This window comes from Lepidothrix coronata, unplaced genomic scaffold, assembly GCF_001604755.1.
Source record: "Lepidothrix coronata isolate B3197 unplaced genomic scaffold, Lepidothrix_coronata-1.0 Scaffold2, whole genome shotgun sequence".
NCBI classification, from domain to species: Eukaryota; Metazoa; Chordata; class Aves; order Passeriformes; family Pipridae; genus Lepidothrix; species Lepidothrix coronata.
Window position 1 is genome coordinate 11,121,106 of NW_016690182.1, and position 72,089 is coordinate 11,193,194.

At 38.9% G+C, this 72,089-nt stretch overlaps 1 protein-coding gene across 2 annotated transcripts; it reads left to right on the top strand.

Annotated features, from left to right (window-relative positions):
• The first annotated feature begins 7,745 nt into the window (after nt 1-7,745).
• Nucleotides 7,746-59,503, top strand: CHM (CHM, Rab escort protein 1). Of its 2 annotated transcripts, XM_017818602.1 has the most exons (16): nt 7,746-7,832; nt 17,474-17,540; nt 23,599-23,671; nt 24,814-24,938; nt 28,289-28,652; nt 30,110-30,226; nt 30,870-30,990; nt 32,900-33,125; nt 42,463-42,540; nt 46,099-46,203; nt 46,727-46,790; nt 47,425-47,521; nt 49,916-50,008; nt 52,930-53,096; nt 56,568-56,744; nt 59,402-59,503. In XM_017818602.1, exons 1-16 carry the CDS (start codon nt 7,784-7,786, stop codon nt 59,486-59,488), a joined length of 2,010 nt encoding a protein of 669 aa, XP_017674091.1. In that variant the 5' UTR covers nt 7,746-7,783; the 3' UTR covers nt 59,489-59,503. The 2 variants fall into 2 exon arrangements, with proteins under 2 accessions (XP_017674091.1, XP_017674083.1); XM_017818594.1 differs by lacking the exon at nt 59,402-59,503 and having other exon boundaries at nt 56,568-58,595.
• Nucleotides 59,504-72,089: the final 12,586 nt, after the last annotated feature.

Consider the following 72,089-nt stretch of genomic DNA (forward strand, 5'->3'; position numbering starts at 1 on the left):
GCCAGATTTAGGGAGCACCTCACTATTAATAATCTCTTTCTTCGGAGCATTTCAAAGTGCCATCCCACAGTATCTATCCACAGGTTTTCTGTACAGTTTGATGAAGTTTCATTGAAAAAATAAAATGTACCTATGTAGTACTTCTAAGATTTGACTTCTTTTGAAACATTTTTCCACCTTTTAAGAAAATTACAATAGCTTCCATGGAAAGTTCAGACTGAAAAAAGCAAATGAAAAACCCCAAGCAGTAAAGCACAAAACAGAAAAGAATTGCACTGACATGTGAAATGTGTTAAAAATTCTTCTTTGAATCAGTCATTTAGACATACAAAGATAATGATGATGATTATGATGACAATAATTATAATCAACTAAAATTTAAATTCATCCATTTTCTTCTATGCAAATACCAATTATATTTCTTTTCTTTAAAATGAATGTGACCATTTTAAGTAGTTATTCTTGCAAATCTTCCTAATAATCTGCCTCAACATTTACAACAGCACAGCATTCTTCTGAAGTGTGGGGGAAATTCTCTCTTCTGGCTTAAGGGAAGGGTCGATATGAGGGTCCACATCAACTATCTGGAATTAATATTCAGATTGCACCCTCCGAGTGTGAGGAGCTACAGCCTATTGTTTTATCTACCTAATCAGAGGAGGAAGTGCTGCTCATAAGGTGCTAAGTAGGTGCAAAAAGGGGGAGTGGACACTGTGCTCCCGGTAGTTCTGCTTTCTGGGATCTGAGTCCCTTCAGGCACAGAGCAGAAGTGAAGTGGAATGGCTCAAAGTCTCCTGGCTGCCCTCAGAGAGTCTGTGGTGCAGAACGGCTGAGGGAGGTGGTTGTAGGAATAGCAACAGGAACAGGAATAGCTGCTCTGCTGCTGGAGAAATTGCCCTATCAAAGAGCTGTACTGTATTGTGGGTCTGTGATCTGTGACAGTGACCAAGCCAACATCTTACCCTGAAAAGATGATGCTAAGACTAAACAAACAAACAAAAAAAGCCTTCTATTGAGTACTGTGCATCATGATTTGTCACATTCGAACCTAAAATTCTCACTCACGCTACAAGATTTGACTTCTTATTGTTTTCATTTTACACAATATCACTCTAGTAATGCACAACCTGGAGAATAGCCTGTTATCAAGGCAGTGGGGTTGACAGACAGGTTGCAGTTATGCTACAGTGCTCAGGTCCATCATCCCCTGAAAACAGATTAAAACACAAACATCTTAAAAAACTTCCAATGCTTTAATATAGGTGGCCCACATAGTGTTTGCAGTAGGAGCATTCTTTGCCTAGACATGTACAGTTTAATTGAAGTTCAGTAAGTGCAATGTGGAACTCTTCTGCACAAGGACAGGCAGCATTTAAATGGAGTGTACTATGTCTGGATTAATGAAAAATGGATGTTAAATCATAAGTGTCCCTCCTGAACTCTCAGAAGCATCACACATACATGCAGTCTGGCATTTGTTTCCACCACCCCAGCTGCAAAGCCCAAACTAAGTCTTTGCTCTTATGCAGAGCTCTAAGTGGAGCAGTGACAGACCCAGTGCATTGGGACTGAGGCAAATCAACCTCAAGCACAGACCTTCTCAAAGTAAGAATAATGTTTGCTTTATCAATTTATCCACCTGCTTACAGAATTTCAAATGCAGTCATTATACTTCATCTTTTAACTCAGTGTCATCACTGATACTCTGCCTCACCTGAAAGTCAGCCCCTGGCTGTTACTCCCTCCTAACTTTTGGATGTCCCTCGGATACAGTTTCGTGTTTGGGTCCTTGGGGACATGTGTCTTCACAAGAATCTGAGCTGGCAAGAACTCATTTCATCCGAGGCCTTTATAGTCTTTTGTTTATGGTTTCTCTGGTGAAGTCTAGGTAAAAATACTGCATATGAGACACATCAATTCACATGGCTTTATGGACTACTTTAAACCCTTTTAATTATATGAGAATATTTATGGGGAGTTTCCTGAGGGATCTTTATCAGTTTCAGAACCTAAAGTCTTGGTTTATCCTCTCTTTTAATTTTAGCCAGGTGCCATTTATGATTTTCAAGACTTGAGAATACTGCTTTTTAAAAAATTACTAAAAAATCTTGCACTTGTCGTTCTCCTCAAATAGGGAACTACAGCTTTCCACTCTGTGGTTGGTTGGGGGTTTTTTTGCTTCCTCTGCTCCATCATCCATCTCTCAGATCAATTCCTGTTTTGTTTTTTTTCAATATGTCTATGGGCACATTTTAAATATACAGTGAAATGAGATAATTACCCCTCTCTCTTGTTTAAAGCAACATACATTTCATCTCCAGCTGTAATTATTGTTGGTTAAACAATCAGAAAAGACCAGGATGTAGAGGCTGAACTTTGCATGGTAAAACTTGTGCTAACTGGAATGAAGTAGGAAGCTAAATGGCTAAAGGATCTGTATCCATAAACTGGCAACAAGTCAAGAGAAATGAATAAAAGAAATGCAGTATGAAGAAGAACAGGAATAGTTCCAGAGAAAAGAGATTAGTTTCTTACATAAGCCACAGTCTCCAGATGTGCTGGAAAAGGTACAGTTTTCCCAAACCTGGAAAGCACAAGTATGAAAACCTTACTATGCAATAAAACTGCTCCATGTAATATTGTAAACTGAGTAATAAATGAATATCATGAGACACACTTGTCCATCTTTACTTAATCTTGATTAAATCTTAATCTTGATTTATTGCCCAACTTTATACAGCAGTCCCACACATCCAATCCGTTTCTTTTTTCTGGTGTTTACTGGCAATTGCAGAAATACCATGACTGACCAAGACTTTTAGATGCTGGAATATACAAATAATGGAATTGCTAGGACAGAAAGCATTCAACTGTTTTGTAGCATCCTGGTTTACAATGGCATAATTTCAGTAATTCTTCCCAATTTATAGTGCTGTTATGGATAACACATTCTGTTATAATGCTGCCATTTTCAGTAGGTGAGAAGAAACAGAAGAGATTGGTTATTAAGAGTATTTAGAAATGCCAAGCTTGGAACATGTAATTTAGCCATATAACCGTTCTTTGATACATATACAAAATGCATTTATTCTCTGAGAGTTTATACTTTAAATCCTTAGAGGGTCAACTGTGGTCATTATTTTAGTAACCACTACAAGAGAAGTAATCAAGCCAAATAAACCCATGACTGACCCTATGTAATGTACATAATAACATGGGGTTAGCTCACTGTAAATCAAGATACAGTCTGATTCTACAGTTCTCCATGTCTCCAGTTCCTAAAGTAAGTTTTCCTCCACGTCTCTGAGAGACAAGCAATGAAAACTGCAGCATATTAGTCATCCAAGGTTCATCAGCTATTTTAAGATTAAAGATTATCCTGTAGCATAAAAAAAACCCTGCATTTTGAGGCTGCTGCAAAGACAATCTCCTTCATCCTGCACATCTGTAGTTTTAGGAGACCTGGAGACCTGGAAAACTCATTGGTAATTCTCAATTTAGCTGGAGTGGAGCTTTCTTTCCATCCTCTGCCATCCAGGCTGGGCAGAGCAGCCTGATCAAAGCCATGATCCTGTTTTTTCTCTCCTCTGTGTTCATTTTGTACAAGGAAGTTTTGACTGCCATGAGAGACCTGCAGAATTGTTGCAATTGTCATTGGAAAAATAGACTCCTTGCCTTGCCTGCTTACAGAAGTCAAGTGACATGTAATTCTTTCCCCATCTCCCTAAACAATCCTATAATTTACCCACATCTTAGTAATCAAAAGGGCAATTTCAACATTAGTTCCAGTGCTCCTTAGGTAGAGAATGTGGGTTTATTATTCAGAGTTTTTAAGCTATGTTCAGTTCACTGACGTACCAAGGCCAAGATGACTGTATCAGAGGAATATTCATCCCATCCATGGGAACTGAGTATGTCCATCTCACTGAGAATTTGTGCCTTAGGGTCTAATGCCATTAATAAAAGACAAGATTTGAGGGCACGATTAGGACTAACTACAGGAAGAGAGAAAAACTCAGATAGTGGTAACCAAGGAGGAGACAGAATAAAGGTGTCTGGGAGTTTGGACTAAATTTGGAAACAACTAATTTTTTGCTAAACATGCTTGAGCACAGAGTGGCTGTTCCTGTGGTTAATGAACAATCCAGTTGGTTCATGCTTGAGCAGTTGTATAACTGCAAACTCCATATGAAAACCACGCAGAACTGCAGCCACACACAAACATTTCCCTGCTGCCTGAACTAATGAGCCATTTGGTTGGGATAAATCGGGTTATTCACGAGATGTTTCAAGCAGCTAATAGGCCCGATCCTGCTGCTGATCCTTATTCAAACTGGGACTCGAGGAGAATTAAATTCTGTAGCCATTGAGGGAATAACAGAATGAATAATGAGATTTCACACGTGAAGTCACCGCAGGATAAAGAGGCTGTAACGCGAAAAAATTAAAATTCATCATAGGGAATATGAAGCATTTGCTGTTTGTTTTTGGGGGGAGACACATTTGATCAAATGATCTGAGACTAGATCTCGAAATAACTGGAAACTCCATCATTCTAATGCTGATTCTTGCTGATTTTCCTTCGAGCTTCAGTGTTTCTCCCTGGGAACATAAAAACATGAGGTTTTGCTCAGATTACTACATTTCTGAAATGCATTTTGATAGAGGTAAATGTTAACTGCACAGACTTTAAAGTAACAGAGGTACTTCTATGAATATGTGAAAATCCCGAATAAAAGTTATAAAGCAAAACACCATGTTTTTAGGAGAGATGTTTTGCTGGAAATCAAAGTAGGAAAAGTTGCTCACAGGAAAAGTATTTAGAACTGCTGAAAATGGAATCTTAAAATTGATCTTTTTATGTGTCCTTCTGAATTGTTTTTGCTAAAAACGCTGTATAAATCCCCCGCAATATATAGGATTGTGAATTACTTCATAAAACATAGGGGAAAATGTATTGAATACAAATGGTTAAAAGAATTACATTTAGTTTTTCTGTATGCATTTTGGAATGCATTTTGGCAATTCTAATTGATGAGACCTAGTTTAACAAAATACAGGGAAATTCAGTAATCAGGCCACAGGATGTGCAGTTTAATTATGTTGGTGTGCATTTCTATTTGTTTCTAATGTAGAGGATCTATTGGTAAAATGAATGCCCATTTTGTGGTCTGTTATGCAGAAAATGTTTAATCCAGTGTTTGATTTACTCTGTTAAATCTTCTTTATTGAATGTGTTTATTCATCCATGCAGAATTGGGTATGCTGCTTTCTGTTAATATGACATTGCAATTAAATAGCTAAAGAGAAAAACATGGCAAGACATTTTCTCAAGGTCCATGAAATTCTCATAAAAATTATTCATACTTACATATTTCACTTCTACATTTGCAGATATTAAAACTGTAAAGTACAGAGAAATATTTTTGTGTTGTGTGGGACTGACAAACCTTGCGGGTAAAGATCCTGAATAATCATTTTTGTCAAATAAATAGTACTAAGGAGGATTTCTGGTCCAGTGGATAATGACTGTCATCATGAAATAGGATTGCACTGATTGCATCTTATGAATGAAGCTCACAGGAACTCACAGCACCAAACAACAGCATTTTGTGGTGGGATAAATACTTAAGCACTTGAGAAACAGTAAGACATTGACAGTGAAATAGCTCTGCTCCAGCACAGTCCTAGAGTTATGTTAAACAATAACAAAAGGGTTTCACGATGATGTTATATTTTCATGAGTGTGCCCTCCCTCAGCAGGAAAGGGATGTGCAAGGGGAATTTGTCTTATCTGATCTAACCAATATAGTGATGCTTTGTTCCTGAACACAAGACATTTAGGTCAGGATGATCCAGCCCTGTGAGAATTCTGGAGCTAAATTTCCGTGTTGCAGGTTGAGAAGTAGAAATGACAGCTCGGTTCACAGAATTGCAGAATGGAAGTTTGAATCGAAATCTCTGTGGGACAATTGAAAGCATAAATATAAGAAATATAAGATTTGATCTTACTCCTATCTGAATTAATAACCACTCATTTTCTCTGTTATGTATTTCTCAGTGTAGTAATGAAGCACTGATGTTTAAAGCTATGTATTTTTTGTTCTTCTGTTGTTTGGTGTTTCCTGCTAGACCATCTTCTGTGCTGACTCTGCTCTAGCAGGTCTGGCAGTACGGTGGGGGTAAAGGTGGGCTCTGGTTTCCATTAGTCACTTTATACTATTTTCACTATTCTTTTGCTATGTGAACAAGGAGCTTGTAATAAGGTGTTAACAGGCTGCTAGCTGGTTTATGGTTATTATTGATTTAAGGTGTTAAGACTTTAATATAATCATACACAATGAATAACATCAAGAGATTAGTTTAAAGCCATATAAGCCATTAAATGCAAAATAAAAAGCAAAACTTTCCAGAAATTTCCAGAGTATTCTGGCACAGGTGTTCTGCCTATGTTGCTGTATCTGGGTTTTTCAAATATTTGGTTTTATACTTGCTGTTCTTTCACTCGGACTGGTAATACAGGAGGAGTTACTCTGGACCAGTAGATCCTGGATTTCATTCAAGATTCCAACTTCTTTTCTTTGTAAGGTGCAGGAGGAGGTTTTTTTTGGCTTTAGAGGGAAATTAAAAATGAGTTAATTGATGCATTGAGAAAAATAGAGAGGGTTTTGCACGCAGAGAACATAGTACAATCAAACATACAGTATGGCTGTTAATTAACAAGAAAGGGCGTTAGATTAATGACTCACTTTCTAACTAATACACTAATAACTTAATGCACTTTTTAAATCTGCATTCAACGTGGTGGCTAAAGGAAAAAAATTATTGCAGTTGGGGATTAAGGAACTTTTTAAAATAATTAGGGAAATACTTTCTTGGATATATTAATAAAAAGCACTAAGCAATGAGATTGAAGAAACAACAGGAATTGTTTTGGAAACAGCGCATTTGCAGGGGAAATAAGAAAAGTGACATCTGTTGTCTCTGAAGAACTGGTTATCCAAGAAACTTCAGTGGAATTCACAAAATCACAGGATGGTCTGGGTGGGAAGGACCTTAAAACTCATCCAGTCCCACCCCTGCCATGGGCAGGGACACCTTCCACCAGCCCAGGTTGTTCCAAGCCCCGTCCAACCTGGCCTTGGACACTTCCAGGGATGGGGCAGCCACAGCTTCTCTGGGCAACCTGTGCCAGGGCCTCACCACCCTCACGGGGAACAATTCCTTCCCAACGAAGAATTTCTTCCCAATAACCGACCCGTAAATCATTAAAAAATACGGGTGTTTGCACTGAATTGTCTTGCATTTGGCCAAGCAGGGAGAATGCCGCTGTATGGCTGAATTCGCGGAGTTTACTCATGGAGGCTCGGAGCTCGCGTGCCTTCGCCGCGTCCCACGACATCCCTGTATCCCAGGTAAACGCTCGTTCTGCGGATGAGGAGAACAGCAGAGGGGCGAGGAATGGGACAGACGGGGAGGCCGAGGGGCTGAGGGGTGGAGGCGGCTGTGAGGGCTGGCAGGAGGGCGCCCCGCGGGTCTGTGAGGGCGGTGCCGTGAGGGCGGTGCCGTGAGGGCGGGTCCGTGAGGGCGGTGCCGTGAGGGCGGTGCCGTGAGGGCGGTGCCTCAGGGCCGCTCCCTCAGGGCCCCTCCCTCGGAGCTCCTCCCTCGGAGCCGCTCCCTCAGGGCCGCTCCCTCAGGGCCGGCCCCGCCCCCGCCGCGGCCCCGGAACCCCCCCGTGCCGGCCCCGCCCCTTCCGCCGGCGCCGCGTGACGGCGGCTCCAAGATGGCGGACAACCTGCCCTCGGAGTTCGAGGTGGTGGTGCTCGGCACCGGTACGGGACGGCACGGGACGGGCCCGGGGGGCAGCGCCCGCACGGCCCCTCGGCCGTGTCGCCGAGGGGGCGGCGGAGGGGGACGCGGGCGGAGCTGGAGGCTGAGGGGAGGCAGCGGCGTCTGGGCAGGGCGGGCTGGGGGCTCTGGGGCTGCGAGCGCTGCCGAGGTGCCTGCGGGGACAGCTGCCGGGACAGCCGCCCTCACAGCGTCCCCGGCAATCGCAGCCCGCCCCAGGGTTGCTGATAACACGTAAGTGCCCAGATGTGCTTAGAAATAGAGGTGCGGCGGAGATGCGGGTGGGGCTGTCTGTGTGCGACCCCTGGCCCTGTGAGCGGGCACTCGCCCGTGCCCCGCACACCTGAGCCGGGGGCTCCTTCAGTGCCTCAGAAAGCCTTGTCTGACTGACTCTGCCTCCCCTGCCAGCCCCTTTTCCGGAAACACCGTCCTGCTGGGCAGGTTTGCTTTTGTGAGCCAAAACCAGCTCTGAAGAGCTAAACCCCATCTCGTTGCAGTATTGGTGGTATATGCTGATAATATGTTTTTTTTAATCGTATCCTACAATACAAGAACTCTCATACTTAATTTTTTTTTCCAATCTCTATGCGTGCTTTAAAGTAACAAAAAAAATTTGAGTCTTTCTCATTAAAGCATATTTTTTAGTCTATGAACGATTGCACACACCTTTATTCTGAACTTCCTGCCCATTTTATATCCTGTACAATATCAGGTCAATAATGATGGAGACCTGGAATGTCTCACTGAAACAAACCACAGTGTAACTACTAGGGAAATTTTAAAATGCTCCTTGAGAAGTAGGATTCTTGCTGCCTGTGGATTGAAATAATTTATATGTATGGAAATAGATTTCTGTGTGTAGGACTCAGTGACAGTGACCTGGTTAAGACTGATCTTGATAAGCCACCCACCTTAAATTCAGCATTGAGCTCTAATCTAATCTTAAAATGCTCCAAATGACCACTGTTTGTAGGTCCCAGATTTACACCCGGATTTTGTTTGACTTTTTGAAGAGCTCAGGGTGTTGGTTGGAGCACAAATGGGAAGACACTTCTAAATGTTCTTGTTTTCCATGTGACATCAGCAACTCTGTTTTTGGAGTCCACTAATCTGTCAAATTTTGTCCTTGGGATTTAAGATTTCCAGTCATTTGGAATAGAATGAGTGGGTTTCTTAATGTAATTTCAGTGTTTAGCAGAAAAAAAAGCAATTCCTGTGCAGTGTTTGTGTAATTGCTTAAAGGATTTCTGATTTATTTATGGAGTTTCTGAGAGTTAAGAAAACATATTGCCCCATTGTTGACCATAACTCTACTAAAAATGCAAAATTAAGGTTATTGAGCAAATGAGGAGATCCATTCTGTGCTCTTAACCCTCTTGTATGGAGTGGAAGCCCTAATAATGAGCCTGAAATTCTCATATGTCTACAGATTTGTGAGTATTTTGTCTGTATGAGAAGAATAGTTAATAATGAAAAGCTAAAGTATCAAACTGTGAGGGTATAATATTAAAAATTTCATAATTTCTGTGATTTTTGAGGATAATCCTTTCTTTACTGCCATGAAGTAAACAGTGTTTGTGTACATGATGCAGAAACTCAAAAGTTTATACAATTTATGTTAAGCTATTCATCTATTTTAGCCACTGGTATTCAGAGATGACTTTTTGCCCACCTGTAGAGAGTTTTGCTGTAACCAGTCTCAAGATTTTCAGAATTCTGCATTTTAGGAATTGTTTTGCCTTTTCTCTGCATTCCTTTTTGCTCAGAACATATATAAATGGTGATTAACACTGTTGACTGACCGGTGTTTTTAAAATCTCTATTAAATTACTCAGTATGGAAGATTATTTAGAGTAAAACTTTCATCTGTCTTCTCTTTGGGAAGTGACTCCTGAGGGAATATCTTAGCCTAGTCTTCAACTGTGTTTTGCAATGCTGTAACCAGTGCTGAGTGTACCTGTGGATATTTAATTGTCATATGTAATAACTAGAACCTTTGTGTTAATGGTATTTTTAATGCTTAGTAGTAATTTCATTCTTTTCTGCATGTGTGGCCTTTTCCTGGTTTTGTAATTTGTACATCTGTTAATTTTAGTAATTAGATTGAGTGGTAAGGTTAGATTTGAATTTTATTTCAGGCTCATTTAGCTGTTCTAATGTAGGAAGCTTAATGCAAATGGAACCTCTTTTTTGTGAATTGGTGCTTGTTGATTTTTATTGTCTGAAAGCCTGTAGGATCCAAGTTGGGATTTGGGAATTCGAGGTGGGCATTAGTCATGTTCAGTTAAGGGGGTTCATTGTTGAAGTTGTCAAACAGGAGAATTCATAGGCAAAACATTCAGCAACACTGAATTTGGGGCAGAAGCTCCTGTAAGTGCAAAGATTTGCAATGTGTCTGTGGATACAGGTGCAGGGTCATCCTTACCTTGGGATTTCTTCAGTTCATTGACTGCATTCAGTCTTGACTTAAACTTGTCTCTGATGCTCCACAAGGCCTGCATGACTGCTGGGCAAGTTGTAGAGGATATGGCTCTTTAAAAGGTGTTGTATCCACAAGTTTGTCTGCCAGTAATTCTAATTTTTTTCTAAAAAGGAGTTATTTTTTATAAAAGCAGTCAGTAAATTTTCTAGTTCTATGCAATTTTCTTTCCATTCTGGTTTTCAGTGGTTATAAATAACACATGAAATGACTTTCAAGGTAGAAAGCAGGAATCCATTTTGAAATATTCTATAAAATAAAGAGTGATTTATGGTTTCATATGATTTTGGCTGAAAGCACTCGGGCTTTGCCAGGTCATCAAAGTCCTGTCAGGAGAATCTATTATTTATTGTTCGATATGCTGGGAGTGGTGTAAGTACTTTATGTTTATCTTATGTAAGTGTAGTGTTAGGAGAAATCACTTCCAGATACTAACACTATTTTTAAAATACACCTTGAAAAACTAACCTGAGTATTATGGATGTGAATTTTGAAGTAAACACTGAAGGCTGATTTTAAAAAAAATAAATAATTCCTAATGTTTCTATTGTTGCGGGATATTTTTAGGATGTGCCAAAAATGTTTTTTAATACATCTTTTAGGCCGGTATTTTGGTTATGTTACTTTATATAACTGCACAGTCTTCAGTTTACATCAGCAGCTATTTAGAGTTGAAAGCTCCATGGCAAACCAGCTGAAGGTGGATATTTGTTGATGTCACTGGTCATTGTGGACTAACACAGTGGCACTGACTGGTAATGTTGGTGTCTGGAAGGAGGAAATAGAGCCACATTTTTATTATCATTTGTGAATAAGTCATTTCCTAACAAAATGAACACTGACTCACCGTCCTGTCCCGTGTCCTGTGTGTCCCCCTTTGGTTTTTTTAGTATTCTCCAAATGTAAACATGCCTTTATCTTCTTTCTGAGTTTCTTTAACCTAACTAAAATTTTAAAATTGAGGGGTTGTGTTCTGGCCTGGTTTCCTGTCTGGATTTTGGGGTGTAGCAGAGATGCTGTGACAGCCACCTTGGAGGTCTAGGCTCCTACTGCTGCCTCAGCCAGGTTTCTTTCCCAGATCCTGTGCAATGTCCCTGGCTGCTCTTGGGAGAAAACTCATTGTTCTGTGAACCCTTTGTTGTCCTTCTCAGCCTGTTTGTGTTCTTCAGGTTTTCAGATTATATTGCTGATCTTACAAAATAAGAGGTTGTAGGACTCCTGTGCACCTACTTTGAAAAACACAGAGTAGGTCATCTGCATATCAAGGTGACAAACTCCTGTAGAAAAAGGCTCAGCAAAGTTCTGGGCTGAATCAGGAGCAGTTGAAAAGACACATTTGTCTGTTCCACTAGGAAATGTCATTCCTTTCCTAAATAACATTTATTTGTACCAACTGTCAGGGTCCATGGTTTGCATTGCCAGGTTCCCCTGATGGGATACAGATAACTATATGGAATTACAGTGCAGGCTCCTCCCTTGACCAGTTATGATTTTTCACTTGCCTCAGTGGATTGGCATTTCTATACCATATTCTGTAATGTAGAAATATTTTCTGATAGTGTTCTGCAATATGAGCACATATTAAAATTAATCAAACCTAATATTCAAATTTAATTAGCTATCTTTAACTTATTATATACAATGAATATTTTAATTTCCAATTAAATTATGAAATGCCTTTAAAGTTCCACTTATACCGAAAACACACCATGAAGATGGTGTAGTGAGCTCCTCCAGAGTCAGCTGCTGTTCTCTTCCTACAAGTTCAGATGCAAACAAAATTTATTGCAGCTGGTCAACTGTCTGACTCCAGAAGATTGTTTTGGAATTGTCTGTGTTCCAGCATTTTTAATATATTTTCCTTCAACTTTTATATTATGAAAGAGCCACTTGTGATTTATTTAGTAGATACAGTAAAGCAAATTAAACATTTAAGCCTTTTCAAGATGAATCTCATGTAATTCAGTAAAAACTTATCAGCTGGATGACTGGGAAATAGTTTGCAGTGAACAGCTTAGGAACCAAGACACTTCCACACATATGAAGCTGTTTATAAATTGCTCAGGGCAGTGACTGGTTCCATTTAAAGGCAGTGCATCACTAGAGCAGCATGTACAGCTGCTGAGCAGGAGGCACAGTGTGTAAGCCTAAAATTAATTTTTGATTACACAGAGGTGGGTTATAACTGAATTATTTTGCAACACTTTTTAAAATTAATTGGCTTTTAAAGCTGAAGAAAAAAATTCTGTAGCTCAGCAGTTATCTGAAATTTGAATTTTGCTGTGTTGAAACTAGAATTGTAGTTTTGTAAGTAGAATTGGTTTTTTGGTAACTAAATAATGTGTAACCAATTCTCCTATTTGTTTTTTACTTCTAAAACACTACTCTTGAAAGTGAAAGTGCAGTTGATTTTGCTTCATAGGGAAGCTCCAAAAATTCACGTAATGGAGATTATCTTGGTCAGAGGTTGCTGGAAACAGCCAGATGCAGAATTCAAGGTCAGTTTGCAGCAGGCACCTCTGTAATTTATTGGGATTAACGTGCCTGTTCCGTTTGCAGGAAGGTGTGATGGAGACAGTGCTCAGGCAGTGGCAGTGAGAGGGGGCTGAGGGCACTGTGCTCTTCTTCAGAGGGTTGTCCTGACCCTGTGGTTGTGCTCTGGACTTGCTGGGTGCCTTCCCCCCGTGCTGCAGCTGGTTCTGGTGCAGCCCTGGAGTCTTTCACAGCAGCTCCCAGTGCATCACACACAAAAACTGCTCCTACAGACCTGATGTGGCCATGCCACAGTGTTTGTTAATCTAATTAGAGCCAGTGTGTTATGATTCAATCTGCTGGCCATTCTTTTTCTTTCCAAGCAAGAAGTCCAAACACAGGAGGGCAGGTGTGTGGTCAGCATTGCTCCTGGACCAGTACTGGGGACTCCAGTTGGTTCACTTTGACTTTGCACTCGAGTTTCAGTGAGGCACCAAATGCATCACCTGCTGGATGGGTATCAAGTACTACCTGTGAAATTCTACCTGTTAGAACATGGTAGCAATCTAGGGATCACTAATGAGTAAAATCACTCATTTTATATTTATATCTGTGTGCAGATGCAGTGTCCAACCTCACTGAAATTTTAAATTACTGTTTCCCTGACAAGGCCAGAGAGGCTAATTTAATACTCCATCTGATAAATGGGGGTTAGTAAGAGGAGGAAGAAGGCAGTGGCTTTAAGGAATGATGATAGAGATTCCAACTGGCACTAACCAGTCCTCCTTCTTGAAGGAAAACTCTTTATCTTTGTTTTTCTAGTAAGAGAAATGAAGTACATGGCAATCTGGCATAATGCAAATATTTCACATTTAAGCATTCTAAAGGGGGATATGAAAGGGCCAGGAAACACAGAAAGTATAGAAACATTTCTTGGTAGCAAGCACTGCTATTTCTGAATTGATTCTGCCTCAAATACAAAGAACTTCTGAGTCAGCACATTAAATGATACAAGTATTGTATGGACTCCTTATTCCTCCACATAAATCCCTTTTATGCTGCCAGATGTTTATGTATAACACAGTAAAATCTGGATCTGGTGCTGCTTTCTTGTGGTTGGATCATGCAATTCCTACTCAGACTTCTTATTTCCTGCTAATACCATGGCAAATCTAAAAATTGTCTGGATTTGAACCTTATTTGAGGAAATGTTCTTTTGCAGTAGCCCTTTTCATTTCAGATAGAGTGAAATGTGTGCTGTGCTTCACAGTAAGGAGTATGCATAATAACTTGGTAGAAACATATTGGTTATTACTAATTGTAGCAGAGGGCAACGATGATTCAGTAATTTGATTACTGATTTTGATAGCAGTACAATCTTAGAATTCTTTAGTAGTAATCTAAAAGGAGATGTAGATTCTCATTTAGATCTTGTTGTTCTTAGTGATGCCAGTTACTGGATCCAAATCGTTACTCAGCTGCCTGTTCAAACACTTAGTGAGTGGTACAGGTTATGGTGCTAAATCCTGCATCCCTCGAGATGACCAAACCAGCAGATGCCTGTTCCCCAAGAAGGATAAGTGGCAGGAAGTATTGGAATAATCCTCAGGAGGAAAACAGCCTGGAGATACCCAGCTTTATTTACTCATTAGGCATAAGGGAAACTTCAGAATCTGGACTCTGCTCTGCCCTGTAGAGAGGGTCCGAACACATTTCAAAAGCTGGATATAATCCAGTTTAGGGTTTTTGACAAATCAAAGTCCAGAATAGAAAGCTGTGTCCAAGTAGGAACAATTCATAAAAAGATGGTAATATTTCTCTGCTGTTGGATCATCTGGAGGGGACCTATCTTGCACCAGTCTGTGAGCATCCAGTAGGAGACAGTTCAGCTTCCTATGCTGTCATTACATTAATGAGCATTTCTGTGAGGAGGCTTTTCCTATTTAGTTTTGTCCTAGGTAGAGAAGGACTATCTGTACCTATGTGATGATGGTGTGTTTACCAGAACATTCTTTCTTGGAAAAGGCTTTTGTCCAGTAGCCATCCTGCAGTCCAAATCCCACGTAGGAGTAACTGGCACTTGACAAAGCTGCCTCTTTCCCATGTGCCTTTGTTTCTGTTGGAGAAGAGAATTCAGAAACTGGTACCACAGCACAGTCTTATTTCTTGGCTTTACTGAGGTTTTGTCATGGAACAATTGGTGTCTTGCTCTCTCAGGTTGTTGGAGAGCCTCTCCAAGAGGAGGAATTCACAGGCCTTGCCTTTCAGCCTCTCTCTGTTCCCAGTGGGTACGTGGGGGGCCACGGCATCTGAGAAGCAAAGGATTGGTGCAGAAAATTGATGCCAGCTTTCAAAAGCAAGGAAGCTAATTCAGGGAACAATTTCATCCAAGGTTAATGGAAGAACAGACCTCCAACACAGTATCAATTGGATCAAGCTTAAAGCAATCAGTTATGCCCTGGTAGCTATAACTCCAGCCCAGGTCAGCCAGGCAGCACTGGTGATGTTTTACAACACTTTCTCAGTGGCTTTTATCAATAAGGAAGGAGAAACAAGTTTCTCAATTCCATTTCTAGAGTAATACTCGCTGTGCCCCATTGAGGGAAAGAAAACCTTTTTCAGGAACTCCCAACAAAATAGTAGTTGTAGATTCTATTCCAGATAGTTTATAGAGGGAGTGAAATGGAACGTGTATATAAATGGGGGGGCAGCTGAACGGGGAGCTGCTCTCCCATGATCAGTGTGTGCAGCCAGGGGCTCCTGTCAGTTCTGAGGGGTGTGCTGCAGTGGAGTGTTTTCTCCTTGTTCACAGTGCTCTGTGTTTTGAGTTCTTACTTCCAAAAAATTCAACTCTAAAGGTTATTGGCCTTTCTAGGCTGTGAAACAAATGTCCGAGGAACTGGTGTGATTGTTCATCCCTCTTTCTACTCCCAGAGGTTAATTGTCAGCCTTCACTGCTGTGGAAGGTCAGCAATGCAAAGCTATTGTCACTTTTTCTGCTTTATCAATTCAGAAAAGGATTTTCTCCATCAAAATAATATTCATTAAGCCAGAAAATTTGAAGGGAAGTTGTAGCTGTTTTCCTGGGAAATTTGTCGCGCGTGTCCTAAAACCTCCATTGTGTTGATCCAAGCATTTATGCTTATGGACACCACCATGGAACTGCTCTCCCAAAAACTGACCCTTTGCTTGCTGTAGAAGGAGTTCAGGAGTGGCAGAAGATCAGGGCCCAGAGGTTGAACCTCTTTATTTTGATGTTTGTGTTTGCCTTTGCTGGCTTAAAGGGTTTGTGAAACTGTGGTCCAGTGTCTGTAAGTCCCACGAGGTGTTTCCTAGACTGCATTTCAGGTTCTAGTATTAATAAAGGTTAGCTTAGCCATTTAAAATTATTTATTCGTGTCTCTGTGAGGGCTAAATTGTGCTTAATATCCCATTAAAGTCTAACAGCTTCTTACTCTAAGTGAAAACTGCTGCCTTACAAGTAGTAGGGAGTTATTCAGTAACCTTTAACTATTGCGTTGTGTTTTAAATGAATCATCACATTGGTAAGGTCAGGATTTATTTGTATGTGAAATCAGTATTCCTTCTGAAGACATTGACAGCTGGAATAGGCCTGGAATTCTGCCAGAGATGATGTTTGTCATGAAGCAAGCCAAAAAAGACTGTGCTCTCCCATGCCTGAGTTTTCCACTTGCAGTTCTGTCTCTGCAGTTGCACTGGAGCAGCTGCTCCTGGCGCTGCCGTAAATCAGATCAACCCCAACTCCTTTCACTTTGTTTAATCTCATCCCTTAATTGAAGATGTGGCCTAAGTGTCTCCTAATACCAGCCCCTTAGAGTTTTAATCTCAGTTACTGAATTACCTGCTTAAACAGCCAATAGATCATTTAAAAAGAGATTCCAGTGGAGTTAGTGCCGTGCAGCTCCTTATCCTGTGAGCTGTCCTGCTCTCCTGAACGTGCTCAGAGATCCCAGTCATCCAACTGGGCCTGGGAAATCTGCTGAGGGGGAATAGGCATTACAGAACAGCCTCATTTCTTTATTAGACTTCCAAATGGGATCCTGTGCCATCCCAAGCATGTATTGCTGGTAGAGAAATATCACTAGCCTTTTGGTGTGCTTTTTTCTATGTATTTTTTTCTAAGTGTGGTGAAGACATACTGATTTGACACAGTATAATTGCATGACACGGGAGATTTCTGTAGGGATATCACTTTAAGGACAACCACAGTCTTTGTGTCAGTCACTTGGAAGTGAACAAAAATACACAAAAATGCCGTCAGGTAATACCTGCCTGCATCAGGAGGGATGCAGTTACAGAGCATCCCACTAGAATTTGGGTATCAGTGTGCTGGCAAGTGCTCCATCTGTTTATGATCACAAGGTTTCTAGAGAAAACACTGGTGCCAAGCTTTAACTCAGTAGTGTTTGCAAGTCACGTGTCATACAGTTACTAAACAAAAAAGTTTCTTTGCATTCAAGAGCGTCATAAGAAAATATTAACACAAAATAGTGTTCATTATTTCAGTAGCATGAGACTGTTAAAAATTTCAGTGACTCACATTGTAAAATTTCTGTTGTTTGAGTTGCGTGCTTCTGACCAAGTTCTACTTTTATTTCAGTTTTTAATATATCTTGGCATCCTGAGTTCTAAAATCTGCCGGTGTCGTTCCAGGTTTGCCTGAATCCATTGTTGCCGCAGCGTGTGCCAGAAGTGGCCAGAGAGTTCTTCACGTGGATTCGTAAGTGGCTCCAGTGATGCCTCTTTTGAAGAACTGAACTGTGTGTGTGTCTGTGCCAGTGAGCGCTGCAGGGCTTCTCTCGTGTTCATCTGGCATCAAGTAACGTTATGCTTCTGTCTCTGCCTTATTTTGGGGTGTTATCTCCATCAACAGAACAGGCAGTTTTTGCCTGCTGGCTCAGGAATTTGGAAGATCAGTGCTGTGGTGAAGGGTGCTGTGATTGCTCCTTCTCTGGTACAGGCAGGAATGGTCACAGCTTTAGTGCCCTTCATTCTCATTCCTGACACTAATTATCCCTTTCTGTTTGGTGAGAATAACTTCTGTTATTTCAGCATTTTATTTTCATTGGCTATCAAAGTCTGTAATAATGTGAGCCCCTGGGTTTCTTTTAGCCATGCCTGTTTTTAGCTTTGATGGAGAGCTTTCAGAAGATTCACAGGAGCAGCAATTAGAACAGTGGAATACAGATTTTGTTCATTACTGTTTCACTTAAATGGGCTTATTTACATTCACACATGCTTTTATAATGAAGTCCTCCACGTCTGATGCCTTTCTCCTGTGGAGTTGTTTCCCAACTCTAGTGCAGGAAAAGGTGTTCTTAACCAAGGTGTTCTTCCCTCATATTAATAGCTGCCCCTTTAATTGATGTATGTGCTTCCTGGATCATGGTCTAGAATCCATACCTTGGCCAAGAAAAATAGAAATGTTTAACTGTAAAGACCCAGCCCCATAAAGAGGGAAGCGTTTCAGGCCATCTGCTTTTTGTGTTTAAGTGTTCTTGCAAAAAAAGCCTCCAAAACCAACAGAAAACCAGCACCCGATGCCATTTGAATTCTAAATGAAAAGTTGAGTCTTGGAAAGGTTGCCAGAGATTCATCTGAATTAAAACATTTTATTGTTACTTACTTTGTCTGGTTTAATATACTCGTTTCTAGATGAATTTTCAAGTTTTGTTTTACTGAGGTAACAGTATAATTGAAAATTCATCAACCAAAAAAGCTGTTTATATTCAGAATATCACTGTTTAACAATGTATGATTTTCCTTCTTTAAGGATCATGAATTTCAAATCTTCTCAGGGTACAAGGAAATGAGATTTGGGGTTACTGAAATGCTTGTGTTAGGTGTGCTACTGTGATTAATCTGTTGTTCCCTACAAAACTCTGAGTTAAGTTGAGCACAAGGTATTGAAAATATATATGCATAAAGTCTTTGTTTACAGTTTACTTGCACTCATTACCTTGTGTACCTCACTTTATTATAATTTTTAATCCCCAGCCATGTTTGCATTTATCATAATATACTGCATAGGTGATTATGGGAGATAGTTTTGAAGTGGCCTATTATAAAATACTAAGTTCTAAGTTTGATTTATAAACACTGTCCAAGCATCACCATCAGCAGTAGCTAATCTTATTCAAAATAGTCACTTCACTGCAGTGTTGCCATAAATTCCTGCAGACTGATTTTAAACTGAAGTTAGCTTCTGCCAACTAGTAATTGAAGGAGCTCTATTTCTCTGTGCCAGCTATCTGTCTCAATAAACATAAAATCTGTGGTTCTTTTCAGAGAGCTACATTTACTGTAGATATTAATGAGCTGTTGACATGTGAAATTTCAAGGATATTTGTTAAGTGATTTAGAAAAGTAATTTGCAATTTAAAATGTGGAGATTGGCACTTTGTTTAAACTCGGAGTTGCCGAAGAAAGGTAGATCAAGACTAAAAGTGGATTACTTGAAGTGAATATACTTCCCATACTAATTGTGCTTATGCAAAGCACTTTCTCCTAACAGTTTGCTAAAGTTTCTGCTTTTGGTCCTTTGCTTATTTGCCTCTTACAATTATATCTCTGTTACAATTATATCTCTGTTTGGATACTGAGGATGGGGCAGTTTGAGGTCAGGATGCTTTGCTACCTCTTGTGTTTGATTTTCAGCAGCTAGAATACAGCATTTGTAGGCTGTATTTTTATTGTCTGTGTCCTTCCTCATTGACTTATTCATCTTCTCATGTAGAATTTAATTAGAGGCAAAGGAATGTCAAGATGCAGAATTTTAACTTCTCTTCAACAAGAATTAGAGTAACCTGGGCATGTCTTGCTTCTTGACACCTTATTTTTTGACCTTACTTTGCTTGAGTGTTCCTTGTGTCCGAAATTCTCCCATCTGAGCACGCAAAAGTGTGCTGGGCCCTCTCCCTGTACCTTCCCCCTCCAAGATACCTGCTTTGTAGTTTGTTCCACACCTTGTTAGACAATCTATCTCATTTTTTTCAGAACTTGTAAAATGTATGTTGTAAGAGAACCTGTGTCTTCATCCAACCTTCTTTTGGATCTTGAAATGAGGGAGCTGTGTAAGTACAGCAACCAGAGAGCAAAAAGGTTGCTTTTTAAAGCAGGTCAGCTTCTTGCAAGAAAAATAAAGGAATTCTTTAATTTCAGTAACCAAAACTAGGCAGAACATCCTTAATTCTGGTATCTTCTGACCTTTTTTGAAAAAGTTGGTTTTATATTTATTTTGATTTAGGATATGATCTCCAAAGGTATTCGTAAGATGGTCTCAGCTGGTCCATGGTCACGTTCATATCCCAGGATATAACGTGATGTAGCACAAGTGGCTGCCACCATCACCCTTTTGTTGGGCTGAAGGATCTCGAGCTGTTTGGGTTAAACCCTTCCTCCTGGAAGGCCAGGAAGTGCAGTCCTCTCCTCATGCTCCTCAACACGATCCCTCTGCCAGAACGGGAATTTTTCGTACATTTGACTGTGTTCTTAGTAGGTAGCACAGGAAACTTTATGGGTTTGAAACATAAGTCATTTTGTGTTCAGCTCCTTAAAATCGATGTGGCAGTAACTTCCTTTGGAAAAGACAGCAGCTCTGATGGGTCAGGACTTCTTTCTGGAAGATCAGATGCAGGATGGACACAGAGAGGCAGCTCTTGGGCACAATTGTGAGGCATCAGCAGCTTTTCTCCAGCCATCACCAGCTCTGAGTGTTCTGCCCTGGCGGTTGTGACATGGCCTGGGAACAGGCACGGGCCAGGAAAGGCTTTTCCAGTTCTCACTTCTATTGACTCGTGTTTCTCCTGCTTTCACAACTGGCCACTTTCTCAAATTGCAGTCTGCCTTCAAAAGAACATGTTAGATATTCTCTTGGTTCAGATTCCAAGATTGTTAATCAGTTGGAAACAATTTGTGGTTTCAGTGTTCTGGACTGGGATTTGCAAATTCTTTTGAAGAATTTGAAGGAAAATTGTGTTAATAACTGAGAAAAAAGTCACAAGCTAATGTAGGAGAAGAGAGAATTAAGCTTTTTGCAGTGGTGAATTGGTACTTGGGCTGCATTTCCAAAACTTTGCCAGATGGCTTCAGTAGTTCTTCTGTTGACTCTAAACTACAGATACAAGATTTGAAAAACATGGAGTAAGAGCAGCAGTGTTGTAATTCAGGTGAAAGCCCAGGTAATACAGGAGGAGTTTTGAGCAAATATAACCTAGGAAGTAGTGTATGGTAGGAAAAGAAAACATCTGTGCTCTAACTTAGTAAAAAAAATAGTTTCTGCCTCTGCTGTTACTCCTTCAAAATGTTTCCTTTCTTAGTTAGGGGATAATTGAATTATAACCCTAAAAAAAGGGAGAGAATATCCATCTTTGTAATTTGCTAGTAGAGCAAAAGAAGAGAGGATTTTAGTCCTTGAGATTTTGGGACAATATTTTAGCTTTAATTAGGCTTTGATCTTCACCATTACTTTAAGGAATTCCTCAGTTCATCTTCAGGGCAATTATAACAAAAATGTTTGGTTACAAAGGACCCCTAATTGTAAAACCATTAGTCAGCTCTTTTCAGAATTCCTCCTCAAGATTTCTGCTAAAAACTTTGCTCATTATGTCAGTAATCATGTCTCGTCTGTCTTCTTCCTGTAGTGTTTTCAGTTGAGAAAATTAAGCAATCTGATTCATCATGTAAGGCAAGGGAAACTAATTAAAATTCCAGGATAAAAAAAAACCTGGAGGTTGCTTCTTAAGGAGAAGATGATATTGAGCTTGAAAAGGGTGCTCACAAATAAACTTATGTAACTTCCTGCAAAGATAGCATATTCATTTCTCTTACTGAGAGTTGTAACTTATTAAATATTCTAAATATGTATGGCTTTTATTGGTGTAGGTTCAAGAAACCCACTCTTAATTTTAGGCAGGTGTTTTCTGCGATTTTGGTGATCAATGGCCTTGCTTGCTCTGACAGCCAGATTGTATTCCATATTCAAGAAACTTGCAACTAAAGCAGCAGATTTCCTTAAAAATAAATCTTCATGGCTGTGTTTTTTGGAAATCCCAGAAGTGACGGATGATACAGGGATATTGAACTTTTTGTTCTGTGGCATCTTAACAAGCATCAAGAAGTTCACCTGCACCATTGACAGGTCAGACAAAGCTGGTGATGATCACAGCATGCAGCTACCAGGGACTGGTTTACAGGCTGGAATCTGACAGAATTGGGTATTTAATAGGTTTAATCCTCGTGGCTTTGTGTTCTATGTGACACCAAACAGCAGTACTTTTTAAGCTCACCCATGTCATTCACACAGCAAGGTAAGGATGAGCTCCTTGTTAAAGAGGAATGGAATTTGTGATTGGAAACCATCTGCAGATGGAGCTGTGGTGCTTGGAGTGACCAAACTGCAGGGTCTGGTCCCGGTGCCCCCAGTTCTGGGACACCACATTGTGTCATTGGAGCCGCCTTTACTCGGAGGACGCCAGATTTTGTTGTCTTTGCACAAGATGTCCTATTTATGTTCTTCACTGTTGCCTTGCAGGAGCTGAAAGACTTTTTTAGGTCAGTTTGTAGTCAGGAGCAATTAGGCCCTGCTCAGCAGACATCTGTCCTTCATATGCTAAGTAAGCACCGTGGTCCAGAGCATCACCCTCTGGTGCTGGAGCGGGGCTGACACTCCTAATGAAGTCTTTGTCAGGGCAGATCAGCCCTGTCAAAAACATCCCATCGTAAATCCAGGCAGGAGAATCTAACCTGAATTCAGCTGTATACTGTTATCACACTTAACTCCACAGAAGCAGAGGAAGTTATGATAAGATTTTAAGATCATTTGATTTAACAGCCTTCGCATTGTTCTGTAAAATGCAAGCCCATCTTCCTCCCTGAATTTAATTTTATTTTTTTTTAGTGTTTGCAGTAACATTAGATAACCTTTCAGGAGGGTATTTTTGGTGTCTTTCAGGCTTCTGAACTGTCAGCTCACAGTGCCATAAAACAGAGTTAAATCCTGAAATGACTGTTTTACTTTGCAAGAACTGGTGATTTTTTAAAATGTAATTGCTCTTTTGTTTTTTCTCTTGGAGTTGTTAAATATTTAGGATGTGCTGTGCATGACAACAAAAGCTAACTTAATCTGACTGATGTTTACAGAAATGTTGATAGAACATTTTAAAAAAGGTGAGCATAGACTTTCTTTGATTAATAACAGAACTATTAATTTTCTGTGATGTAAAAGAAGTAAACTAATCTTTTTCAAGCAAGAAGGTGGTAAATAGAAACTGGGAAGTGCTCAGGGAGGGATGATCATTTTGTACAAATCAGTTCCTTTGGCTCCACCTGCAGTACATGGAGTTCAGTAAGAATTTTGCCAGAGCATCTTCACAGGCTGTAATAGGCAAAATCCGTTCAGCAGATAAACAGTAAAGTGAACTTTCCTTTATTTGACATAATGGGTGAGAGGGTCAGTCTTGTCCAAGAAGCAGAATTACCTGTACTTTCTTTTTCCTCACATGTGCTTTTCTCAGCATTATCCATTTATCCCCCAAATACTTTGATTTTGGACTATAGTCTGTTTGGTCAGAGAGGGATACAAATGAGGAAAAAGGGAAATTTTGCATCTCATTCAGAGTTGTGAGATACCAATTTTTATGTATTCTGCATCTGAAAAATCTGTCATGGAAAATGTTTTGAATGTCTCAAACTTTGTTGTTTTTTCTTTAATGTGAAAAGGCTGTGTTTTATCTGTCCATCAAGTTTTTCTGTTGGTTTTTTTTTTTTTTTCTTTACAGGAGAAATTACTATGGTGGAAACTGGGCCAGCTTTAGTTTTTCAGGGTTATTATCCTGGATTAAAGAAAATCAGGTAAAAATTTCTTCAATGACTTCTTTTAGTGTTCCTTAACATTAAATCTGTGTTGTTTGCATGATTTATTACAAGACAAATCACCACAATGCTCTTTTTCTTTGGTAATTTGACAGATCAAAGAGGTTTCTAGTTTCCAGCTTTACTGGTTGAGCCTTACCCATCTGACCTGGCACTCTGAGGCTCTGCTGTGCCTGGGTTATTCACGTTACTGAGACCAGTCTTGTGCTCAGTCATACTTTCTGAGTTCTTGAATTTACATAGAACCCACCAGATTGTTGTTTCAATTCCTTTCCCAGCACATTCTGTAAATGATAATCCAGTCTTTTCCCTTTCCTGTTTGATTATTTTCCACTCCCTGATGTTTCAGTCCCTTCTGGTTTTCTCGTTTGCATTCAGCTGATTCTTCTTTACTGGATCCTTCCATGGAAATGTCCTGTAACCAGGACAAAAAGATTAATGCTGATAGTGTATTTTTCAATGACCAAAGTTTATCTAATTCATGACAGACCACTAGAAATCTCCTGAAGAGGATATTTATTTAGGAGATGGAGCACTTGGGCTGTATTAGCAACTGCCTGTTCCTGTTATTTACAGAGGCGTTCAGAGCCTGTTGGGCCGTAGAAGATGGAAGTGTTTCAGCTCAGTCTCATCCCTGCTCATTCCACTGTGCTGCCTCCTGGTATAATCAGGGGAGTTGCTCAGTGACAGAACTTCATATTCTCAGGGTTCTGCTGCATGATTTAGAGATTCCTATGTGGGCAGATTGATGCAATACCCAAATCACTGGTGTTTTTCCATTTGGTCTCCATTCAAAGAGTTTTGTCACAAAACTTGGATCTAACCTGGCTGTGGGAAACCTTAGTAGATAGTATTCAAAGTTACCTTCAGCTCACTACTAAAGCTTGTATTCCATTTAACACTGTCTTTTCAGATTACTAGAGTTAGTCCTGTAGTACAAATGTTGGCATGCTGCAATACAGCAAGCAGCTTTATTGTTTTAACTCCAAAATCTGAATAGAAAAAACATCATGATCTTCTCCTTATATTAGATGGTACATATTATTTGGGACTGCAGAGATTTGTAGCTCAAGAACAGCTCACACAGTACGACGTGTAATTGTATAATTGTTCTTTGTAAGCAAAAGACGGATCTCGGTGATGAATGTGAAGACTGGAAAAAACTGATCCTTGAGGATGAAGAAGCCATTCCTCTGAGCAGGAAGGATAAAACTATTCAACATGTAGAAGATTTCTGTTTTGGAGAGTAAGTAGAAATATAGAAATGTGTGAATAATTTTATATGCCCAGAGGGAAATGATCATGTTGTGCTCTTGGCTTCAAGCATTTCGCCACACACATGTAAAATGAACTAAGTACACAAGAACAGGAACACAAATGGATTTTAACTGTGAAATACTTCATTGTGCTGAAGTGATAAAGGAATATTTGCTTTCTGTCCTTTTTATATGCAAGGGATTTAACTTACTGAGGTTAAATCCACTGAATATAAATTTAACTAACTGAACTATGTATTTATTTATCATTTTCATCTTCTGGATTTTGCACTGAACTGAACACTTCTGAATTCCTGAGAGGTTCTTTCTGATAGTTAGGTAAGTTTAACCTTGAATCCCTTAGAAAATCCCTTAGGTAGCTAAATGAAATGTGGACAGATACTTGTACAGAAACACGTATTTCTTCCTGTAAACATCATAAGTAGGGGAAAAAAAAAGGTGTGAATTAGACTGATGCAATCTGAAGGTCACAGGCTTAGACTTTTCCAGGGTTCAGCTGCACAGTAATGGCTGCTTGACTGCATAGAAAATGGAATGCTTGTTTGAAAGAAATATCACTTGAATCTTGTAATTGTAAACCTGCTGCCATAATAAATATTGTTCAGAAGCAGTAGTAAATGAGATTTAAAGGCGTCATAGTCTCTTAACTTTGTGTATGATTTTTGACTGATATCTGGCTCACAAATGAGTCCCCAAGCACTGAGATTTCACACTTTGGAGAAGTGAGATTATACTCAAGTCAGGACCAACCACAAGATTCTGCTTTTAAGGATTTAACTCAGCTCAGCGGTACAGAGCTGTCTGTCTTGGTTATCACCAAAAAAAACCCAAACCCACAGGGAACAATGATAAGATTAATAAACCTAGCAAAGAAGAAGTTCTCCAAAAGAACTCAAAACTTTCTGAGAAAGTCACTTACTGTGTATCTGACAATTTACATGTTCTGGCTGGATTCTGTTGTTTTTGCTTAACTTTTATAACTCCTGTGAAGTAACCATTAAACATTTATTTTGAAAGAATAAACAGCTGGGTAGCAGTATAATATACACAGTGCAAGTCTGAAATGAATGGCCTTAGAACAAAGTGCATCCATCAAAGGAAAAGAATACTGTGTCTACAACAAGCTGTATTGAAAAAAGGCAAATGGCTGAAAAATAAATAGTGAACACCTGTGCTGAATAAATTAACCAGCTGGTTGGCAATTTTTCATTTGACCTATCTGAAGGGGTTGCTGTTACAAGGCATTAATAAGACACATTCATTTTAAGATATTCCTTTGTTAGTACCATTAATTGATGAATGGTGGAAGATAATATTCTAAATTTACACAACAATTTGTCTGCAGATGTATTATTTTTTTCTGAATTAGGAGAAGAATTGTCTGTACAGAAGTTCAATTTGAGTAATTTTTATAGACAGTTCTTACATTATTCAGAGATATTTGTTCCTATAGGAAGGATGTCATGAATTTATATTATATACAGTTTTTAGGCATTCATTATAAGCAGTGTAGAGCTGCAAATCATGGAGATTTACGTATTCTTTGATGGGAAGTGAATAGAGATTTAAAATATGTAAAAATAACATTTCCGTTGCTCTGCTTTTCAGAGTGATACAGAAAAATACAATGTATTATGAATCCAAGTTTATTTTGCTTTGAAAAAGTAATAATCAAGTATGTTTAAAATGGGATTGAAATGTACATTGAGATTGGAAGAAGGAAAAAAGAAAACCTTCCTCTGAAATTTTGTGTTATAAAAAGGCTTAGGATGAGTTAAATAAAAGTTTCATTCTTAGATATTGCATTAATGGCAAGAGCTTTTGCAGTTTTCACAAACACCATGTTCTAAATTCCTGAAAAATAAAATCCAAACTCCAAACAGAACCTAAAAATTTAATTGAATTCCGTTTTTATTTGTTGCAGAGATAACTTTTTTACAAACCATTTGACAAAGTGCTTAGCTTTCCTTGATATTTTATAGTTATTTAATGCTTGCAGTAGGAAGCAAGAAGACGTAATTAATGTACAGCAGCAGACTTCTCTCGTTAGTGCTTCCTTGTAGCAGTTCCTGTGTTTCCCAGGGCAGTATTTTACTCCAGTCAGGAGGTAAGTGCTTCCTGGTGGCTGTGCCTAAGCTGATACTCCTTCCAAACTTTCCATGGGTCCCTCAGTTCCCAAGTGAGGAGCAACCTGTTCCCTGTGACCAGAACTCCTGCCCCCTCCATCTGACTGTGAGGCTGCAGGTGTGTGAGGGAGCATTTTGGTGTGTTTGCTGAATAATTCCTCGCTGTCCCCTGAATTTTAACCATCTTGTTAGTGGAATTTGGTGCTCTGTGTTTGCAGGTCACCTTTAAAATCATAGTTCATTAGTTTTCAGCCAAGATTAAATTGTTTATTCAGTGCATTAATGGCTTGTAGTATAAAGATAAAAAGATAGTGTGGAATTATTGCTGAAGTCCTTTCACTTACAATGACATTGATTTGATTCATCTCAGCTGGTAGTGTAAACTAAACCTAGTTCAAAAGTACTACTTTCTAAGGTAGGTGTCATTGAAGAGCAGGATAAAAAGAGCAGATGAGATTAAAAGTGGAGGGCTGCTTTATAAGGGGAATTTTAAAGGAATGTTGTGAAAAGGAACCGGCCTATGCAGAGAAAATGTTGTTTGGGAATGTCCCTCCTGTGAGTGGCTGCCTTCAGCCACAGCACAAATTTGGAACACTTGGATAAAAACAAGTATTCAACAGCTAATTAGAATGCAAGGGCAGAGCTGAAAAAGGAATCTGAAGATTTTACTTACAGTTTGGGTCAAAGTGGCCTGGTTCTGCTGGGATCGTGCCTGCAAAGGAGGCTCAGCCTGCAAAGCACTTCTGTTTCTCTTCTGTGAGCTTGGTTTTTACAGTATCCCACCTTAATGCTTATTTGTATTTCAGTTTCAAAGGTGTTTTTAATCCGTAGGGGACACCAAATCAAATTGCTTTACTGTTCCTATTTTAAAATATTACATTTCTGTTGTTTCTGTAGCTGTGTGCTGTTTCACCGTGAGGGTCTTGATTTTCCTTTTGAGTACGTGTAAAATAAGAACCCAAATTTTCGTTGTTCTTTTTTTTCTCAATAAAAAAAGTCCTCTTGAATTACAGCTTTGCAGTCAAAGAACCAGAGTTCTTTAGTGGGGGGTACACCTGTTTTGGTCAGGATAAAGAAATTCTAATGCTTTTCCTAGAAATACTGGAGGTTTTCATTCTGGCACTGACTCAAAACTTTAAAAAAATTTTTAAGACTCTTCAAGACTTTCCCCCCCCCTTGTGTTTTTTAATCAGTCAGGATTCAGCTGAAGGTGTTGAAGAAGCTGGTGCACTGCCAAAGCTGCCTGTCCTTGGAGCCTCTGGTGCCAAGGGAGTTTCTCTGGAATCAGAGAAAGAGTGTCCAGCAGTGGAGAGCCCCTGCCCGGAGCTGGAGAGCCGGGAGCCAGAGCAGACCACGGGCACGGAGCCAGAGGGTGCCACGGAAGGGAATGGGGCAGGAACCACCTCTGGGACTGAAAGTTCTCCTGGAGAGTCCACTCTGGAACTGGGACAGACAGAAGCTGCACCCTCAGAAACTCCCACCCAAGAACCAAAGAAAATTACCTATTCCCAAATTGTCCGAGAAGGCAGAAGGTTTAATATTGATTTAGTTTCCAAGGTAGGAACCGAGTGACTTTTTTCGTGGAAGTACATTTACTTTGCTTGAATTGCTGAAATTTTAAGAAAATCTTTAATGTTGAGGAGAGTGACACAGTGCCTTTGAGGCAATCTTCAGATGTAAACAAGACTTGCTATCCTTAAAACAAATGGTTGTTTAATGTATGTTCTGAAGTGTTTGTTTATAACCAAAGAGACCATAAAACGTAGCTCAAAAATATCTCCATAAAAGTGAATTTTATGAAATTTAATACTTAAGTAATAGCTGCAAAATTGCTCCTTTTAAATAGTACCGTTAAAAAATTAGATTTTTAAACAAGGAAAATTAATATACATGTGGATTTTGGATCTTTTTAAAATGCAAAATAATTTTCCTATTGGAATGCTTCCTGGGTGTTTGACTTTCCCGTGAAACTCTCATTACTTCTCTGTATTCAGACTAAAACACTGAACTGTAATAAATTTTATTGGAAGGAACAAGTAATTACAGTTAATCCATAGCATACAAGGTGACTAAAATTAGTTATTAATGTGTTTAATTCCTATTGGTGTGCATTTTACTTAGAAGAGAAACTGTTAGTCTGACATACGTGTCGTGCTGTTTTAACTCTAAAATCTACCATTTATGTGCTTCAGAGGATTTGGATGTGGCCTTGAAAACTGTACTTCAGTGGAAATTTTTCTTCTGTGCTTTAGCTTGTATGTGTACTCTGCCATACAGGGAAGTTTTTTCAAAGCTGAATGCTTAATTTTACATATTCTGCATGAAAAGATTTTTCAAACCTCTGGAAACCGGAAAAGAAACTTTCTTCACTAATTCATTAAATTCTTTGTGAAGACACTATAAGATGCAAACTTTATGTTCCAAATGTCGATCCCACTTCCGTGGATCATTGCAAGGGCATCATGGAAACACCAGTCAGGGGACAGTGGTTGAGCAGATAATTTTATTGTATGCTTTTTCTGTCGCTGTGTGTGACACGGTGTTAATTGCAGCAAATTCCAGAAATTCAGGCACAAGAACAGTCAGCAGGACAAGACCAGTAGTTTGCACTGGTGTTTCCCTGGCTCAGGGACAGAGGCTTCCTTGTAGTGTCCTCACTGGTGTTCCAGTAAACCTTTATTTGGAAAATTCCTGTGTCATCTTGCAAATTCTGTTACTCAAGACCACAAGACTTTTCAATCCAGACAAACATCTTCAGTTTGTAGTTATATTTCTGTCCCTTCTGTATTTCATTGTATATTTGTAGCTTATAGAAAGAATAAATATAGCCAAGTATAAATTAATAGAACAGAAGTGACTAAACCTTAACTGGGGGGTTATGGAATTTACCTGTGGAAAAGGTGACACTATGATTTCAGGTAACTTAGGGAACAGCTACTGAGGATTTACACAAACAGCATCAGGAACTTCACTGACCCTCGTTGCTCACCCTTTTCTCTCTCCTCCCTGTGCAGTTGCTCTTCTCCCGGGGTCTGTTAATTGACCTTCTCATTAAGTCCAACGTGAGCAGATACGCCGAGTTCAAAAATGCCACGCGAATTCTGGCCTTCCGGGAAGGGAAGGTGGAACAGGTACTGGGAAATAACTGCTGCTTGGCTTTAATCTCATCTTTCTACAGTCAAGAAGCTTGAAATCGGTGTGGTGAGAATTTTGTAACAATAAGCTGGTATTTTGCCTTAATTCTCGTTTTTATTTAATTTCTGAAAGAAGAGGTGTTTGCGTGTGTTATATGTAAATATTTTAAAAAAACCAAACTAAAATAAGATTGTGCAGCCCGGTATATTGACATAAATCTTTGCCTCAGGCTAAATATTTAGGCTGTGATTGACTTGGCAGTTAATTCTTAAAAATTCATATGGTTTAGGTTTTAAAATTCGTAGCATAGACTTGATTTGTGTCTCTGCTACTTAGAAGAGAAGTCAGTGTGGTAATGGCAACAGGAGATGTTGGAACAGTTAATTAATACAAACTCTGCTGATTAACTCTGCAGTCAGAGATGCAAGTGAAACTGAAGGGAAATAAAAAAGGGAAGAGGCTGAAAAAGATTTAAAAATATTCTTATTGTAGAAAATTGATAAGTTTTATTATAGTTATAATAGAAAATAACAAAAATCTGTATGAAAATAACTACAGTAATCTAAAATATTTGTTAGGTGTTCAGACTGGTGTTGCTTGATGCTTTTACATCTGAAGTTATTAACAAATATTTTGCAGGTGCCTTGTTCTAGAGCAGATGTGTTCAACAGCAGACAGCTCACCATGGTGGAGAAGAGAATGCTAATGAAATTCCTGACATTTTGTTTGGACTATGAACAGCACCCTGAGGAATACCAAGGTAGTGTCTCCTTGAACAGGGCACAATCCCTTCTTAGCAGTTCTTTCAGTGAGGCACAATTTTGAGAGCTCTCCTGTGTTTTCACATGGTTTATTTTTATGGATTCATTTTCAAAGTATGCTTTGACCTTTTCATGACCTTTTCACTTTGGTGTTAAATTCTTCTACTTAAGCACTTGCTCTTCTAGTTCCCACATCATTTATTATTTACATTTTTCTTTAACAGCAAAATTATATATTACGTCAAGGTTGCCGATTGCTTTTTATCATTTTTAGGTATTTCCTCCCCCTCCCAGGTATTTTTTAAAATAATGTCATGCATCTGATTTTTCTTTCTGATTTTTGGATACTCTGTAAATCTCTACAATATGTCACCACAAAATCAGAAATGGAGAAAATGGAATTTTTAACTTCCAAAGTAAATGTAATTTAATGCCTTGCAGTTGTAGAGGGCAGGTTCAAAGTGCCTTTATCAACTGTTGGCTTACTTAGATAAGAGGAAATCAGAATAGATTTGAGGTATAATGTGTGGAGAATAATGAGCATCGGGTCAAAGAGGGAAATTGGCTGACAGGAGGAAGGTGCTTTTGTTTGTGCTCAAAGAATGAAGTGACTTTCTCAGTTCTTGGGAGTCTAAAAGTAAACTAAGGCACAGAAAAAAAAATCTATCAAAAAGAAAGAATGAGGAAAGAGGAGTAGTTCAGGTATTGAAGTTTCAGACCAAAAGAGATCAGTGCTTTTGGAACTTGACAGTAGCTTAACCAGGCAGTATTTTTGCAGGAATCTAGTGTTAAGGAGAAGTAATTGTTGGGACAGTGGTTTGAAGAGTTGAACAAGACTCTTAGATTAATACAAACATTAGAGAAAATTATTTTAAACATATGCAAGAGAAAATGAGTCAGTACTGAGATCTGGTAAGACTAGGAGAGGCTGATGAACTCCAGAAAATCCTGACAGGGCAAAGACTCATTAGGCTGAAGTGGTTTATTGATTACAGGTGATCCCAGTTTGCTGCTGCAGGAAGAAATGGAGGTTCCCAGAGTGAGGATTATAGGTGGTATTTAGAAAATTTATTAGTAAAAAAAAGGAGACACCACATCAATTTTAAATGAATCCATTGATTCAGGTACCTAAATAACATCAGATTCGTTTTACTTCCAGAGACAGTTAGACAGATTTTGTTCCTACATTTTAAAGTAGCCTGGGAAGTAGTTGGGAATATTTTGAGTCAGATTAGGCTACTTGTAAGGACTTCAGAAATTTAAAATTGCTCTTGGTGAAATCATTGCATTCGTGGGAAGGCAGACTTTTAATAGGGAGAGTTCATGAGAGTAAAGAATTTTTTCTGTAAAATACAGAGTTATATGTAAGAAGCTGAAGTGAGGAAAAACTTGAGAATTTTTTAAGAGTGATAAAGCCCCAAACCCTGTCATTCCATGATTTACTGCATGGCTGTACAAAGGGCAGTAAGGTACATTTGTAGTAAAGCAGTGGTTGACTCTTGAACAGAATATATATCTTGATAATACTGCTCTCTGCATTGATGGAAGTGTTTCTGAATTCCTTATGAATTTATCCAGGACTTTTCTCTCAGGATTGGGAGATGGAGTTAGATCAAGTCTAATGAGCAGGTGAAGCCATATTTACAGTCTGGAGACCCACACAGTGGGCTTGTGGTATTTTGAAATATTTTAATGGAGTGATATTTCTGTCTTGTGAGAAAAATCACCTTCTGGGAGTAAATTTCTTGAACTTCCTTGACTTGGATGATCCATTTTCAGCAGGGTGTTTGTTGAAAAACTCACTTGCTTTTGTTTATTGAAACGTAGAGGCACTTGTGTGAGTGGGAGCATAATGGGACAATACAGAAGTAACGCTGTGCTCTGCACCTCAATGTGCTTTTTCCTCAGACCACGAGAGCAGCACGTTTGCTCAGTTCTTGCAGACAAGGAAGTTGACCCCCAGCTTGCAGCACTTCATCCTTCACTCCATTGCAATGGTTTCAGAGACTGAGAGCAGGACTCTGGAAGGTCTTCAGGCAACAAAAAAATTCCTACAGTGCCTTGGCCGCTACGGCAATACCCCGTTTTTGTTCCCTCTCTACGGGCAAGGGGAGATCCCACAGTGCTTCTGCAGGTAAACCCCACTTACCCAATCCATGCCTTCCCAAAAGGATCTCCTTGGTAATCTAATAGATGTCATTCAATAGGAATCTTCTTGCTACGGGTCCGTGTTGGTTTTCTGTGCTTCACATTTTCATTGGCTGTGAAATTCCCCTTACTCCAAAAAGAAAAAGGGAAAAAAAAAATTTGGAGGTGTCACTCCTGTAATACTCTGCAACAATTTTCACTGTATTGCAAATGTAGCTTGTAATAGCTGGTGGCTGTGGTGGCTGCCTGTGGTGATAAGTCCTAGGAAATGAGAAAACCTTAATTTAACTCACAGGTAGCTCTCACTTTTTAAATCTTGCAGAGGAGACTTAGAGTGATGTGTGTCCAAAAGGGTGGCTGTGCTTTGGGGTGGGTTGAGAAAATCTGTGCTTTAGTCTTCCCTGAAGTTGCAGGAAGATACACGTTGTCAGTTTGTGTTTCTAACTAATGCTGAGAATGCATCTGCCATTTAGAGGCAGATATAAAATAATGGGCTGGATTTTTATGAAAGAAGCAAAATAGTGCCACGTGTGCAGTTTATTATTAGATTTAAATCAAAACCTAATTCTTTCACCTTTCTTATATCACAGACTTGTACAAACAGGGCAACTGATGTGAAATCATGTCCTTGTCCTCTTGGGGATCGTTCTGTATATGTGTCTAGACCCCAAGCTTCCCCCCATGAATTGAAGAGCAGAGAGGATCCCGTGCAGCCCCGTTGCACTGAGCCCCACACAGGCTGCAGTTTTACATTCTGACACCTCAAACAGCAGCCATATGTTCTCCACTGCTTGAGCCTTAGAAAGTAATTAAAAGAAAAAAACCCAATTCATTCCAGGATAAAAGAGGATCCACTTCAAGCTCTTTACTTACCTGTGGTCAAGTGACAGTGTCCTTATCCTGAGGTGTCCTGTGGTCCCAGCAGCAGAGCTGGTGATCCATGCTTTTGTGGCTCATCAGGAATCCCTGTGCAAAGGACAGGTAGTTTTAATTTTCAGTTGTTTCCAACAGTTCAACTGGCTTTCAAAAGGGTGTTTTTCTCCTCTTTGCTTTGGCTGGCAAGGCAGTGTTTCCATCTGCTCCATGTGGCTTTTAATGTGGTAACCTGTAGGTCTGAAGTAAACATTAGCTTTGTTAAAAAAGGCAACATTGCCTGGTGAGGGCAGTTTGGCTGAGTGACATTTGTACATCAATCCTTTAAATAGCAGTGCAGGCTCTTGCCTGCTTTGTTTGTGGTGGACAAGTTCTGCTTTTTACATATGTGCTGCTATTAAATTCTGGTTTGCAACACGGTGTTGGGCATTATCTTCCTGTCTTGTCTCTTTGATAGATTCTGTTTCTTTTTTCCAGAACAGTACTTAAATTACTGCCAGAAAAATGGCCTTAGCAGCTTGAGCCTGTTTGGCTGTATGTAGGATGGATGCAATTATGTGTTGATAGAAACGTTCTGGGATAATTGTACTCCACTGAACAGAAATGTTGTTTGGTACCATCTTTTGTCAATAGCCTTTCAGCTGTTCTTTACACTGTGTTTATGTGGTGATTTTAAAAAATGTGGATCTGTGTAATTAGGTGGTTGGACAGACAACCTGTGAAGAGGAATTGTTTTAGGCAACTACTCTGAATACAGTCATGAAATAGAACTTGTGTTCATGGATTTTATGGATGGACTTCATGAGAGACCAGGTATCTGTATGTGACCAACAGATTAATAAATCAAAATATTATCAGAGCCATTATACTGGTTGGGCAGTTAGGCCTTCCTTGACTTCAAATACCTGTTACCTTTGATCTGTAACAGCAATATATTTCAAGAGTTAGCCATAGTGGTGTCTAGAAGTATTATAAATATTCTTATCATAAAATCATTCCATGACGACAGGAATTCTTCAGATGGCCTCAACTTTCTTTTTATGTCCATTGATCGCTGCATTTTAGGGGCTTTTTTGCTAAAATGTAAAGTCCTATAATGAATATGGTATTTTAATAGTTGAAGCAAAATAATCTGTCAAACCAGGAAGTAACTATACTTTCAAAAGGTTTGTGTTACAAAGATTCTAATACAATTTTTTTTTAAAAAAATTATCTTTGGTTTTAAGGGAACAATTTAGGAGGCAATCACAGTATTTTTTGAGATTAATCACAATTTTTATCTGTGGTCTTCCCTCAGGATTATTTCTCACTAAAAGTGAGCCGTATCCAAGGAATCCTGCTCAGGCTGGGGAGCAGAGTGGTGACACAGAGCCTATAGATCACAGCCCAGAGCTTTTATCACCAGCTTATCAGGGGAAGGTGTCACCTGCTCTGTGATTTCTCACCACTGTTCTATATTCTGTTTAATGTAAAGCTCTTAAGCGTTCCTTGCAGCCAGTGACACTGTGTGTTCTCATCAAGGCTACTGTTATAAATGGCACACATGCATATTGATGGGAATGAGCCAAAGGCGTTTGGAAGTCACATCCTTGCATCCCAAATGAATTCTGCATAAACACCACAACGTTTTAGAACTGCTGACGACACCTGAGCGAGTGAAAGCAGAGTTAGTTCTTTATTGGTTTAAGCAGGTATGGTTTAGGAGAGAAAATTAAACTTTTATGTCACTGTAATGTACATCCCAATATGTTGAGGTACAGATGTGAGATTTCTGTCTCCACAAATTGGATTGATGGAACAAGGAAGGGCATTGGAAGCCTCGTGCTCTTCCAAGCAGCAAAACTTTACTGGCCTTTAACTGCTGCCTTTGCTTCAAACTTCGTGGTACAAAACTGTTCTGTCTCTTCCTTTCCAATGATGTAGCAGGGGTTTGATGTTTAGCAAAAATGAATATAGTAATATCTCATTCTTGAGGAATATCAAAATGATGTGGTGAATGTAAGACACCAAAACGTCAATGTCTGAGGCAGCCAGGGAAAGCAAGATGTGGTTTGCAGTTTGCTGTTGACATGTTGTTGCAAATCTGTGACCCAGCTTTCCTTTCCTTGAACAAATGTCCCCAAAACAAAGCTGGAATTGGGCATCACTGTAAAGTCAGTGATACAACAGCTAGAATACTTAGTGTGATTTTTGATTTTTGATGGAGGTTTTTTTTGGTTGTAGAAAACATTATAAAATACCCCAAATATTTTCTGGTTTAGGAGGTTAATGTTAAAATTGTCAGCTTTCAAATTTTCCTTTGTAACGGGGGAAAAAAAAAAGATATTTTACTTAAAAGTGTGAAAGAGTTGTTGAATATGAGGCCATAGTTGCTTTTGCATGCTTTACAGGATTCCTCTTTGGTAACTTGAATCTCCTTTCTTCCAGTTTTTCAGAAGCAAAAAAACTTTGGGTTTTTTATGATTTTCAGGAGTGTTTGGAATGCTGTTTTCCAAATATTTTTTCAGATAGTTTATTTTACAGTTCAACTCAAGCATGCCTGTATTTTTCAGTTTTCCTCAGAGAGGAGTTCTTTCAGTTGTGCCTCTCCTCACTCCTGGCCAGTGCTTTCAGTGGGTGACAGTGGAGGTTGTGGGCTCACCTCTGTGGCCTCGCTCACTTCTCCACAGGGTCTGTGTTTGGTGGGCAGTGTCACCCTTTTTAGCAGTTGCTGCAGGTTCCAGCTGAAATTGGTAATTTTTGTCTCAGTGACAGTGGCAGCAGTAATTTTGTGATGGAGGAAAGATCTGATTAAGAAGTTCCATCTCTTTCAGTCCCCATATTTACAGGAAGATTAAGAGTCCGGGCTGAGATAGGATGGGTTGTGTGATTGATTTGGAGGGTTCCTGTATGTATTTAAAAATGAATAATCAGTTTGTACCCTTACATGTGAACTATTATCTACTGCAAGTGTCACAGCTTCTGAGGTAGTCTCAGCTCCTTTAACATTCCCAATTATGTCCCTGTTACAATCTCTTGGAAAGTTTTAGTGGTCTGAAATCAAGACCACACTTCAGGAAACCTGACTGTAATAAGCACTTAGAATTGATACATCAAAACTTGAATGCAACACCCTTTTCAATTAACTTCATTCATGAGTGTCATGACTCTACATGTAAGCAAAATACAGAAGTTTTCTGTTTGTTAACTGTGTGATTTGGCATTTTAATGGGAAATTCAGGTACTGTTCATTCTTGTACAATCAGATGTGACAGATTTGAGTCTCAGCATGTGTGCAATCCTGTGCAAGTGTGAAACAGTCACAGGTGATTTAAAAAACATTGGCTGTATGTGAGATATGAGTTCGATCCTCCATTTCATTTTCACATTTATATATCTCTTACCACTTACAATTATTCCATTTCTCTGCGCCTCAAAATGTAAATTGAAATTACTGATAACTTCTCATTATTCTCTGGTTTGTGCTGAAATACTGAATATATGAGTAGCTGCAGTGCTACTCTCTTTGCTTTCCTCTTGTTTCCACCTGCATTTCAGGGAAATAATAAAACTTCCAGTGTAGCTGGGCTTTTAAAGACAAACTTGATTTCTCCTCACTTTGTTGGCAGATGAATGTGAAACGGGCAGGCATAATTAGCAGGATTGTTTGTAGGATCAGTTGTTTGTTTTTCCCTCTAAGGAGAAACTCTTGCTTGGGATAAACATGAGGGAAGTGAGATAATCCATCATTCTGAGACCTGTTCACTAGTGATGGATGGATAGATTGGTAAAGTAACTCAATAATCTTCATTTTTTTCAGGTTATTCACAGATCAGTGAGCCTTGTCGTTAATAAAGCTATGGAATGCTTTTGTGTCCTTGCCCACATTATTCCTCAGAATTTGACAGGAAAGACTTTTAATTTGGAAGTAACCTTTGTTGGGAAATGCATTAAGTGTATGAAACTCGGAAAATACCTTCCCATTTTAGATTTTTTCTTCCTCCTCAGTGAGTGTTTGTCAGTTCTTTCATGTTTGGAAATTACTTTTTAAACAGAGCTTTTCTGATCCTCGTTATTTCCCCAACCAGAAATACAGTGTTCTACAGGAGTTTATACCTTCAGCCAATAGAATATATCACATGGGATGCTCTGGATCATATGGGTCTTGTCAAAGTGTATTGATTTCAGATCCCTAACTAGGCATGGAAAGTTTTCAGTCAAGAAATTATAAGGGTTGGATTTACATTGTCCTACTCTCGATCATTCTTGGTACATTTGAAAAACATATTTGGAACCTAAAGGCACAAAATACAAGTGCTATTATGAGAGACCTTTTCAGGATTTAATAATTAGGACAATGATGGTAATATGAGGAAATATCTTTAATACATTATTTGATATTGCCTCCTGACAGTCCCTTAGCAAGGAAATTCCTCTCTGGCTGGGTGGGGATGTGCAGATCTGACTTACAAGGTCTCCCTGAGAATTATCCCTCAGACATGGGAATACGTTCCAGCATTAGCAGGAGATCTGTGGAAATGACATGATTGTTTATTATTGCAGCAAAGCTGAGATGTGAAGGCAAATTGCATTTAGCAAAGCCCTTTTTCGTTAAACTAAAGACAGAGAAAGGGAGCTCCCAAAACATGACAAAATTAGTAAAATAGTCCTTGAATTCCACCGAGGGTTAAGATAACTTGAATTTTTATGTCTTTTCTGGAGGCAGAGAACAAATAAATGGGTTCTCTAGATGAGCTAATGCTTAGTGACTGGTTTCTAGTCACTGGTTTTGTGCCTCTGCCCACGGGTCTCTGGGGGGCACAGTTGTTGTGTCATTGCAGCCGGACGACCTTGTGTGAGGAACAGCTTCTTCTGGAACAAGGGCAATGGAATTCGAGCCAGGCAGGTCCCATCCTTCCACCTTCCACGGGGATGAGTCTTGGGAGTGAGTTTGTAGTTAGCTGCCATCACAGCAACACAGAAATAACTGGACTTTTTAAGTTATTTTTTCCTTTTTTTCCCTCTCCAGCTCTGTGGTAATTTCTTACAATTCCCACAGTGTTTTTACCATAATTTCTAGGACGCTTGTGAAATAGTTGAACATGTTTCCTGATGGATTCTCACCTCACTTTCATATAAATCATCTGTTTTTTGAGTTCAGCATCCCAGAGAATGATGCTTAACCTAGATCCATTAAAAAGTGGTGTTAATTGCAGGATCTTTGAAAAATTTGGAGGTGATAATGTTGTTATTTTAAGAAACAGCACTTTTACATTGTGATTCTGGCCATTCTTGACAAAACTTAATGTCTCTGGAACTACTTACTTCAGACCTAGCCTCAAATTCTTCACCTCAAATTTTGCATTTTTGCTGACAGTAGCCCCATATTTAATCACATCCTTCATTATCTTTGTACAGTGTCTGGATTTACTTTGCAGTTCCTGGAAACACAATAAATTTATTCTCAAACAGAACTTATTTATTCCCCTTTTTGCTTCAACAAGTGACAATATATTTCTCATAATACTTTCATGGGGCTTTTTCTGACTGTACTGTTACCCAGATAAATTTTCAGAACTTTTAACTGTTTGCAAAAACTGTAATAATTTTAACTTCTCTTAAAATTTCCTTGTGAATAACTTTTTAAGTTGATTTGGTAAACGCTGAACTTTGACTTTTGTATGGGAAATCTGTGTTGGGAAGATTAACCATCTATTTTTTTTTTTAGCTGTAGCCATTTTAATTATTTGATTTGTCTGTATTCTGCTTGTCAGGGTTTTTAGAACACACAGCAACACTGGAGGAAATGCTGATGTTGGAGGGGCCTTCCAGGAAACACAGAATTTAACATAAGAACCAGGTCACAGCTTGCTCTGTGTGTAAAACTAAATTGAAAGAGGAAAATTCATTAATTCAGCACTTGGCATGTTTTTCTTTGATCTTTCTCCAAAGCTTGCTGTGCTGGACATGCAGTGTTCAGCTTTAAGGAGAGAAGCAAACAGTTTTTGCTATAGAAAACTGTACAGTTAGAGGGAAAAATAGTCAATTTTTTAATTAATTACTCAGTGAATTTCAGGAAGTAGAAGACAAATTAGATGCTAGAAATACAAACTGGTTTTTTTGGTGTAAAACTGTGATACAGTTTTCAATTTTTTTTTTTTCTGTAGTTTGAGTGAACTAAGGGTAAGTCTGTAATTTCAGTGTGTTTATGGTATCTCTGGACTGAAAATCGAGATGTCAGATGGAGACACATTCTATTTTTGTTCAATTAATATCGGAGAGCATTACATCAAAGCAGTAAACTCCTCTTGTATCAACAGATGCAGCAACCCTGCAGCCTATTTTCTCTCTTGTTACATTAGTGTTTAATTAAAGAAAACAACTAGTTGGAGGCAGTTACTTTCTGTGGAATGTAATGAAGATTTATTTTGTAAGTGACCTTCACTGTATTAGCTGAATCAGTAATCAGTAAAATTAATAGAATAATCAAATTATATACAAACTCATAAATCATGGTGAATATGCTGTCAAAACCTCAGCTTTTAATATGTCCTATTGTTTCACAGCTGTATTAAAAACTGCAACTGCTGAGTCCTGCCTTGATGGGGACTGAAATGGCATTTAAAGGCTGTGGATGATGGAGGGCTACCAGGCCAAAAATTTTCACAACTCTTAATTTAGCTGTAATATGATTTGATGTCAGCAGGGCAGAGTTGAAGCTGAGTACAGTGTTGTTGCTATCTTTCAGCAAAACTTGAATTATTGGGGTAGGCAGTCGCCAGTTAATTAGAGTAATATCAGTTTAAATGTCTGTCATTTAGGGTTAATGGTATCAAAGAGTTGCCTTGTACCTGAAGTACAGTCAAATCATCTTGAATAGCCCATTGTATGAAAGTAATGTTAGCACAGTGATTTTACTTTGTCATAAATTACTGGGGTGCCATTTAGTTTAATATTTCAATTTCTGTATTTAAATAATTTTGGCAAGTTCTTCCCAATTGTGTCATTTTTCGTGCTGGGCTGTTTAATAGGTATTTGGGCTTTCTGTAGTTGTTTAACAACACAATCAAAATTCCTTTCCATTTTCATTTAAAAAGAGAAGTTTTCTGCTGGCCTCTTATGAAAACAGGTCATGCCCTCCTCCTCTGGATAGAAGGCTACTCTTGGAAATAAGTAATTCACATTTTTGTTCAGCCAAGCAGCAAAGTTCTTTCAAAGCACACTAGAAAAATCAAGTGCATATATCAAAAAGCCCCTGACTGTGGTTGAAGTCAAAGGAAAGATGTAATTTAATGTTTTTAACTAAGGAATCTTAGTTATAATTAAGTTAATAGCGCTATTCTTGCATATAACATATGAAATAAATTCATCTGAGTTGCTTTGAAAGATGCTGATATCTGCTTTGTCAGGCAAGGAGCCATTGATTGCAGCATTAGAGATAATCAGCCCGTAGCTCAAGGCTCTCTAATAATCCTTCAGTGGATGTTTAACCTTTGTGTCATCTCCAACAATCTCCAGACAGCCAAGGCTGGGATTCAACATGGGGATATTCTGCTGCTTTTGCATGAGCACAGGGGTATTTCCAGGGAACTGGGTGTTCCAGTTTGGGCAGTGTCAGTGCTGGTGCTGGCAGCTCCTTGGACTGAGCCTTCTGGAGGGAGCTCAGAGGGGAGGGTGGGTTGGGGACACACTGCAGCCCTTTGCTGTGCTGCATCAGGCCATCCAGGTTTGAAAGGGGTTGTGGGACTGACTGTCTTTGAATTGCCTCATAGGATGTTTGAGTGACAAAACTGATTCCACTTTAGGAAGTCACGTTTGGAAAGTGAAAGTTTTCTTTTCAAGTTGACCATCTACGAAGAGATACCAAAATCTTTTACTTCAAAATCATAAAATTGCAGAAGGGTTTGGGTTGGAAGGGACCTGAGAGACCATCTTGTCCCACCCCCTGCCATGGGCAGGGACACCTTCCATTAGCCCAGGCTGCTTAAGTGTCCAGCCTGGCCTTGGACACTTCCAGGGATGGGGCAACCACAGCTTCTTTGGGCAACCTGTACCAGGGCCTCACCACCTTCACAGGGAGGAATTTCTTCCCAATATCCCATCTAAACCTACCCTCTGGCAGTGGGAAGCCATTCCCCCTTGTCCTGTCACTCCAGGCCCTTGTCCAAAGTCACTCTCCAGCTCTCCTGGAGCCCCTTTAGGCCCTGGAAGGGGCTCTCAGGTTTCCCTGGAGCCTTCCCTTCTCCAGGTGAACCTCCCCAGGCTCACTCCAGAGCAGAGGGGCTCCAGCCCTTGGAGCATCTCCGGGGCCTCCTCTGGACTCGCTCCAGCAGCTCCACTCTTCCGTGTGTTGGGGCCCATGGAGTCAGTAAATCCATCCTGCCAGAGGGCACAGAGCTTTGCCTGGCTGTGACACACAGTGATTACCATTAGTTTTGATGGGAATAACCTTTGTTTTTCCCTGTTCCCAGGCTGTGTGCTGTGTTTGGGGGAATCTACTGCCTTCGCCACCCCGTGCGGTGCCTGGTGGTGGACAAAGCCTCTGGCAGGTAAGGGTGACACAGTAACCTTCTGTTTGCACACCAAATACAGGTGAAAAATGTGGGGAGTCAATTTGAAAAAAAATGATTCTTCAAAGATCCTCCTTGGTATTAATAACACATCAACCTTGATTAAAAGTAATTTGTGTATAGGTCCTCCAGAACAAGGAAAGTGGGTCTAGAATATAGAAACTAAATTAATTTCCCTGTGATATTACTACAGCTCCTGATCACCCAAGCTTGGAAGACAAATCATTTCAGCTGCCGGGGGGCTGGTGATGAGTGATGTTAGTTTTCCTTGTGGCCTTACCTACTCTAATTGATTTTCATCAGATGACAACAAAGCCCTCTGTTATTGCATTTTTAAAAATGGAGCTCACCTAAAGACTCATCGGATTAATCTTTGCTGATAATGCATGTCACTCCAAGAGAAAAGACTTTAATGAGTTTTTAGGTAGATTGTTGTCATAAACTATGCTGCCCTCTTATCCCAGAATAAATTCTTTTACAACAATATCAGGCCTGTAGGCAGGTTTAAAGTTGAGCTAAGAAAAATCAACCCAGAGTTTTTCCAGTAGTGGCATTTTTCACACCTCTGTAAATTGTTATGTTTCTCTTACACACATTCTATCAGTTATCAGCTTAACTGCAGAATTTACTCTCTTAAGAGTTTGTCTTCATCTTAGTTTATATAATTGAAAGTTTTAGATGTTCTGTTGAAAATTTTGGAAATTATGTTAGAAATGATGTAGTAACATTTTATTAGGAAAACTAGTTTAAATGATGGAGGGGATGTGTTTGCTTTCCAGCTGCACTGCACATTGGATTCCTTGAGCTGCATTTGTCATGGCATGGTCAAGTAGTAGCTGTTTTTCCCTGAAACTGTGTAAACAACGGATTTTATCTTTCTGTCAGTTCCTGCAGATTCTGGAGTTCATTGCACACATTCAGACTGTGAGATGTAAATGTGATAGCATTTCCTCGTGTGTGTTTTTCTAAATGCATAATTCATATGCAGATGAAACTATGCCCCTTTCAGGAACTCTGCAGTTTATTTTAACACTAATATTTGAACTGTTACTGTAGGAAGCTTTATTTTCCAATAATGTTTAAACAGTTAACTTGCTCTTTCAGAGGGACATTCTGAAGACCTTTGAAAGTAATATTTTCTTTATAAGGTTATATGTGTTCCAAAAGAGGTGGAGTGCTGGTTTTCCATTAACATGCTTTTTTATATTTTGAATCTAATAAGTTCCCCAGGGTTCAACACAGGTTTCAGGTATCTTTTTTAGGCTATTAGGCTGCTTTCCTGGTTCACTTATGACATTTCAGAATTGAAGGATGGATTTTTGGGGAACAGAATTATTGAAATACTTTTAAAAGACTTTATCAGACTTTCATTATTCCAAAAACATTGGGCTTTTAATAATGCCATTCTCTGATGGTGAATATGAAGAAGCACAACACATCCCAGATCACTGTTTCCTTTTCTTTCTTCATGTTTATCTCCATCCTCACCGTGTATTCCCTCCCTGCACCAGCTTGTATTTCCTCTTGGCTTTGGGCTTCAGTGTTTTGCCTAATAAAAATCAGCTATCAAGTTGTTAATGAGGCTATTTATGAGATACTGAGCTTTTGAGTCAACAGACCATTAATAGTAATTGGTAATAGGCAAATTCATATCTGGTTGTCAGTACAGCTGGCTCTGTGTTCCAGAGGCAGCTTCTCTTGGTTACAAATAGCTTACACTCACCACAGGAGAAATTCAGTCACATTGTGGAGGATTCATTTTAGAGCATCTTCCACGGCCTTCCAGGCTTCACCCATATCTTAATGCAATTATTTTTTCACTATCTTTAATATTCTTGGTTTAGGACCTGTAAGGGAAATTTATGCTTCTGTCTGCAGCCTTGGTTTTCTTCTCAAACTTTTAGTTTAACATTTAATTTAAAGCCCCTAAATATCATCAAAGTTTATTCCAACTCCTTTCTAGACATGGCTAACATTGCTTTTTCACATTTTCCTACCCATACCTGTACATACAGAGAACAGTAGATTTCATTCCCAACTCTACAATTATTTTTATCATTTTTATGTAGTACTTTTAATAGTTTATGAAAACAGGATTCAGGGAAGACAGGGTGAAAGTATAGAAACTTTTAGACATCCCTATTTTAAGGTTTTGGTAATACACTTGAAAATACCTGTTTTTTATGTATTGTACCAGGTCTGCTGTTTTAATACGTTTGCAGAACATATTGGTAGAACTTTGATGCTCTGTTAGAAAATAAAAACCATATCATATTCTTGAGGTTGAGGAAAAAGCACATTGAATGCACGAATCATACTTTTGTTGTTGTTGCTTTTCTCTGTGTTTATTGTAGGTCACTTTTGGGGGTCCATATGATAAAATTCCATAATAACGGCAGGCCTTTTATGTTGATCACCCTTTGCATATGTTTCCAATTACATAATTCTGTCTCAAAATGGAAGAGATGTGACAAATGGACATTTATACATCTGTAATAAAAAGCTGTAGCAAACACAGTAATTTACATATCTGAAATACTGCGGGCTGGCTCTGGCAGTGCTGCTGAGTCCATTTCAAGGATGTCGCCCTTAGTCCATTAGTTTGGATAATGAGCCCTATAAAGTACATTTATAACTCGTGGCACTGCAAGGAGATGGATTCTAATTTTCATCCTTTTATCTCGACACATTGAAAGAAGGTCAATGGAGGGTTCGGGATGATTCATTGTCCCAACACAGATCAGATGACAGAGACCTGATAATGTCAGTGCACAAGTGTTTGCTGGATTTGGGAGCAGCACTTGAAAGAAATTCTCTCAGCATCACCCTTTGAAGTGAAGTGGGACTGAAATTAAAGCACTCTCTTTCCCTCTCTCTCAGTTTAAAATCTTATCACACGTATGACCTGATGCTATTCCTGAACAAAGGAGAGGAAACAACACTTAGCAGGAAAATAAAACGTGTCGTTGCTTTTGCTGGCTTTGAGTGATGCAACATGACATTTAATCAACCTTTCCCCTCTGATAATGGTTGGGGGGTGGCAGGGAAATTGTTCCATAAACAATAAGAAAGGTTATAATTAGAAATGAACTGCAGCAGCTCCATTTCCTTGTTTATTTGCAGTATTCAAATGAGAGCTTGAGAATGAAATCACTGAAATTAATAGTAAGGGAAAACTTCTTTAAATTGCAAGTGAAGCACATGTTGAATAGAATTTGAAACTCTGAGAATGCTACCTGTTAAAACACTGCTTGTACTGTTACATTTCTTTTAGTTACTCTTTTCAAGGTACCTGTTGAATTTGAGTATAGGAATATATGTAAAATTGGCTGTTTTGAGTCCTGTATGTTAAATTGACTGAAACATTGATAAAGTCATTCAGAAGAATTTAATTTAAAAGAAAAGGTAATTTTCATACCTGAAGAAAAAGTTAAGTAAAGCTAATTTGCTTTATTTATTTATCAGCAAATGTTCTTATGCATGCTTTTGTTACCCTGTACTGAAATTTCTTATTATGGTTTGGTTTCTTTTAAACAGATGCAAAGCTATTGTGGATCATTTTGGACAAAGAATAAATGCCGACTATTTTATTGTGGAAGACAGTTACCTGTCAGAGAGCACATGCACAAATGTGTGTTACAGGTATGGAACAATTGGACAGATCTGCCTTTGCCTTCAGAACAGTTCAGATTTTATTAGCAAAGCTGTAGCAGTGAGTGCAGTGCAGAAATAATCCTGGGCACTGGAGGAGCAGAAACTGCAATTCATGATCTCCCTGCTGTATTTCCCCTTAATCCCAAGTGTCCTGTGCTGCTTGGGACATTGAAGTCCTGGAACATGCTGCTGCTAATCTTGGTCAAATAGACAAAAATTTGTTTGCTTTTTTTTAAATCAAAAGGATATTCAAGGTTTTTTGTACAACTGCATTGACTCATCATCTAGTTTGGTCACTGAAAATAGTGCATTAATGTTCCAGATGTGTTCCTACTTCAGCAACAGGCAAAATATCCCACTAAGAATCACATTAATAAAGATTATATGGTGAAATAACCTTGGTATTACCAAAACTATGATTCCAAATTGCTATTTTTTTTACATGTTTTATTTTTACATAATTGTATTTTTTATATAATTATTTTTACATAATTGTTTTATTTAATTGTAGGCAGATCTCCAGAGCAGTGCTCATTACAGATCAGTCTGTACTAAACACAGATCCAGAGCAGCAGGTACACACCAGTTTTGTATCACTTGTCTTTATGTATTGTATGCACTAATATTTAATTGTGGGAGGAATTAATTCATGGTTTGTTTCTGCTTGAATCCAGAATTACTGGTAATTGTTTAATTTGTTTTAGTCTATAAAACTATTACAAATTTTAGTTTAGTTTAGTTCAATTACTTGGGTTTTCCTGTTTGGAAACTGACACTATATTCAATATAAAAATAAAATAATAAAATCACACTATAATAGAGTTTCTAAGCTGCTGTCTTTAAGGTAGTTTATTTTGCTTGCTTTTTGATTACTTTATAATAAACTGTTACCTTATCTTAGTATTCCGTTAACTGTTAATTATTTACCTTGTCTAAACTTCATTCAAAGTTCCTTTTTCTTCCACATTCTCTTTTACTGTTGGAAGTTCTTACTGTTCACTGCCAGGTCCTTCCTTAAATGTTTCTGCTTCATCAGCCTCTGCAGTCCTTAATTCTGAAGGATACTAATGCCTGTCGGGTTTCTTCTGTGCTAGTAAACCAGCAAACCAAACTGTGTCCCTGTCTGCAGTTACTCCTGTGTTGAGAACTGGGCTGGTTGCCTCCTCCTCCACGATACTCTGCTTTACCACAGGCTCTTCTGCTTCCCAGGTTTCCATTCTGACAGTGCCTCCCGTGGAACTGGGCAAACCAGCAGTTTGTGTCATCGAGTTGTGCTCCTCAACCATGACCTGCATGAAGGACACCTGTAAGTCAAGAGGGTTTTCCCCTTTGACTCTGTCAGCTCTGAAACTAAACTGAAAATGGTACAGTGGGAGCTTTTTATCTTCTGCAAGTTGTGGTGGAGGTGGGATTATGTCCCTTTATGAGCACAGATGAGAAGCTATATCATGGTAGACATATCGTGATACGTTTGAGGTAAAATTATAAAAATTCTTCTCAGAACTTCATTACCCCATTAGATACTTTGATTCTAAAAATATGAGAGATCACCTTTTCAGAAGGGCCATCCCAGTATTTGCATTAACAGTTTTCTGTGTACAGAGCTTTAGGACTCAGTTGTTGGTATTTTATGTGAACTGGAAATAAATGAGCAACAAAATGTTCTTACTGGGTATTTAAATGAGCAACAAAATGTTCTTACTGGGTATTTATTTTTCTTTCTAAATTCTTCTGCTGAATTCTGTTAAGTAGGACACTTGTGGAAGATAAATAGAATTAGAGGTGACCTAATGCTTTTTAACAAAAAATAAGTAACTGTAATAATAACCAATTTATTTTAATGTTACCTAGGCTTGAACTCAGTTCTTTGCATATGAAAGAAGAGTGAGCAAAATGATGAAGTCATTCAAAGTTATATTTCCTACTTAAATAATAATAAAAAAAATTATAAGCCTGTAATTAAGAACTTAGTGCCATAAGGCATATTGCTATTAATTATCCCTTAAATAGCTGCTTTTTTTTTTATTTAAAGGTTCACAAAATATATATAGCAGAAAGTGAAACTAAAGAAGGATTGATGTTCAACAGATATAAATTACTAGTTTCTTGAAGGTTTTTATGGTGCTGAAATATTAAGGTTTCAGTTATTTACTTTTCTCCATAAGTTCCTTTCATTTCAGAAGAGAAGGTACTGCCTTCCTTAATGAAATTTGTCTTCATGTGTTGAAATAATAAAGTTCTATATTAGGCATAGCTGAGTTCCAATTATGGGACATATTTCATAATCTTTTAAAAAACTTTTACATCATTATCTGCAAATGGGTTTTAACCTGACTGATTTCTCCTTGGAACAATTATTTAAGATAAGTATACAAATACATCCCCTCTTTGATCACACTGCATAAATGACAGGCACATCATCTGTATTGCCAGTTGAGTGGAACCAAACTCCTTCACTTGCCCTAAAACTGGAGGCTGTAATGATGAAATCATGAACTAAACTCATCGTTCTTCTGGCTGCAAGAATTACTTGAAGACAAATGTTGGCAACCACTGTAACTAATGCAGTTATACCTGAGTAAATCAAATATAATCAAAATATATACTGATGACTGGGACTCCCAGCCATAACCTTAAAGATAATAAAAAAGATTTTATAGAAAGTAAATGATCTGAACTTTAGTGATTTATAACTGGCTATTTTTGAGGAAAAAATAGATTGTATCCCATTGTTTGGGATTGTAAACATCTAGTTAAGGTTACAGGGGCACTTTCATTATCACCACCAGTTTCCTTGTAGTTTTTTTAGCACATATTCCTTTTAGGCAGAAGGTTTGGTTTGGGTTGAATAAAAAATGAATATTAATGTTTGAATATAATCTGTTTGTGTGCAACCTAAAGGAAGAGGAGCATGAAGGGTTAAATTTCTGGTCCTCATGGAGCCAGTCTCAAACTGGGCAGGAAACCTATTTAATATCTGTGTGATGTACTGGAAAATAATGACAACAAAACCAGCCAGGCTTCAGAGGGAAAAGAGAAAAATGCCATATAGATTTAAAGTAATACCCCAGCTCTGCATTGCTGTGAAATGGATCAGGAATTTACAGTACTGAAGAAAAAATTAATCAGTCCAAACTTTGTACAGAGTTATGTTAAATTTCTTTGTGATTCTCTGGTGGATACTTCTGTACTGAGGAGTTTCCAGTAGCAAATGAGTCTTTTAAGGTGGTTTTATGAAAAGTTTTAAGATGAGGCTTTTAAATACCTGAATGAATGGCTGTAAAATCCAGCAGAGCTGCTGGTTCTGTATCTGAACAGAAAAGAGGACAGGAGCTGCATCAAGTGAGTATCTTTTTTAAGGAGTCCACAATTCCATAAGTTTTCAAAGCAGAACAAGTAAAGGAATAGTTTAGCAACTTTTCTTTTCATGAAAACAAGTACATTAGCAAGAAATCTAAATATGAAATCCACATTATTCAGGCAAAACTGAATTTTCACGAATAATACAGCTGTACTGTATTATACTGTGTGCTGTATATACACTGTATTTCCATAATACAGCACTTCCCTGGATTAAACAAAATTACTTGTATGAAGAACTGTGATTTCTAAAAGCCTGCTGTGCCTTTTAAAAATTGTAAATGTTATTTATCTATCTCTGTGTTGGTGATTGTAATTAGTTTGTGTTCTCTTTTAACAGATTTAGTCCATTTAACCTGTCCATCAACTCAAACAGCAAGGGAAGATTTAGAGCCTGTTGTACAGAAGTTATTCAATGTAAATGCAGAAAAAGGTAAGAATAAATAAATGAAGTATTAAGATATTATTTTACATAAATGTAATTTACCCTCATAAATACCTGTTACTGAGCACCTGAATCCATCATCAGAGGCAGCACGTGGTGAGCTGCTCTTGAGATATCAGCATTTCAAAGTCAAGGGATTTGTCTTGGGAGTGAGATTGATTAGACAGATGTTGGGTTTGTTGTATTCCATGATCTGCTGTTCCAAGTCTTCTTCAGCTGTGGTTTAACTTCAGTACCCAGAGGCTGTGAGTGTCTGAGACCTTTTTCATTTTCACGCTTTCTTTTTACCACGAAACATGTTTGCCTCTCAGCACACCTTCCAGGGATGCAGTAGTGAAATGAAATGTTTGTGAAGCTGATGTTTGCACTGGTTTAGTGATTTCTGACACCTGGGTACCCCTGACAATAGTTATCAAAACCCCAAGAGTTCGTGATCTGCCTTTCTCCTCCAGCTGCCACGTGCTCAGTGCTGGAAGCTGCTTGGTTTTCTTTGCCTGCTGTTATTCTCAGACTGGTGCTCAGCCTTTTGTTGTCTTCAGGTATTTCCTTATGTGCTGGTTTAGGTGAAATTCTCTGGATTCTGCTTGAAGCGTAAAGTTGTTACATATTGTTACCAGAAAGATAGATTTCCAGGAATTTTCAGTAATGAATTACTTGGCCCTAAATTCCAGGAAACCTTGCCAGCTGCTTTCATGAACTTTGGCCTTGAGATGGAAAATTTCACAGCCCCAGAGCAAAGCAGCTGTTGACAAAACAGGTGCTGCCTAGAAATTGTCCCTGAGATACTTTGGGCTAATTTCACACAAGTTTTTGAAATTTAATCCCGACATCTTGTATTTAATCATATTTTTGGTAATGCTCACAGAATAGGTCGTGTGCATACGCATGTTGCTGTGCCTAAGCCTGGCAAAGCATTTTTAAATACAGTATCCATGCTTCAAGACAGTAAATCATAGTTCTGTGAGGAAACAATGCTCTGCTGTCAGTGACAGTGGTTATGTTGCTACAAATACAAGTTACTGTGATGTGGAAATATTTTCTAATATTTATAATTGGTTTGCCTACAATATGTAGAGTACAGATAATAGTGCAGGTAACTTTTTTAGACCAGAGAGCTGCAAACACTTTTCACATTGCTGTTTGTTAACTTAAAGCTTGCTAATTTCCAACCTCTAATATTTAACTTATATCTTAAATTTTCAAGGCAGTGCCCCGTGTTTCAAAGACCAGGGTGAAGAGAAGATCAGCTGGCAGTTTAGTGTCTTTTAATCATTTGGGGAGGAGGAGCATTAATCTTAATGTGTAAAATGATCCAGTTCTGAAATGATATATTGTTTAGAACCTGACTGAAATTCTTCTGGAGAAACTCTGTGATCATAGGGGTCCTCAGGTGCGCTGAGGCACTGAAAAGCTAGTTTTCCCTGACACATAGGCCTTTTTATCATCAGGATGAGGTAGTGGTCGTATTTTAATTAAAATGTCAGAACAAATACTGTTGGAGTTATTGAAAATGAATCACCAGATAAAGTGAGCACTGGGCCATGGCAGGTCAAAGAGGCAAAGTCACCTGGAGAAGAGGACTCCATTCATTTTCCTGCCTAAATGAGGAAGAAGTAACTTTTATGAGCAATGTGAACTTTTAAATATATTAAAGAGCATCTTGCCCTGTATTAAGGCTCAGACTTTCACAGGCTGATGAATTTAATTTATATTTCAAACTGTTCAGTATGGGTAGCACCTATTTTTTTTAACTATTTGACAGTTATAAAAAGATACTGAAGGAATAGCATAGATTTATCTCTTTTTTTTCTAATTCAACTGCTTTAAAATACTGTTTTGAATGCTGTTGTTATCTAGAAGTTTGTTTCTTGGAAAGAAGTAAATCTCACAAGGTCTTTTACAAGCTTCATTTATTTTAGAGGAGGTAAAATACCAAAAAGAGGACAGCAAATATGCCAAACAAATAGTATCTATTAAGCTAAGAGTCTGTGTTGTGTATTCCTCCATTGCATTCTGGTCTGTTCAGAAGTGACCTTCATCTTCCCAGAGGCTTTTCTGCCTGTGTGCAGAGGGATTATAGGAATGTGCAGAGTAACTGCAGGAAGGTACAGATTATGAACAAGGAAGATGTAATTCAGGATAATTTTGTATTCATGATGAGTACTGCAGCTCAGTAACTGTAGATAAATACAAATTAGTCATTTATTTTCATTTAGCTGCACTTCCACAATTCAGAGATTCTCCATACTGCGTGTCACACATTTCAAATACAGAATATCTGGGGTTTGGTAGTTCTTTATCAGAATTCTTTCTGTTCTTCAATTAATTTGAGGGTGATGTATTATTTGTGGATTTTTTATTTAAACCATGAGCATCATTTAATCTCCTTAGGTTGTCTTGGTCACTCTCAGTCTTAATGCACACAAGGGGGAAGAGTTCCTATACAGAGCTAAACTATTAAGTGGGAGGGGAGGAAAAATTAAACATCAAAAATATCTTTGCATAGGGAATGCAATGCCTTCAAGTTGGCACTGCCCAGGGAGGGCCTGTTCAGCCCATCCTGTGCTCTTGGAGTTTATCCACAGTAAAGCAGATAATGTGAAGTGGAAAGGTGTTAAATTTAGACCAAGCTCCTCGGGAGGAGGCTTGTAGGTGATCACTGGTTCTGGTGTGGCATAGTGGGTACAGAGTAAGTAGAATTTACATACTCATGGTTGGAAAGGAAAGAAAAAGTATGATGAAAGAGAATCTCAGAAAAAAGTGGAAAGTAAGATAATTGTCTTTTTAAAGAAAAAAGTCCTTTATTACAGTAATTCCATGTTAAAAATTTGACTTTTAGTATGCTAGATTACATATTTACCTCATCACACAAGAATGCTGATTACTGCAAACACTTTTTTTCTTTTCAGAGACTGAAAATGAAGAACTGGAGAAACCTAGAGTCCTCTGGGCAGTCTACTTCAACATGAGAGATTCTTCAGGAGTTGAGAAAAATTCCTATTCTGGCTTACCCCCAAACGTTTATGTCTGTTCTGGGCCAGACTCTGCTTTAGGAAATGACTGTGCTGTCAAACAGGTTGGGCACATCAGTTTTTTGGTTGCAGAACTTTCATTTTCAAGACTTAAGTCTGGGTTATTCTGCTTTATGCAGAAATATAGATGATAACTCCCCAAAATTATACAACCAGGTAGCTGGAAAGATAGGGAAATATCCACTGTCTTTCACCTGAAAGGTTAGAGAGAGGGTCCAGTACAGGTCAAGAGTCACACAATCCTAGTTCAAATTGGAAGGATCATCAAAGAAGTTTAATACTTACAGGACATAGTCACAAACCTATTGGGGAAAAACCCAGCATAATTACTAATGTGATAGGTTAATTCCTGCCTCAGTTTACCTTCTCTTTGCCTTCATTTCACTGTATTTAAAAATGATGGTGTAGTTGTATCTCTGAAGGAATTGAGAGGAATGTTGTTCTATTTGTGACTTAGGGATAGTATTTGACACCAGATCACAGTTCTGAGTTTTAGTTCTCAGTGTTTGGGTGGCTGCAGATCTGGTCCCTGATAACTGGAGCCCTGAACTGAGAACCCAGCAGTGCTCCAGATGAGACAAACCCCTGGTACTTTGAAGTGGAAAATGAGGAGTGAAAGCCTTCTAAACAAAACTGGGGAGATCAGAGCTGGTGAGACAGCACCTTCTGTGTGGCACAGTGTGCAGGAACACCAGATCCTCAGAAAGAACCTTCTGTGGCACCTCTCACTGTGCCTTCCCCACCACAACTGAGCAGAAGACAACAAGATCATGCAAATACCTGAATTAGAACCTGTTCAACAAAAGAGAACTACAGAATGCCCCCCCTTCCCTTCAGAGATCTACCTCCATAAGGAAGGTGCAAATTCTTAGTCAGATCAACCCCAGCAGTGCCTGTGGTGTCAGGGGCCTTCAGAGACAAGAGAACACTTTACATCTTTGGAGGATTAACTGGCACCAGTCATTTTTAAAGCTGTTTTTTTAATGGCCATGCTCAGACAATGTGTATGCCATCTTCTAACCAGTTGCTGGATTTTTTTATGACTAAGTCATAAACCTCTTAAAAATAAGATTTTGAAGTGGAAAGGCTGACATAGGCTGAACTGCAGGGTCAGAACAGTGTCATTAAGGGCGAATAGTACCCTTCATTTTGCTTTACAAGGCAAAAATTTGCTTCCCAGAGGGATAAAGAACTGTAAAGACAAAAAATAGTGCAAGACAATTTTTATGGTAGCAGTTTTAAATTGTAAGTGAATTTCTTTCTAAATTAGATGTTTTTAAACTGTTGTTTAAAACAGTGCAAATTAAAAGCTGTTTAAAATACACTTAGCCTGTTTTTAATTCTGATAGCCACCTTTTGTAGCATTCAGCTTTGTCTTCCCTGAAGAGCCCTTTTTCTTCCCAATGGGTAATGGTGGTGTAGATCAAGCCCTGTTTAAATGTTCTTGGTGCTGCAGTTCATTCTCTGTGTTCAGTCTGGTGACCATCAGTGAGAGATCCAGGCAGATCTCAGAGGAGGAACCATCCAGAGCCTGGATCACTGCCTTTCAGACAGAGAGAGAGGCTGTGTTTTCTTGAACCTGATTTAAGTTTTGAAACAAATGGTCCCTACTTGAAGTGACAAACATTTTAGTGTGAACCTGTTTATAATTCAAAGTCATATGTGAGAAGAGTGAAGAGTAGGGTGAAGATGCAGCAGAAGTCCCAGTTGGAATACACCGTGCCAGGGACCTTCTAGACAAGTGGAGGAGGGAAATAGCTGGAAGCTGGTGTGCCTTCCACCCCCAAAACACTGTCCTCTTCCTGGCAGCGGGATGGGAGTCTCCAAACAGGAAACATTTACAAACTCATGGATCAGAGCACTCTAAAAAATAAACAAAACCCCACTGTGTGTATTAGTCTTGGAGATAGCTGGGAAAATTGAATCTAATTTCCCCATATAATTTTGGGATTAGTGTTTAAATGATACTTGCAATGATTTATTTGTTCATTACCATTAACATTACTGACTTCTATTTGTTGCATTGATGGTACATTATTTAGAAGGCAAGACATCACAACTCTTCCTGGGCAACTGTCCATCTACACCTCAGTATACAAATTACTCCATTCTTGTTGTATTATAATTTACTGTTAAATTTTGAGTGTGATACTGAATTAATGTTGATATTTGCATTTCCTTGCCCTGAGGACAGGCTAAATGAAATGAAAATGCCAGCTAGGATTCCTTCAAATCCTGTATGTGTGGATCCAGGAAAGCATCTGGCTTCCAGTTTTCTGCTTTTCACTGCTGCAACCTGACATGAATTATTATGTTCTAAAGTAATGTGTTCTCTGAAGTATCTCAGATTTCTGAGGCATCTTCATGTTCATGAGAGGATGCACTAAAACTGTCAGGCCAATATTTGTCCTTTAACCTATTTATGTTTGTTTTCTATATCTGGGAGGATTTCAGAGTTATTATTGTATTTCCAGGTTAGTAGTGGTCCCTGTAAAAGTTGCTATGAAAGCCCACACAGCTTGTCCACAAAACAGGAACAAAACTTAGTTTTATTCAACTTCAGTTATCAAATTAGAGTATACAAGTTCATTACATGCTTGTGTCTTAATGCTGAATTCGATTGTACACACACTTTTCAGCTGATACACTTTGCTACTAAATATTGAGGGAACTATTTGCTACCTTAATTATTTACAAATATTAAAGTATTTATTCTTGTTTATTCTGTATTACTTCAGCTGGATACAGTTAACTTAAAAACTTGGTAGACTTGAAAGCACTCCCTGCCATTAAATCGTTCAGTTATAATCAGTGTCGTGATGTCCTGCATAACATACTAAGAATTTCTTTCCTTGTTCAACTTCCTAATTGTTTGAGCAGTTTTGGAGTGGATATTCATTGACTGATTGCACTGAATAATTGTTGAGAACTGCCTAGGAAATATTTGTCTGCTTTCTCTCCACTGGGTGAGAATAGTTGTCAGTTGAGCCATGTTTGAGCTGTTCAGAAAAACAGAAATGGAAATTTTTTTGCAATGTTTAAATTTAAGAAGGAAAGCTGTACAGATATGATGTGGATTGTACATATATGCAGTTTCTTGGGTTTGCTTGTGCTGTGAAATGGATCCCTCTCTCTGGAAAGAGGGAAGATCTTTCCCATGCTCTGCATTTGACTGCAGCGTGAGATACTTTTATAGGTAAAAAGATCATTTTGCTTGCAAAAAATCCCCTTCCTCATTCTCAATACAGGTGGAATGACCAGCACTTTTCCCAAAATCCCATGCTGTGACTTCCCCAGTAGAACAATGTAAAAAGATAAATTACTTTTTCTTTCTCGAGGACTGCAAGAAGGAATGGATTTCCCATGTGTTTACAATACTGTCAAAGTATTAAATCACTATTGATTTGAAAGGATGGAGGTTAATCTTGAATATCTGTACAGTATTGCCTCTGTTGCCTCAAGGTATTTCATTTCAAGGGAAAGTTTACCTTCTTTTTTTTTTTTTTTCTGAATAGGCTGAGACCATTTTCAAGGAAATGTTTCCAACAGAGGAATTCTGCCCACCACCACCCAATCCAGAAGATATTATTTATGATGAGGATGAGATTGAGCCAGAAGAGTCTGGATTGAGTAATCCAGCAGAGACAAAACCTGAACCCTCAGCTGAGGGGAGCAGTGATGGAGGAGCTGCTGCTGTTACAAAGGAAGAATGAATGAATGAATGAATGAGTGAGTGAATGAATGAATGAGTGAACAGTGTTCTCTTAGTAGAAGAGGAGATTGACCCAAACCAGAACATAAGGGAGTAAGAGTAAGAAAAAGAGGTTTAAAACCCCCAGAGCCCTGGTATTTGCTATGGCCTTACTTCCCTTCAGCTTGAATCATCTTTGTCAAGTAGTTTCACTGATATGAGACATTCATAGGTCCACCAGATCCAGCAGGGTTTGTAGCTGAACAAAAAATCCAGAACAAATTTGAATTTAAAGTGCTAAAATAGGATTTATCCAGAGAATTTGGTTTTGTCTTACATTTTTTAAAGGAATCCTCCATCTTCTAAACAGGCAACAAGTCAACACTAAGCAAAAGGAAAAAAGTGCAAGTTTCTTATCAGTGAGATGATCTTCTGCTAAGAATCCTTGGATCTGTGCTGATTAAACAAGTGAGGGTGAGGCTCACAACCTGTCCTTCAGTGCTCTTGTGACTGGAACTGGAAGACAATAATAGTGACAGTTCTGGAGTGGCTTTCTTGTATGGTTTTGAAACCAATGCCATAATTTAGAAGCAAATATAATCCAAAAGATGCTCCTCACATGGAACAATTTTATATTCAGGGTTTTTTTTAATAAGATCTAATAGATCACACATTTTCAGTAGTGAATTAATTTACTGTAGTCAGGAAAATAGCACAATTTAAACCCAGTGCCAGATTTCCCAACAAAATTCCACATCTTAAATGGAGCATACCTGTGTTGGTTTCCCTGGATTTGTTGCAGTGTTTGGGTCTTTAGTAAGCCAGTAGTTAATGTTTTGAAATATGGGCTCTGAGAAATTTAGATGATCATCAGTTGAGGGATTTTGTGGTGGTGGAGAGAAGTTTCAGCAGAAAATTCCAAAGGTTTGTGTTGATCTCAAATAATAGGATTAAAATTAGTGTGGTAGCTGTAAACTATGCATTTTGTAATGATAAATCATGAAGCATTTATACAGTAAAATGTATTGAAGTATTTATAAACCTAGTTTGTATGAGAAAAATATAAAATGAGAAAGCTCTTGTAAATGACCATATTAAACTTGCACTTCTTCTGAGCAATGCTTGAAATCAGATATTCAGATGATAAAAAGTATTTATCATGTACTTAAAGATTTACCTTAAAATGTGCACCCAGTAGATCAGTGAGTTTTGATGAGTTGGGGGGGTTTAAACTTCTACCTGAACGAGATACAGTTCCAGCAGTGCTTAAATACTGTAGGTAAATAAAAAATGCCATGGAGTGATGACTATTCAGCACTGCCTGGACGTGCCACAGCCAGGTCTGTACAGTTCCCTGGTGCCCGTGCCTGCCTTGAAAGTGGCTCCAGGCCAGAAAGGTTATTTATTTATTTTTTTACAGCATAACTGTTACCTTCACTTTGTCCTGCATCATCTGCCCTGTCCAGTTTAGTTCAGAACCTGGGTTGTTCGTGTTTGCATCCTTTGTTTACAGGATAGCTCTGTGTGTATGTACCTGAATCCCAAAGTCCTCAGAAAATCCGCGGCTGAAATGTTTCCAGTATTAAATAACAGTAACCTTTGGATGCTTGTGATTGAGCAGTTATTTATATCTAGTAATCAACAGGCTGCCTCTTCATTTAGCTGCAATTCCTATGTGTATTGGAAAGCATGAGTGTCTGGTGATTGTAGTTAACATCCACAGATCTGTAAAAGAACTAAGTGCAGGACTAGTCCCTGTTTGTCTCTCAAAAATAGGGATCATAGGATTTCTCATCTTCTGTGTTTACAAGGAAGTTGTTTGATGAAAATTAAAGGTTTGCTTGCAAGTGCATTGTTCTGTGTTTCCTTTTGATTTGTTTTCAAAGAAAAGCAGTTCTTCTGTTAGCTGGGATTTCCAGGTGATTCTGTTGTCTGCCTTCAGGATCTGCAGTAAGACTGAAGTTCACAGGTGTGACAGCATGTTTATCCAAGTCAGCAAATTTACATAAAGTTCTGTCTTGGTGCTTAGTGTCCACGTGATGCCAAATTTGAAATACTTGCAGATTTGATTTCAGATCTGATGGAATGATCTACAAGTTGTGGGCTGTGACTTTACACTACATTGATTGCTTAAAAACTGTTTTCATGTCTCTCTCATGGGGTGAATGGAAACATCAAATGTTTTTCCTATGGTACTTGAGTACCCAATAGCTCACTCACAGTAGCAGTAGATAAGACTGTTGTATTTTACAGAAATCATGCTCTGAACTGCATTTTGTTCTTTCTTTAAGCACACAAAGTCAGGGTTAGGCTGATTTGAAGTCGTTTTTAAGGCTTGTCATACACGATGTATTCAAAAGATAACATGACTTTTTAAAAACTGGCAATTTATCTGTAGGATTATTAATAAATCAAGTTAAAGAAAGATAAGGTTAATTGAATTTTTAAACAAGTAGCTGTATTATCCTTCAAGCACCTTGGAGCTCATACAATATTCACACCTTTTTTTTCTAAGGAGTGCTTTGATATGTTTGAATTCCTTCCTTAATGAGTACTTTCTTTTTAAGTTGGTTAATTGGATTAACCCTTAATAATCAAACAGCCCATTTTGTGCCATTTTCCCCTCTGCTGTTGTGTTACCTTATCTGTAGGACTCAGGTAGTTACTGCTCCTTTGGAAGGGTTTTCAGCCATGAAGCTGCTTCGTCTGCTTTTTGTGGTGATGATGATGCTCAGGGCCATTTGACAGGTAATCACTAGAACTTAGATCCTTGCAGACTATGGGGTCCTTTCTCCTCTCATTGCAGGGGGATTTATGTGGGTAACTCCTCTTAATGTTAATAGGACTTGCATGTGTAAATCCTCCTTGCATCAATGGGAAAATTGACCCCTGGAAAAAATACCTTCGTGTTGGAGTTGCTGATTCAGAAACATCCAGGCACTGTCAGCCCCCGTGTGGGAATGTGATGGAGCGTGTGCTGTTTAACTGGAGTGCTCTGAAGAGGATTTGGGGAATTTTCAGAGGTTTATCTTCTACATTGTGTTCTGTATTTTCCATAGACTGAGTCTTGTCAAAGTTCCCCTAACATTTCTCCTTACATAGCTGGGACCAATTCCCTTTCCACACTCAGGGGGTTGTGTGGCTGCTTTGGCTTCAGACCTCATTGTATTTTAGGCTCCTCTCTGTCCCCTCCAAATCTTTTTGCATCAGCAATGTGAGTTGCAACAGCTTAATTTCAAGAATAATTTGCCAGTAATGTATTGATTAATGACAAGTCAGAAGTATTAATGTGCTGCTTTCACACAATAAGAGACTGGGTCACTTACAATCCATAACCTCTTCTGGAGAAAGGGTAAAATTCATTTCCTCAGCACTCAAACATGTTTCAATACCTCGGCAGTACAAATAAGAGTGTTACTGTTTCTCTGTAGGTTTGTTTATCCATTCTGGATTGTGTATGTTGTTGCTCAGTCAGTTACTGCTGTAGATATTTTATATAATCCTCTGCAGTACACCTTTGGGTTTTACTTATCTGACAATTTTATATCAGTAGCAACTCATCCTCTTTTATGTAAAATTTTCCATGTTTGGAACTACTCTAAACTTCTCCAGAGATCTCCCCTGGTTTTTCTGCCATAATGAGTGTTCTCTTTAGCCATTAATTGTTCATAATCTCTGCAGATTCTGGTGGCTTGTCTGCTGTTTGTGTCCTTTCTTATTTTTCCTGAGGATTTTGCGACTGCCATTAATGCAGTTGCTATTTTTTTGATGAGGGGAGCAGTTTGCTGAGATCACATCACAGAACTTAGATGATCTGTGTGCATGTACCATTCCTAACAATTTTTCTGAAAGGGTATTAATTAATTTTGTGTGTGTGTGTTTATATCTTATGACAAAATCATTAACTCGTGAAAGTTTGGCATTTAAACTTTTGCAGAAATCAACCACTATAGAATGTCCAAAAGTTAGAATTACCTCCTTTACAAAACTGTCAAAAATATGTGGGAGAATTGTGATGGCAGGGCATTTGAATGCCCTGGATAAGTACTAATGCCAGGTATTTTTGGTAAGATGTAGAAGTAGTTGTGACACTGGAAGTTTGTGACACTGCTATAAAACATTCATTTATTGCAACCCAGTTTAAGACTAAGATTGCTTCAATAATCAGATGGAAGTCTTAACTTAGGTGTATGATTTGAAGAACTTAGTTAATGTGATGCAGAGGTCCTGTAGAAGGATAGTTTGGGATGTAGAGATGAGTGGTAGGAGATGGTCAGCCATGTGGAATTCATGTTGTCAGCCTCATCTCCAGCAACAGAATTACTCTTGGTGGAAATAGAGCTTATTAACAATTCCACCATTATGTTTATTTACAGGCTGCCAGTTCCTGTTTGTAAGAGTGAGTGGTTCTTCCAAATCTGGCTGGGGAGCCCAGCAGGAATGTTGTAAATCTCAGTGACATCTGAGATTTACAAAGTTGACAGTGAAGTATCAGGAAGATGCAGTTGTTGCCTGCATGGGAGTTCTGATCAGAGGGGACTTTAATGGAAAATACTCTTCCTGTCACAATTCCAACAGGCAATATATTTTACACTGCTTGCATACATTGACAAAAGAGATGGAAGGTGCCTGCCTGAGTGGAGATCAGACCCAGGTGTATTTGACTAAACAGTTTAGGAAATCTCAGGATACCCACATTTTTAGATACAGGTTTTCAGGATCTCATACTTCCTTCTGAAGTGCTGCCCCATAATTCATAGTATATTTGGGTCTCTGGAGAAGGCTTTAGTGCTGTTCCTGCATTCTGTGTAGTCTGGGCTGTGCCAAAGCCTATGGACACACCCATCTGTCCTTTCAGACAAGGAGGTTTCTCTTCTGAGGTGTTACTGCATGACAACAATCACCACTGGTGTCAAACAAATGTGGCTTTGGCTTTCATAGGTGCTTTTTTGCTGCTCCAACTTCAGGGAGCCTGTTTTCATGAGCTCTCATTCTTTTTTTTTTTTTGGTCTAAGCATGAAGCTGGACTGAGAAATGCTTGCTGTGTTGGAAGTGATTGTTGTCTGGATCCTGGAGCTGTGAGGTTGGTAAGGATAAAACACCTGGGTAACGCTGTGCTAGACTGCAGCTCCTTGGCACCTCAGGACCCCTTCACAAGCCATAAAACCAGTTTGGTGGTTGCTGGTGAGCTGGTCTGTTGTACCTGAGCTGAATATCCAGAGTGAGGAACCACTTTTTAATCACTGGGAACTTGAGTCTGGGAAAGGATGCAAGAGTCTTCTCTTCAACCCCAAAAATTTAAAAGATCCCCAACCCAAACACTCCTGGGCTGTTTTAGCCTCTGTGCATAATGGCCAATGTGGAATTCTGAATCTCAAACCCGAGCATATTTCTGGAGCTCACCCAAGGGAAAACCATTTAATCATGATGAGAGAGCAGCTGTCAGCCCGATGGAACCAAACACTTCCTGCTCTGGGAACTTTCCCGTAGCGTGAAAGTCACTGCAAGTCATGGCTGAGTCCTTTTGTGGGAAATAAATTATCCAGTGAATTCAGCCTTTTCTCCTGTGCAAAAATTTGTGTAAGCCCTTGCTAAGTACCTTCAGTGACTCATTGTTAGACTATAGATTATTCAGAGAGAATCCACTGTGGGGTTCTTACAGCAACTCATTAGCTAAGTCACGAGGTGTTTTCCTGCTCCATATTTGAGTGCAGAAATAATACATAACAACGGACACACCTTATTCAAAATCACATCAGGCATTTTTAAGGCAGAAAAGGAGGCTTTTATGAAAAACAACAACAGAGCAGGACTCCCATGAGGCATAACACCAGCAGTGGGTGATGGATCAAGTTGGGACTCCAGAGAAATGGAAATGTTTTGGTTCTGGGACTGGTTTCCTCAGTGAACTTGGTTGAGTCATTTCCCTTTACTGTCGTAGTAAAAAGATGTAAAATGGTGACAGGTATTTTCTCAAGCCTTTTGAGAGTCCATAAAAGTAAATGTATCTGGGAAAGAAGATGAACAGTGTTAATGATACTTACTTGAGTAGAGGTGCCAGTGATTTTCAGAGGAAAAAATCAAATATAGCTATTATAACGTGACTGGGATAGCAGATGCTTTGTTATTCAAGTCCCTTTTTCCCTCTCTGACATTTTCCCTGTTTCTCAAATAAGGTTTCGCCAATCAACACAAACTCTTTGTTTACAGCTTAATAAAAATAACATAAAATTATACTTATATTTTGAAATCTTTTTCTGATTATGCATATTTGGTGACAGATTGTAATGCATATCGCTTCATTGTTTAATTAGGATTTAATGCTAATGTCATTAACATTCTGTGGGATAATTCAGTAAGTTGCCTATTTATAGACATAATGAAAGTCATAACTTTTTGTAGTAAAGTGCTTTTGACTGTGCTATTAAATTAAAAATAAAGTTCCTCTAACCTGACATTAGCTTTCAGTTTTGTTATCCATGGTCCAGTGAATCTGAAAAATGCTGCTGCATGTACTAAACGTGAGGGGGTTTAATTATTACAATTTTTTCAGTCAAGCCTTAATTCATTTCCTTTGAGAAAGAAAAAATAAATAGGCTAAATTAAGCAAGAATCTCAGAAAACTCCAATCTGAAGTTTGTAATATTGTCCTCCTTGAAGGTAATTGGGATTTGGAACACTGAATTTAAGTAAGCAGAACCTTATCCAGTTTTATTCTGTGGTACTGCTTATAAATGAAGTAATTAGGCAGCACTTCACCTTTCAGTTTCTTACCACACGTATGAACATGTGCTTTATTTGTGGTTATAAAATGCAAAATAACTGCTGAATTTTGTATTCCATATAATGTCTTCAGTAGGGACAATGAATTCCATGGGTTTCTTTCTTCATGGCATTCCTCTAAGCAGTTGTAATATATTACTTGTATAAATGGGCTTTTGTTGGACAATTTTAAAAAAAATCAATGAGTTGGATACCTGTCCCAAAACTCAATAAGCATGACTGTTTCTGATAGTATTTCCCTGCTGTCCTGAACTTCTAAATACAGTATATATACAGTGACCAGATTGTGTATGTTCTTAATTTACCTTTTTACAGCTGGAATTATGCATATTTGTAGGCCTCAAGTTCTGAACTTAGTAGCACGTCCCAGTTCAATTAAATGAATCTTTTTATGGTGTGCTCTGCACTCTTTAATCTTTGAGTCAGATACCATCAAGGAGGTTTAATGGTGCCAGGCCAAGGGTAATACTTGAGTAATAAGTGGAAAGTAATAGAAGGTAAAGAAAACAAATGTAAATCCTGCTGGTTCCCTCCTTTGTGGGCACATGGAGGGTGCTGGGTGGTGGGAGTCAAATCTGGAGAGAGGTGATGAAATAGTTGGTGCTCCAAGCTCTGCAGTTGATGAATTAGGTTTTCTCTGACCATGGATGGGCACTGCCAAGTGAGAGGGGCTGTTGTGACCCCCCAACATCCAGCCTGGATTTTCAGCATCAGTGTTAGCAGCAGTATTTCCAGCAGTATCTCCAGCAGTATTTCCAGCAGTATTTCCAGCAGTATTTCCAGCAGTATTTTCTGCAGCATTTCCTGCAGCATTTCCTGCAGTATTTTCTGCAGCAGATGAAGTGATGAACCAGCTCATCTTGCACGGGGACAACTAAATGCAGCTCTGGATGTAAACTTGGGAATTTTGTGGTGTTTTAGAGGGCTGTGAGGTAAGTTTTGAGTTCCATCTGGGCACTTCAGTGGCTGCCATCCTTGGAGATTTTGCAGACATTAAACAAGGTAAGAAAATTGTTCTCTGGACTTGACTGGTGTCTCTGTTGGATCCTGATGTACAGTGCAGGGTCTGGTTGGAGTTCTGGATGCTCTGGAGGCTTCACACTGGGGGGCTTAAACCTGTTCTTCCTCACACCAATTGGTATTTTTCTTATAAAGCCACTTGGAAAGGTTTTTCTAGTAGTATTGGGATTTTTGGGTTGCCACAGATGAATTCATTCTGTTTCACAGCATGGAAATACAACATCCTATCTGTTGCTGGTATATCAATAAATGTCTGAAGCCAGCCTTGAAACCCAGTTCCTTTGTGAAGAGACTATTTTAAAGAATAAGCAAGGAAGGATTTTTCCAAGATGCATCTTTTTCTCTGGGTGATGTTGCATACAGGCTGGAGATTGCTGCTTCTATTGAATAGCATAATGAAAAATCAATCAGTTTAATGGTTGACAAACTTTGACATTCAAATAAAAATGTTGCTGGTATTTTCATAAAAGACCTGTAGGCATGACTAGATTCTGGGATTTTAATTTATGCAACAGTAAATGTCTGCCAAAACATTGTACAAACGACTGTATAATGAGGCAATAACAACCCTGAGGAGAGGAAGGAAAGCGAACAGAGGCCAAATTTCTCAGTTTTTACAGTTTATATAATTTCACAAAGCCTTTCAATGTAAAGCATGTTTGTACAGCCTCCTTTTCAACACCACGTTCTGTTTTGAAAGCAATTGCTCCAAATCATCCAAACACATTTATCTGAGGCTGTTGTGTGGTATCAGATGACAGTGTTCAGTTTTTCTACAACTTGGTTGTTCTGACTGTTTGGGGGGTTTTTATTTTCTTTGACTCAGAGGGGAGAGAAATCCCAGGAAGGGAAGAGGAGGCTCCTCTACTCATCCACTTCTGCTTTTGTGTGCTTGAGCACTGGGAGGAAGCACAGGGGGTGCTGAGCTGTGCTGGTTCTGGGCACTGCCTTCCCACAGCACCAGGCTGGGTTAATAAATCCCACGAGCCTGTTCCTGCCCAGGCCTGCTCTAGGCACAGACTTCCCAGTGTCCCTTAGCCCCATATGTTCATTTTTCCTCCGGTCACCTTTGCTTTGCTCTTTCCTTGCCCTGTACCTACATCCTTCTTGGAAATCTCCCAGCCCTAGGCCAGGCTGCAAGGATGACTTTAGGAGGATGAAGAGATCTCAGACTGAGAGACTGAGGGACACCAAACATGGAATTAAGAACCAGTGTCTTGGAGATCCTGCCATCGACTGGAATTTAATACGACTGAAGGGGAATTCTGTTTACCCAAATCTATTCTTTTCCACCCATCCCCTTTGATTCCCAAGCATGGCTGGAACCACAGATGTGAGGTTTGGCTGTGGCAGGATTTTTGATCTCTTTGGACACAGTCTCTTTGAAGGGTTTGTTAATGCCAGAACAGTGACTGGAGGTCTTGCCTTGCTCTTCTCCTCTCAGCACTGGGAGCTACTCACCTTTAGTAAGCTTTGTGCAGCTTCCAGCCCCCCCTCCTGTGAGCTCTGGGTGTTTTTGTTCATTCTTTTTACCATTTACTACACCAGCTTGACCCAGTTTGTCCCTTTTTCATTGTCCTTTCATACATTATCCCAAACTTTGAATACCTCATAAAACTGACTTAGAAGATTACTACATTTTTTTTAGTGTATTTATGCATCTGAATTCAAGATGCCAACTAAACTAGATGTGGCTCTTACTGCACTAACAAGGAAAAAAAATTAAAATTACTGCTGTGCTGCATTCCTGCCCTCCCAAGGTAACTGAGCTGTTCTACAGCCACCTGCCCTTGTCCCTTTGGGTGTCACCTGCCTCTTCATTTGACTTGTGTTCAGTTCTCCAAGGCAGTGACTGTGTCTCTCTCACTAATGTCCACTAAACTTCATGGTGTTATGTTAAATAATGTAACTTGCACATTACCACTGCTTAATTTCGCCTTTTCTCAGGAAGTTCAGGAGACTATTCCCTTCTCTTTCCATGGGATTCATGGTAATTATGCTTCTTAGCCCCCTTTAACACTCTTCTGATTTTTGTTTTGATACGATGACTGATTCTATCTCTGCTTTATAACTACAAAAACAAATTGAAGAAGTTAATTGATTTCCCTATGGACCAAATGGTAGAGCCCAGTTTAAAGCACTATTCCCATTTAATCCTTCTAGCTCAAATTAGAGAGAAGTTCCTCTATACCTTTGATTTCTGTAGTATTTTGTGTGGTGAACCCCCAGCATTTCTCTGTCAAGAAGGCTGTGTGTTTTATTCAACAGCTTTCCATTACCACAGATGTTAATGCCTAGATGGAAACTGGAATATTTGCTCTCAAGTGTGAAAAGGGTTTGATATTTTAGCTTGTTTAAATATATCCAACTGTATTTGTCGTGATGGTATTTCTTTCCCTGTCATAGATGTGAATGAACTCTTAAGCACAGAGGATTTGGTATTTCAAAACTTCACCAGTTCCTCCTGAGGACACAGGTTGTTCTCAGAATGTGGGAGATTTATGTTTGCTGTGGTGGATGTCATTTTTCCCTGGTGATCCTGCATTCCCAGCATTGCTGGATCCATCCCCAGCCCTGTGCAATCTGTCATGAGTGGGACAGTGACAGCTGCTCGTCACCATCCCATGGCATCAGGTCATTAGTAAACTTCCAAGGGGGGTTATTTTTGTTGCCTCCTTCCCAACAATTCAAAATAAAAATAGTGATTACAACTCATCCCCAATTCTCCCCAGTGCCAAGGCCTGGAGTGAGCAGCCCTATGCACCAAGAAAGTTACTAATAAGAGGCCTTCTCTTCCTTCCTAATATGTAAAAAACATAAAAGACAAGATTTTTCCCTCAAAGTTCTGATTTAGAATTAGATGCCTGAGAAGAGGCTGGTGTCAAATGCCTGTGCCTGCCTTTGAAATTACCCCTAAAACTATTCTATCAAACAAGGTGATAAACATTTTATGTATTCTCGCTTCTCTAATTGACTCAGAGCTGCTGAGTTGCAGATGTGCTGCTGCAGACAGTCAGTGGGGGAAACCTTTTGCATCCAAGGGTGGATCTAACTGTGTTTTTTGAGCCAGAAGGACTGAATTCTCTCACTTTGCAGCTCTGAAGTCCCAAATACCTTCATTTTCAGACTCTACATCTTTGAAGCTGTGGGTGGACTGATTTGGCTTAGGTCATTCTTTAAAAGATGCCTTTTATCCTAAATTCTAAGGGAACCAATAGCCACAGAATATGAAAATGTCAATCAAAAAGGCCAAATTTCTTGAACATGTTGATTTGCATGGTTATATAATTTACAGTAAATATCAAGCACTGTATAAGATACTTAATAAATTAAGAAATAAGACTGATCCTGCTGATGTACAAAATGGGTGTTTCATGGAAGTTGTGCAAAAGATTAGTGAACTGAGGCTGCTGCTGGCTTTGAATTCATATAATGCCCAGTGCATCAACAAATAAACATTGGGTATTTCAGGTATTTCAGATGTTAAATGAATTAGCATTTATTTCTCCTTACAGTGCTGTAGTTCTAGATGTACTCAGCAAGCTTTCTGTAATACCAGGCCATGATTATTCATGTGAAAAATGAGTTGCAGTGGGTTTTTTTGCATATCATCACCCTTTTTTGTTCATTGCTAAAATGTCACAGAGTACTTGTACTGAAAGGGAACACTGAGTTACATGATGAAGTGACTTTTAGTGTATCTTCTCCTGAAATAGGAGTTTCCTCCAGTAGGGTTCTTGAGGTTCTAAGCTAGCTGTTCATTAGATATTATGTAATTTAATTTTCATATGAAAAAAACAGATCTTAATTGTATTTCCAGTCTAAGGGGCTCCAAGGTGAAGCTTGCCCGTAAAGAGTGGCTTGGGTTTTATTTCAATTTTATTTTGGCTAAAATTAGTATTTTATTTAAACGTCCTTTCACACCAGGAAATGCAGAGACATGTGGGGGAAGGAATCAAGCTTTAAGGTACCGCTGAAAACTCCAGAAGATATATTTAGTCCTTTGTGTCTGAGTTAAAGTGAGGAGGCTTAGAACTGCCATGTCTTTCTAAACTCAGCTTCAATTTTGGCAATTTTGGCTCTGGAGCAGCGTTGAGGTTGGAGCTTCATAAGTAAAGAACCGAGTAATTAAAAATGAAGCAGCAAAACTTCTCCTGACTAGGGCTGCTTCCTCAGCAGTAGAACTCAAACACTTTGCTCACCTCCAGCACTTGTGTCAGCAGCCAAATTGAAAGTATTTTTTGTCACCTGCACTGCTGTCAGCAGGAAAAAAAAAAAAAAAAAGGAAAGTAGAGGAACATAATTTCAGCGCTAACATAAGTATCAGAATGATTTACCTGTCTGTTCTGCTTCACTTTCATCTCAGCTTTCAGGGCTTCATTCATCAATCTTTTATTTACACACGCATATCTCATTTTTACACAATTCTGCCTCCCTGACCAGATGGCTGCGCTGGCTGCTCCCTGTTCATCAAAGGCAGGGAGAAAACACACGGATGCCTCGTGTCAGCTGGGCAGGATTGGGGGAGCTCTGCTTTTCAGCAGCAATCCTGTAAGTATTCGCATAATGAAAAAGAGCACTTGGACGGTTCAGGAAAAGAACAGAATATACTCGGGTTTTTAAAGGCATTACTGGCTTTTATCTGGCTGAAAATACTGTCTCTCAGTCTGGGCACCAGTTTGTTCCATCACACATGGCCATTTCAGTGGCAGATTAGCAGGATTAATATTAAAGTTGGTCAAAAGAAGAAAGGTACATCTTAAATAAAATGAAAAAGGCCTTTTTTTTTAATTCACTAATATTCATTTGAATAGCATATACAAGTGCTGTAGTAGTTCAGTTTATAATTCACTTCTAGGACACATTTTGTCTTTATACAGTTCTGGTTTTAGCACAAGCTCAGTGACTTTGTTTCCTGTGAACTTCTCTTGAAACATGTGGGACTTTTTAGGAAAAAGCTTGTTCTGTTCTTAAAATGCTTTCAAATCTTACTCTAACTTTTAGCAAGTTGTTCTTGTCTAATTTCACATCCTGTCTTGTCTGCAATACTTCTAGCAATATTTTGTTCCCTCCTTAGCTTCACACCTGAGCTCAGCCTATGGAATTTAGCTTTAGTGGGATCCAGTCATTTTCTCACCTTGTTCAAAATTTAATAGACTCAGTAGAAATAAATATTAGTAATTATGTTTCCGATTTTTCTGAGTCCCATCATCATAAGTTACATATTTCCCAAGTGTTTATTTGCTCTTTTTTGACCAGACTCAGTTCCTAGTTTTTATTTGATAAGCAGAATTTGTGAGAGTTACTTATAGACAGGTTACCTTTGGTAACCCCAGGCAGGGAATGGAAAAGAAAAGGTTTGCAGGGAATTCCAGTCCTTTTGGCAGTCAGCATTGTATTATGGATGTATTATGGATTAGATCATTAGATGAATTTTATATCATTCCTCAAAATTAATGTTCATTAAAGTATTTTTACAGGTGTAATATGTATTTTAGGTGCTAGCTGTGCTCTAACACAGCAAATGATCAGAGTATTATGAGCAGAATGTGTGTAAAATGGGTTTGGATCAGCTCTGAGCCCTCACACAGGAGCCAACAATAGCAAATACACTTGGAAAGGCAGCATTTCTGTGGAAAAGTGTAATGTCTTTAATATTCTTATCAATAATGTAACATAAATATTGCACTACCACTGAGGACATTTGCCACTGACAAAGTGATTATGGCCTAATGAGCACTGGCAGGGGCAGGGCCACTGTGCACAGGAATACAGTGGGAATGGGGAGCACTGGCCATTCCAAGGAACCTGCTGATGCTGCTGCAGCCAAATGTGTTCCTGGACAGGCAAAACAGGGTCTGACTGCAGCAGGGACACAGTGCCCAGGCAGGGAGGGACTCTGCAAGGGCTCTAAAAATGATGGGTGTAAATGACTCAGCAGAACCTCCCAGCAAATGCTGTGTAATGTAGGAGAAATTTAACAATAATATAAAAATAGCCCTGTGCCCTGCTGGGGCCAGGGGGCTTTCAGTTTGGGTTCTGCAGTGTGTTGTTATTAATTCTAGTATTTAAATTGTAAACAGTGCTGGAGAACTTGGGGGATGTAGAGAAGAGCTTCAGGTGGGAGTTAGGCTGGAGAAACAGCAGTGCATCCAGAAAAGAACTTAATAGGATAACTGTCAGTGCTGAAATAACTTCATTGGATCAAGGTTTGTTTGCTAAAGCCCCTTTAACACACACACAGAAAGGACCAGAACTTCAAGCAAAGTAATCTCATAACTGAGGACTGTGGCACAAGCAACCAGAGAAAGTGATGGCTTTGCTTTCTCAAAAAGTCCTCAAAACCTGAATTTTGCCTCACTGTAAGGCAGGTGAGCCCAGGCAAGGCGTGTTACAAACTGCTGGGATTTAAGGCTGAAATTCTGTGACTATGATCTGGAAATCAGAACAGCTCATTTAAAGTGAATTTCTGCTCCTTAAGTTAAAAAATACATAGTAATTTTTGGATATTGTCACTGTGATGGCAGATGTGTGTTTGAATTCACTGGTTCATTTACTGCAGAGTAAAAAGAACAGAGCCCCAAACCAGTGGGGTCTCAGGACAAAGTGGAGGAGCTGAAGGGAAAGTGCCCAAACTATTTGCTGGGGTGATTTAATCTCTTTTACGACAACCTACAAAACTGTTTTTACTTAGACTGGGGAAGAGCTGATGGACATGAAAGAAACTGAGCAGCACTGAAAGAGATTTTGTGTTAAATGAGAACCAGGAGTCACTGAAGTGAAGCTAAACTGAAACACAGCCCTCCCCTCTCCTTTTTGTCTTTCCACTGAGATCACCTCCAGAATCTCTGCTGAAACTGCAGTGTAAGAAAAATATGCATTTACATCATTTATTGGTTTAGTATTTTTAGAAGTTTTATATCTACTGTTGAAAATGACTTTTGGCTCTGAGGACTGTTGGTCATTTTATATTGGACCATTTAATACGTATTTCCAGAGGAAAAAAATTCAAATGCTGAAATGCTGTCAGACCTGAAGTTGGAAACATAAAAAATTATGGCTCAGGGTTGAAACTCAGAGAGAAATACAAAGTTCTCTTGAATGTGAAACAATGGGGGGATAGGGATTGCAGTTGGCCAGGGTCAGAGTTATGCCATTTTCCTTGCAAATTGTCCATACTCTTGATCTTTTTGAATGAAAACATAATACTACAGAACTCAAGGTGCTTAGTTTGCCTTTTCTGTACAAGCACTTCAAAGTTCAAAATTCAAAAAAAAACCAGTGACTGCAGCTCTAGTCGTAAATAGTCACAAGATCTGTCTGTGACATTTATTTTAACTACACCTAATGTTGCACATTATTTCCATGGGAAGAATGTTAAAAATTAATCTGTTAAAGAAAAACCCAAACCAACCAAACCACAAGTTTCTTGCAAATTGTGTTGGAGAATCGAATTTTTCTTTCCTATTTCTGCCGGAACCGCATCGTAGTTGTGACACATTGAATTTTGAGTGGAGGAGTAAGAATTTTGAACGCTTTAAAA

Excerpts from the sequence above, each read along its gene's own strand:
- CHM (XM_017818602.1), top strand. The coding sequence starts at position 7,784 with ATGGCGGACAACCTGCCCTCGGAGTTCGAGGTGGTGGTGCTCGGCACC. Across the intron at positions 46,204-46,726 it reads TGCACAAATGTGTGTTACAG|GCAGATCTCCAGAGCAGTGC; the intron begins GTATGGAACAAT and ends ATTTAATTGTAG. Across the intron at positions 56,745-59,401 it reads GCAGTGATGGAGGAGCTGCT|GTAGTTACTGCTCCTTTGGA; the intron begins GCTGTTACAAAG and ends TGTAGGACTCAG.